This window comes from Ranitomeya imitator, chromosome 1 (assembly GCF_032444005.1).
Source record: "Ranitomeya imitator isolate aRanImi1 chromosome 1, aRanImi1.pri, whole genome shotgun sequence".
Taxonomy (NCBI): domain Eukaryota; kingdom Metazoa; phylum Chordata; class Amphibia; order Anura; family Dendrobatidae; genus Ranitomeya; species Ranitomeya imitator.
This window is the reverse complement of record NC_091282.1, coordinates 609,352,057-609,413,004: the sequence shown is the minus strand read 5'-3', so window position 1 is coordinate 609,413,004 and position 60,948 is coordinate 609,352,057. Positions and strand designations below refer to the sequence as shown.

The following is a 60,948-nucleotide window of genomic DNA, read 5'->3' as shown; positions in this document are numbered from 1 at the left end:
CGTGTCTTCCCCTCACACCCTGGTCCCATACTGTATACTCCGCCATGTGTTCCCCTCACACCCCGTTCCTGTCCTGTATATTCCGCCCTATCTTCCGCTCCTACCTCAGTCCTGTCCTGTATACTCCACAGGTCTTCCCCTCACACCCCGGTCCTGTCCTGTATATACTCCGCCGTGTCCTCCCCTCACACCCCGGTCCTAACCTGTGTACTCAGCCGTGTCCTCCCCTCGCACCCCAATCGTGTCCTGCATACTCCGCCGGGTCCTCCCCTCACACCCCGGTCCTATCCTGTGTACTCCGCCGTGTCCTTCCCTCACACCCCGATCTTCTCATGTATGCTCCGCCGCGTCCTCCCCTCACACCCCGGTCCTGTATACTCCGCCGTGTACTCCCCTCACACCCCGGTCCTCCCCTCACACCCCGGTCCTGTCCTGTATACTCTGCCGTGTCTTCCCCTCACACCACGGTCCTGTATATACCCCGCCGTGTCCTCCCCTCACACCCCGGTCCTAACATGTGTACTCCCATCACACCCCGATCCTGTCCTGTATACTCTGCCGTTTCTTCCCCTCACACCACGGTCTGATCCCGTATACTTTGCCCTTTCCTCTCCTCACACCCCGATCCTATCCTGTATACTCCGCTGTGTCCTCCCCTCACACCCCGGTCCTATCCTGTATACTCCGCCGTGTCCTCCCCTCACACCCCGGTCCTAACCTGTGTACTCCGCCGTGTCCTCCCCTCACACCCCGGTCCTATTCTGTATACTCCGCCGTGTCCTCCCCTCACACCCCGGTCCTATCCTGTATACTCCGCCGTGCCCTCCCCTCACACCCCGGTCCTAACCTGTGTACTCCGCCGTGTCCTCCCCTCACACCCCGGTCCTATTTTGTATACTCCACCGTGTCCTCCCCTCACACCCCGGTCCTATCCTGTATACTCCGCCGTGTCCTCCCCTCACACCTGGCCGGACCTGTATACTCCGCTGTGTCCTCCCCTCACACCCGGCCGGTCCTGTCCTGTATACTCCGCTGTGTCCTACCCTCACACCCAGCCGGTCCTGTCCTGTATACTCCGCTGTGTCCTCCCCTCACACCCGGTTGGTCCTGTCCTGTATACTCCGCTGTGTCCTCCCCTCACACCCGGCCGGTCCTGTCCTGTATACTCCGCCGTGTCCTCCCCTCACACCCGGCCGGTCCTGTCCTGTATACTCCGCCGTGTCCTCCCCTCACACCCGGCCGGTCCTGTCCTGAATACTCCGCCGTGTCCTCCCCTCACACCCGGCCTGTCCAGTATACTCCGCCGTGTCCTCCCCTCACACCCCGGTCCTATCCTGTATACTCCACAGTGTCCTCCCCTTACACCCGGCCGGTCTTGTCCTGTATACTCCGCTGTGTCCTCCCCTCACACCCGGCAGGTCCTGTCCTGTATACTCCGCTGTGTCCTCCCCTCACACCCGGTTGGTCCTGTCCTGTATACTCCGCCGTGTCTTCCCCTCACACCTGGCCGGTCCTGTTCTGTATACTCCGCCGTGTCCTCCCCTCACACCCCGGTCCTATCCTGTGTACTCCACCGTGTCCTCCCCTCACACCCAGCCGGTCCTGTCCTGTATACTCCGCCGTGTCCTCCCCTCACACCCCGGTCCTATCCTGTATACTCCGCTGCGTCCTCCCCTCACATCCCGGTCCTATCCTGTGTACTCCGCCGTGTCCTCCCCTCACACCCGGCCGGTCCTGTCCTGTATACTCCGCTGTGTCCTCACCTCACACCCGGCCGGTCCTGTCCTGTATACTCCGCCGTGTCCTCCCCTCACACCCCGGTCCTAACCTGTGTACTCCGCCGTGTACTCCCCTCACACCCCGGTCCTATTTTGTATACTCCGCCGTGTCCTCCCTTCACACCCCGGTCCTATCCTGTATACTCCGCCGTGTCCTCCCCTCACACCTGGCCGGTCCAGTCCTGTATACTCCGCTGTGTCCTCCCCTCACACCCGGCTGGTCCTATCCTGTATACTCCGCTGTGTCCTACCCTCACACCCAGCCGGTCCTGTCCTGTATACTCCGCTGTGTCCTCCCCTCACACCCGGTTGGTCCTGTCCTGTATACTCCGCTGTGTCCTCCCCTCACACCCGGCCGGTCCGGTCCTGTATACTCCGCCGTGTCCTCCCCTCACACCCGGCCGGTCCTGTCCTGTATACTCCGCCGTGTCCTCCCCTCACACCCGGCCGGTCCTGTCCTGAATACTCCGCCGTGTCCTCCCCTCACACCCGGCCTGTCCAGTATACTCCGCCGTGTCCTCCCCTCACACCCTAGTCCTATCCTGTATACTCCGCAGTGTCCTCCCCTTACACCCGGCCGGTCTGGTCCTGTATACTCCGCTGTGTCCTCCCCTCACACCCGGCCGGTCCTGTCCTGTATACTCCGCTGTGTCCTCCCCTCACACCCGGTTGGTCCTGTCCTGTATACTCCGCCGTGTCTTCCCCTCACACCCGGCCGGTCCTGTTCTGTATACTCCGCCGTGTCCTCCCCTCACACCCCGGTCCTATCCTGTGTACTCCGCCGTGTCCTCCCCTCACACCCAGCCGGTCCTGTCCTGTATACTCCGCCGTGTCCTCCCCTCACACCCCGGTCCTATCCTGTATACTCCGCTGCGTCCTCCCCTCACATCCTGTGTACTCCGCCGTGTCCTCCCCTCACACCCGGCCGGTCCTGTCCTGTATACTCCGCTGTGTCCTCACCTCACACCCGGCCGGTCCTGTCCTGTATACTCCGCCGTGTCCTCCCCTCACACCCCAGTCCTATCCTGTGTACTCCGCCGTGTCCTCCCCTCACACCCGGCTGGTCCTGTCCTGTATACTCCGCCGTGTCCTCCCCTCACACCCCGGTCCTGTCCTGTATACTCCGCCGTGTCCTCCCCTCACACCCCGGTCCTATCCTGTATACTCCGCCGTGTCCTCCCCTCACACCCGGTTGGTCCTGTCCTGTATACTCCGCCGTGTCCTCCCCTCACACCCGGTTGGTCCTGTCCTGTATACTTCGCTGTGTCCTCCTCCCCTCACACCCGGTTGGTCCTGTCCTGTATACTCTGCTGTGTCCTCCCCTCACACCCGGTTGGTCCTGTCCTGTATACTCCGCTGTGTCCTCCCCTCACACCCGGTTGGTCCTGTCCTGTATACTCCGCTGTGTCCTCCCCTCACACCCAGTTGGTCCTGTCCTGTATACTCCGCTGTGCCCTCCCCTCACACCCGGTTGGTCCTGTCCTGTATACTTCGCTGTGTCCTCCTCCCCTCACACTCGGTTGGTCCTGTCCTGTATACTCTGCTGTGTCCTCCCCTCACACCCGGTTGGTCCTGTCCTGTATACTCCGCTGTGTCCTCCCCTCACACCCGGTTGGTCCTGTCCTGTATACTCCGCCGTGTCCTCCCCTCACACCCGGTTGGTCCTGTCCTGTATACTCCGCTGTGTCCTCCCCTCACACCCGGTTGGTCCTGTCCTGTATACTCCGCTGTGTCCTCCCCTCACACACGGCCCGTCCTGTATACTCCGCTGTGTCCTCCCCACACACCCGGCCGGTCCTGTCCTGTATACTCCGCTGTGTCCTCCCCTCACACCCGGCCCGTCCTGTCCTGTATACTCCGCTGTGTCCTCCCCTCACACCCGGCCCGTCCTGTCCTGTATACTCCGCCGTGTCCTCCCCTCACACCCGGCCGGTCCTGTCCTGTGTACTCCGCCGTGTCCTCCCCTCACACCCGGCCGGTCCTGTCCTGTGTACTCCGCCGTGTCCTCCCCTCACACCCGGTTGGTCCTGTCCTGTATACTCCGCCGTGTCCTCCCCTCACACCCGGCCGGTCCTGTCCTGCATACTCCGCTGTGTCCTCCCCTCACACCCGGTTGGTCCTGTCCTGTATACTCCGCTGTGTCCTCCCCTCACACCCGGTTGGTCCTGTCCTGTATACTCCGCTGTGTCCTCCCCTCACACCCGGTTGGTCCTGTCCTGTATACTCCGCTGTGTCCTCCCCTCACACCCGGTTGGTCCTGTCCTGTATACTCCGCTGTGTCCTCCCCTCACACCCGGCCGGTCTGATCCAGTATACTCTGCCGGTCTTTCCCTCACACCCCTGTCTCGATTCTCTCGAAGTCTTCATGCAGTCTCGGCAATTGTCATTGTCAGCTGGTCGCTTTCGCGGCCGATTTTCAGTCAGCACTACAGACTCCGGCTCCGCCCCGTCCTCTTAGTCTCCTTCCCCCGCTGCTCTTGTCCCGGCCGGCGTCCCTGGCCTCACTCTTGCCGGGCCGCTGACAGCGGAGGCTGAGTTTCGGCATGTGGCTGCTGCTGCTGTGCGGGCTGGCGGCGGGACAACCTGACTGGGCTCGAGGGAGGCCGACAGGTCAGTGATGGAGACTGGGAACAAGGTGTGTGTGGGTGGGTGGAGAGGAGATCTGTCACTGTCTGTGTAGGGGGGGGGGGGGGGGGGGTGAGGAGATCTGTTACTCTGTGTGGTGGGTGAGGAGATCTGTCACTGTGTGTGTGTGTGTGTGTGTGTGTGTGTGGGGGGGGGTGAGAAAATCTGTCACTGTGTGGGGGGGTGAGGAAATCTGTCACTGTGTGGGGAGGGGGGTGAGGAAATCTGTCACTGTGTGTGTGTGTGTGTGTGTGGGGGGGTGGGGGTTGAGGAAATCTCTCACTGTGTTTGAGAAAATCTGTCACTGTGTGTGTGTGGGGGGGGGGGTGAGGAAATCTCTCACTGTGTGTGTGTGGGGGGGGGGGTGAGGAAATCTCTCACTGTGTGTGTGGGGGGGGGGGGGTGAGGAAATCTCTCACTGTGTGTGTGGGGGGTGAGAAAATCTGTCACTGTGTGTGGGGGGGTGAGGAAATCTGTCACTGTGTGTGTGTGGGGGGGGTGAGAATCTGTCACTGTGTGGGGGGGGGTGAGGAAATCTGTCACTGTGTGTGTGTGGGGGGGGGTGAGGAAATCTCTCACTGTGTGTGTGCGGGGGGGTGAGGAAATCGGTCACTGTGTGTGTGGGGGGGGGGTGAGGAAATCGGTCACTGTGTGTGTGGGGGGGGGGTGAGGAAATCGGTCACTGTGTGGGGGGGGGGTGAGGAAATCGGTCACTGTGTGGGGGGGGTGAGGAAATCGGTCACTGTGTGGGGGGGGTGAGGAAATCTGTCACTGTGTGTGTGTGGGGGGGGGGTGAGAATCTGTCACTGTGTGGGGGGGGGTGAGGAAATCTGTCACTGTGTGTGTGTGGGGGGGGGGGTGAGAATCGGTCACTGTGTGGGGGGGGGTGAGGAAATCGGTCACTGTGTGGGGGGGGGTGAGGAAATCGGTCACTGTGTGGGGGGGGTGAGGAAATCTCTCACTGTGTGTGTGGGGGGGGGGGGGGGTGAGGAAATCTGTCACTGTGTGTGTGTGGGGGGGGGTGAGGAAATCTCTCACTGTGTGGGGGGGGGGGTGAGAAAATCTGTCACTGTGTGTGTGGGGGGGTGAGGAAATCTGTCACTGTGTGTGTGTGGGGGGGGTGAGGAAATCGGTCACTGTGTGGGGGGGGGGTGAGGAAATCTCTCACTGTGTGTGTGTGTGGGGGTGAGGAAATCTGTCACTGTGTGTGTGTGGGGGGGGTGAGGAAATCTGTCACTGTGTGTGTGGGGGGGTGAGGAAATCTGTCACTGTGTGTGGGGGGTGAGGAAATCTGTCACTGTGTGTGTGTGGGGGGAGTGAGGAAATCTGTCACTGTGTGTGGGGGGGATGAGGAAATCTGTCACTGTGTGTGTGGGGGGGATGAGGAAATCTGTCACTGTGTGTGGGGGGGGGGGTGAAGAGATCTGTCACTGTGTGTGTGGGGGGGTGAGGAGATCTGTCACTGTGTGTGGGGGGGGTGAGGAGATCTGTCACTGTGTGGGGGGGGGGGTGAGGAGATCTGTCACTGTGTGGGGGGGGTGAGGAGATCTGTCACTGTGTGGGGGGGGGTGAGGAGATCTGTCACTGTGTGGGGGGGTGAGGAGATCTGTCACTGTGTGTGGGGGTGAGGAGATCTGTCACTGTGTGTGGGGGTGAGGAGATCTGTCACTGTGTGTCTGGGGTGAGGAGATCTGTCACTGTGTGTCTGGGGTGAGGAGGTCTGTCACTGTCTGGGGTGAGGAGATCTGTCACTGTGTGTGTGGGGGGGGAGGGGGGAGGAGATCTGTCATTGTGTGTATGGGGGGTGAGGAGATCTGTCACTGTGTAGGGGGGTGAGGAGATCTGTCATTGTGTGTATGGGGGGTGAGGAGATCTGTCACTGTGTGTGAGGGGTGAGGAGATCTGTCACTGTCTGTAGGGGGGTGGGGAGATCTGTCACTGTGGGGGGGGGAGAAATCTGTCACTGTGTGTGGGGGGGGGTGAGGAAATCTTTCACTGTATGGGAGGGTGAGGAAATCTGTCAGTGTGTGTGGGGGGGGGGGAGGGGTGAGGAGATCTGTCTCTGTGTGGGTGAGTGAGGAGATCTGTCAGTGTGTGTGGGGGGGTGAGATCATCTGTCTTCGTGTCGGCGCGGGTATTTCACGGTTTGTGTGTGTTGGTGCAGTCCTCTGTGTGCCTGTCGGTATGGACCCGTCGCGGTGTGTGTGTTGGTGCAGTCCTCTGTGAGTATGCCGGTGTGGACCTGTTGCAGTGTATTGCTGCAGTCTTCTGTGTGTCTGCCTGTGCGGACCTGTCGCGGTGTGTTGGTGCAGTCCTCTGTGTGTCTGCCGGTGCGGACCTGTCACAGTGTGTTGGTGCAGTCCTCTGTGTGTCTGCTTGTGCGGATCTGTCGTGGTGTGTTGGTGCAGTCCTCTGTGTGTCTGCCGGTGCGGACCTGTCGCTGTGTGTTGGTGCAGTCCTTTGTGTGTCTGCCGATGTGGACCTGTCGCTGTGTGTTGGTGCAGTCCTTTGTGTGTCTGCCGATGTGGACCCGTCGCGGTGTCTGGGTGCTGTCTTTTTTTTTTTTTTTGTTCACACAAACGTGCCTTCCTTATGGCCCAGATGTTACCGGTGTTGGGGGTCTGCAATGAGGGGATGTCATCTATCCTGCTCTCCTTGTGAGTCGGGGGGGAATAGATTTGTGCTGTCAGGTGCAGCCGGTTACGCGGGGGCGCTGGGTGGGACTCTTGGCCTGGGTTGCCAAGATTATATATATATATATATATATATATATATATATATATATATATATATATATATATATATATATATATATTAGTTCAGTCCCGACCATTGTGGGAATGCATCCCCCCGACTCCACCATAACCCTGGTCCTTTGTGTTGTAGATGAGGACCCCTCTGCGTCTCTGCAGACACCATACTGGGAGGTGTACCTGGAGCTGAGCCTCGCCGGCCGCCCGCTGGCCCTGGATGACGCTCTGCAGGTGGGCCCCTCACATATGTAGGTTACTGCACTGTATGTAGGCATTATAGGAGTGGTGCAGGTCAGGTGTGGCCCCTTGGGGACACTCTTCTGCCTGCTCTGGAAGGAATGAGGCGCTTCCTCTACCAGTGACGGTGGCTGTCAGACATGTCCGCTTGCCGGCTGACTTCATAGGGAGGGGTTCCTTCCTCTGCACCCTGGAACAATGATCATAGAAGAAAGGGGGAAGGGAGGCTCTCCAACCGTGGCACGTCCTATGAATACCCCCACTGCTGAGGCTGCCACTGGCCATCCTGTACATTGTGGTATATAGAGGCTGTCCCCGTACACAGATGTGCTTGGAGGGCCAGCCTCGCACGTCCGACGCCATGCCCGGAGGGCCAGCCTCGCGCGCGTATGGGATAGCCTGCCATACATGCCACTGCCTCCCATCACCTGGTCATTTAGATCTCCAATGTACATGGGCAGTGCGCTCTGTTGTCCTCTGGTGTCAGTCTGTGTAATCTTTTTTTCCTTCAGGCTCTTCCTGATCGGCTGCAGCTGAGAATGGAGATAAATGGAAGCTCCGTCGTCCTGGAACTGCAGCAGAACCGGTAACTGGGGGACGGAGGTGGGGGGGTGTAGATCGGGTGGATGTGTTTAGGGATGTAGGGGAATGCGTCTAGGAATATGGGGGGGCCGGAGAGGGGGTGTCTGGGGATATTTTAGGGACTGGTCTGGGGATATGGGGGATCAGTGGGTCAGAGGACATGCCTGTGGATATGGAGGGGTCAGAATGTGGGTGAACGCGTCTGGGTATGTTGGGGGATATGAGAGTGAAGCAGTGTGAGTGGACGTGTCTGGGGATATGGTAGACGGAGGTGGGGACGTGTCTGGGGATATGGGGGGACGCAGTGTGGGTAGACCTGTCTGGGGATATGGGGGATGGAGTGTGAGTGGACGTGTCTGGGGATACAGTTAGGTCCATATATATTTGGACAGAGACAACATTTTTTTAATTTTGGTTCTAGACATTACCACAATGAATTTTAAACAAAACAATTCAGATGTAGTTGAAGTTCAGACTTTCAGCTTTCATTTGAGGGTATCCACATTAAAATTGGATGAAGGGTTTAGGAGTTTCAGCTCCTTAACATGTGCCACCCTATTTTTAAAGGGACCAAAAGTAATTGGACAATTGACTCCAAGGCTATTTCATGGACAGGTGTGGGCAATCCCATCGTTAGGTCATTCTCAATTAAGCAGATAAAAGGCCTGGAGTTGATTTGAGGTGTGGTGCTTGCATTTGGAAGGTTTTGCTGTGAAGTAAACATGCGGTCAAAGGAGCTCTCCATGCAGGAGAAACGAGCCATCCTTAAGCTGCGAAAACAGAAAAAACCCATCCGAGAAATTGCTACAATATTAGGAGTGGCAAAATCTACAGTTTGGTACATCCTGAGAAAGAAAGAAAGCACTGGTGAACTCATCAATGCAAAAAGACCTGGGCGCCCACAGAAGACAACAGTGGTGGATGATCGCAGAATATTCTCCATGGTGAAGAGAAACCCCTTCACAACAGCCAACCAAGTGAGCAACACTCTCCAGGAGGTCGGCGTATCAATATCCAAATCTACCATAAAGAGAAGACTGCATGAAAGCAAATACAGAGGGTTCACTGCACGGTGCAGCCACTCATAAGCATTAAGAATAAAAAGGCTAGACTGGACTTTGCTAAAAAAAACATCTAAAAAAGCCAGCACAGTTCTGGAAGAACATTCTATGGACAGATGAAACCAAGATTAACCTCTACCAGAATGATGGAAAGTGAAAAGTATGGCGAAGGCGTGGTACAGCTCATGATCCAAAGCATACCACATCATCTGTAAAACATGGCGGAGGCAGTGTGATGGCTTGGGCATGCATGGCTGCCAGTGGCACTGGGTCACTAATGTTTATTGATGTGACACAGGACAGAAGTAGCCGAATGAATTCTGAGGTATTCAGAGACATACTGTGTGCTCCGATCCAGCCAAATGCAGCCAAACTGATTGGTCGTCGTTTCATACTACAGATGGACAATGACCCAAAACATAAAGCCAAAGCAACCCAGGAGTTTATTAAAGCAAAGAAGGGGAATATTCTTGAATGGCCAAGTCAGTCACCTGATCTCCACCCAATTGAGCATGCATTTCACTTGTTAAAGACTAAACTTCAGACAGAAAGGCCCACGAGCAAACAGCAACTGGAAACCACCGCAGTGAAGACCTGGCAGAGCATCAAAAAGGAGGAAACACAGCGTCTGGTGATGTCCATGAGTTTACCACTTCAGGCAGTCATTGCCAACAAAGGGTTTTCAACCAAGTACTAAAAATGAACATTTTATTTAAAATTATTGAATCTGTCCAATTACTTTTGCTCCCTTTAAAAACAGGGTGGCACATGTTAAGGAGCTGAATCTCCTAAACCCTTCATCCAATTTTAATGTGGATACCCTCAAATGAGAGCTGAAAGTCTGAACTTCAACTGCATCTGAATTGTTTTGTTTAAAATTCATTGTGGTAATGTCTATAACCAAAATTAGAAAAATGTTGTCTCTGTCCAAATATATATGGACCTAACTGTATGTAGTAGACGGAGTGTGGGGGGATGTGTCTGAGGATATGTGGTAGACGGAGTGTGGGGGGAAGTGTCTGGGGATATGTGGTAGATGGAGTGTGGGTGGGCGTATCTGGGGATATGGGGGGGATGGAGTGTGGGTGATATGTCTGGGCATATGGGGGGGAAGGAGTGTGGGGGGACGTGTCAGGGGATATGAGGGTAGCGGAGTGTGAGTGGACGTGTCTGGGGATATTGGGGGGGATGGAGTGTGAGTGGACGTGTCTGGGGATATTTGGGGGGATGGAGTGTGAGGGGACGTGTCTGGGAGTGAGAGAGATGGAGTGTGGGGGGCGTGTCTAGGGATATGGGGGTCGGTGAGTGGACTTGTCTGGGGATGTGGGCGGCACGGAGTGTAAAGGTACCGTCACACTAGACGATATCGCTAGCGATCCGTGACGTTGCAGCGTCCTGGCTAGCGATATCGTCCAGTGTGACAGGCAGCAGCGATCAGGCCCCTGCTGTGATATCGCTGGTCGGGGAAGAAAGTCCAGAACTTTGTTTCGTCGCTGGATCTCCCGCTGAATCGGCGTGTGTGACGCCGATTCAGCGATGTCTTCGCTGGTAACCAGGGTAAACATCGGGTTACTAAGCGCAGGGCCGCGCTTAGTAACCCGATGTTTACCCTGGTTACCATCGTTAAAGTAAAAAAAACAACCACTACATACTTACCTACCGCTGTCTGTCCCCGGCGCTGTGCTTCTCTGCTCTGGCTGTGAGCACAGCGGCCGGAAAGCAGAGCGGTGACGTCACCGCTCTGCTTTCCGGCTGCCCGGCGCTCACAGCCAGAGCAGAGAAGCAGAGCACCGGGGACAGACAGCGGTAGGTAAGTATGTAGTGGTTGTTTTTTTACTTTAACGATGGTAACCAGGGTAAACATCGGGTTACTAAGCGCGGCCCTGCGCTTAGTAACCCGATGTTTACCCTGGTTACCGGCATCGTTGGTCGCTGGAGAGCTGTCTGTGTGACAGCTCTCCAGCGACCAAACAGCGACGCTGCAGCGATCCGGATCGTTGTCGGTATCGCTGCAGCGTCGCTTAGTGTGACGGTACCTTAAGTTGACGTGTCTGGGGATATGGCGGAGACTGAGTGTGAGTTGACCTGTTTGGAGGATGGAGTGTGGGTGAATGTGTCTGGGGATATGGGTAGTTAGTGGGGCGATGGGGGTGTACTTGGCTTTACGCCATAGGTGTAAGTTGGGTTGGGGGTCCGGACACAATGATGGGCGTTTCTACTTACTATGTGTCCCGGGTGTTCTGTTTCCTCTGCTTGCCGTTTGAGGAGGTCGGAGGGAGGGGGACCGAGGAGGCTTCAAATAGGAAGCCGGCAGGATGCCACTGGAGGCCAGATACTGGTGCCCAGCCTGTAAGCTGACCTCATGCTTCTCACAGCAGAGGCTTTGTTACAGTGTGTCAGTCTTGGAGTTATAATGTGAAGACGAGGCTATGAGCTGTGGGCTGCGGAGGACACAGCCTGTGGTATCTCTATCTAATCTATCTATCTATCTACACACAGTGCCTTGCAAAAGTATTCGGCCCCCTGGAACTTTTCAACCTTTTCCCACATATCATGCTTCAAACATAAAGATACCAAATGTAAATTGTTGGTGAAGAATCAACAACAAGTGGAAAACAATTGGATTATTATTATTAGTTATTTTACATTTCTGTGGAAATTCAAAAACTGAAAAGTGGGGCATGCAATATTATTCGGCACCTTTACTTTCAGTGCACCAAACTCGCTCCAGAAGTTCATTGTGGATCTCTGAATGATCCAATGTTGTCCTAAATGCCTAATGATGATAAATATAATCCACCTGTGTGTAATGAAGTCTCCGTATAAATGCATCTGCTCTGTGATAGTCTCAGGGTTCTGTTTGAAGCACAGAGAGCATCATGAAGACCAAAGAACACAACAGGCAGATCCGTAATATTGTTGTGTAGAAGTTTAAAGCCGGATTTGGATACAAAATGATTTCCAAAACTTTAAACATCCCTAGGAGCACTGTGCAAGCGATCATATTGAAATGGAAGGAGTATCATACCACTGCAAATCTACCAACACCCGGCCATCCCTCTAAACTTTCATCTCAAACAAGGAGAAGACTGATAAGAGATGCAGCCAAGAGGCCCATGATCACTCTGGATGAACTGCAGAGATCTACAGCTGAGGTGCGACAGTCTGTCCATAGGACAACAATCAGTCGTACACTGCACAAATCTAGCCTATATGGAAGAGTGGCAAGAAGAAAGCCATTTCTTAAAGATATCCATAAAAAGTGTTGTTTAAAGTTTGCAACAAGCGACCTGGGAGACACACAAAACATGTGCGAGAAGGTGCTCTTGTCAGATGAATCCAAAATCAAACTTTTTGGCAACAATGCCAAACGATATGTTTGGTGTAAAGGTAACACTGCTCATCACCCTGAACACACCATCCCCACTGTCAAACGTGGTGGCAGCATCATGGTTTGGGCCTGCTTTTCTTCAGCAGGGACAGGGAAGATGGTTAAAATTGATGGGAAGATGGATGGAGCCAAATACAGGACCATTCTTGTTGGAGTCTGCAAAAGACCTGAGACTGGGATGGAGATTTGTCTTCCAACAAGACAATTATCCCAAACATAAAGCAAAATCTACAATGAAGTTGTTCACAAATAAACGTATCCAGGTGTTGGAATGTCCAAGTCAAAGTCCAGACCTCAATGCAATCGAGAATCTGTGGAAAGAGCTGAAAACTGCTGTTCACAAACGATCTCCATCAAACCTCACTGAGCTCGAGCTGTTTGCCAAGGAAAAATGGGCAAGAATTTCAGCCTCTCGACGTACAAAACTGATAGAGACATACCCCAAGCGACTTGCAGCTGTAATCGCAGCAAAAGGTGGCGCAACAAGGTATTAAGTTAAAGGGGCGAATAATATTGCATGCCCCACTTTTCAGTTTTTTGAATTTCCACAAAAATTTAAAATAACCATTAAATTTCGTTCAACTTCACAATTGTGTTCCACTTGTTGATTCTTCACCAAAAATTTACATTTATTATTATTTATTTTTATAGCGCCATTTATTCCATGGCGCTTTCCATGTAAGGAGGGGTACACAAAATGGTATCTTTGTTTGAAGCATCATATGTGGGAAAAGGTTGAAAACTTCCAGGGGGCCGAATACTTTTGCAAGGCACTGTGTGTATGTATGTATGTATGTATGTGTGTGTATATGTATATACATGGTGGCCCGATTCTAATGCATCGGGTATTCTAGAATATGCATGTCCACGTAGTATATTGCCCAGCCGCGTAGTATATTTCCCAGCCGCATAGTCTATTGCCCAGCCGCGTAGTCTATTGCCCAGCCGCGTAGTCTATTGCCCAGCCGCGTAGTATATTGCCCAGCCGCGTAGTATATTGCCCAGCCACGTAGCGTATTGCCCATTCACGTAGCGTATTGCCCATTCACGTAGCGTATTGCCCATTCACGTAGCGTATTGCCCAGCCACGTAGCGTATTGCCCAGCCACGTAGCGTATTGCCCAGCCACGTAGCGTATTGCCCAGCCACGTAGCGTATTGCCCAGCAACGTAGTATACAGTACAGAGCCACGTAGTATACAGCACAGCCACATAGTATATTGGCCAGTCACGTAGTATATTGCCCAGCCACGTAGTATATTGCCCAGCCACGTAGTATATTGCCCAGCCACGTAGTATATTGCCCAGTCACGTAGTATATTGCCCAGCCACGTAGCGTATTGCCCATTCACGTAGCGTATTGCCCATTCACGTAGCGTATTGCCCATTCACGTAGCGTATTGCCCATTCACGTAGCGTATTGCCCATTCACGTAGCGTATTGCCCATTCACGTAGCGTATTGCCCATTCACGTAGCGTATTGCCCAGCCACGTAGCGTATTGCCCAGCTACGTAGCGTATTGCCCAGCAACGTAGTATACAGTACAGAGCCACGTAGTATACAGCACAGCCACATAGTATATTGGCCAGTCACGTAGTATATTGCCCAGCCACGTAGTATATTGCCCAGCCACGTAGTATATTGCCCAGCCGCGTAGTATATTGCCCAGCCGCGTAGTATATTGCCCAGCCGCGTAGTATATTGCCCAGCCGCGTAGTCTATTGCCCAGCCGCGTAGTCTATTGCCCAGCCGCGTAGTCTATTGCCCAGCCGTGTAGTCTATTGCCCAGCCGCGTAGTCTATTGCCCAGCCGCGTAGCGTATTGCCCAGCCACGTAGCGTATTGCCCATTCACGTAGCGTATTGCCCATTCACGTAGCGTATTGCCCATTCACGTAGCGTATTGCCCATTCACGTAGCGTATTGCCCATTCACGTAGCGTATTGCCCAGCCACGTAGCGTATTGCCCAGCCACGTAGCGTATTGCCCAGCAACGTAGTATACAGTACAGAGCCACGTAGTATACAGCACAGCCACATAGTATATTGGCCAGTCACGTAGTATATTGCCCAGCCACGTAGTATATTGCCCAGCCACGTAGTATATTGCCCAGCCACGTAGTATATTGCCCAGCCACGTAGTATATTGCCCAGCCACGTAGCATATTGCCCAGCCACGTAGCGTATTGCCCATTCACGTAGCGTATTGCCCATTCACGTAGCGTATTGCCCATTCACGTAGCGTATTGCCCATTCACGTAGCGTATTGCCCATTCACGTAGCGTATTGCCCAGCCACGTAGCGTATTGCCCAGCCACGTAGCGTATTGCCCAGCAACGTAGTATACAGTACAGAGCCACGTAGTATACAGCACAGCCACATAGTATATTGGCCAGTCACGTAGTGTATTGCCCAGACACGTATGTAACAGGTTACAAAAGAGTTAAAATAAAAAATAAACATATACTCACCTTCCGAAGGCCCCTTGTAGTCCTGTCACCTGTGTGCGGTGCACGCGGCAGCTTCCAGTCCCAGGGTTGGATGAGCGCAGGACCTGTGATGACTTTGCGGTCACATGACCGTGACGTCATGGAAGGTCCTTCTCGCATACCATCCTTGGCCCCGGAACCTGCCGATTGCACTGCCGAGGAGAAGACACGACGGCGGAGGGTGAAAATAACCTTTATCTTTTTATTATTATTATTATTTGTAACATTACATCTTTTTACTATTGATGCCTCATACGCATCAGCAATAGTAATTAGTTGGTCACACAGGGTTAATAGCTGCGTTAATGGAGTGCGTTACACCACGGTCCATTAACGCTGGCATTAACCCTGTGTGACGGCTGACTGGAGGGGAGTACGGAGCGGGCACTGACTGCAGGGAGGAAGGAGCGGCCATTTTTCCGCCGGACTGTGCCGGTCGCTCATTGGTCGTGGCTGTTTGGTCGCGGCAAATCAGCGACTTGGATTTCCATGACAGACAGAGGCCGCGACCAATGAATATCCGTGACAGAAAGTCAGACGGAAGTGACCCTTAGACAATCATATAGTGTGTGTATATATATATATATATATATATATATAGATAGATAGATAGATAGATATATATATATATATATATATATATATATATATATATATATATATATATATATATATATATATATATATATATATATATATATATATCTATATATATCTATAGATATAGATATATATATATATATATAGATATAGATATATATATATATATATAGATATATATATATATATAGATATATATACGATATATATATACTGTATATATGTTTATATTAATAATAGTAATAATAATTTTATTTATATAGTGCCAACATATTCTGCAGCGCTTTACAAATTATAGAGGGGACTTGTACAGACAGACAATAGACATTACAGCATAACAGAAATCACAGTTCAAAATAGATACCAAGAGGAATGAGGGCCCAGCTCGCAAGCTTACAAACTATGAGGAAAGGGGAGACAGGAGAGGTGGACGGTAGCAACTGCTTTAGTTAGTCGGACCAGCCATAGTGTAAGGCTCAGGTGTTCATATAAAGCTGCATGAACCAGTTAACAGCCTGAGTATGTAGCAGTACAGACATAGAGGGCTATTAACTGCATAAAGTGTATGAGAACATGATGTGAGGAACCTGATTGTTTTTTTGTTGCTGTTTTTTTTATGGGCCACACAAGGATAGTTAGGTTAATGCGTTGAGGCGGTAGGCCAATCTGAACAAGTTAGTTTTTAGGGCACGCTTAAAACTGTGGGGATTAATCGTATTAACCTGGGTAGTGCATTCAAAAGAATCGGCGCAGCATGAGTAAAGTCTTGGAGACGGGAGTGGGAGGTTATGATTATTGAGGATGCTAACCTGAGGTCATTACCGGAGCGGAGGGCACAGGTAGGGTGGTGGACTGAGACCAGAGAAGAGATGTAGGGTGGTGCTGAGCCATGGAGAGCTTTGTGGATGAGGGTAGTAGTTTTGTACTGGATTCTTGAGTGGATGGGTAACCAGTGTAATGACTGGCACAAGGTAGAGGCATTGGTGTAATGGTGAGGAATATGATCCTGGCAGCAGCATTCAGGACAGATTGGAGCGGGGAGAGTTTAAGAGGGAGGCCGATTAGTAGATAGTTACAATAGTCCAGACGAGAATGAATAAGTGAAACAGAGTTTTTGCCGAGTCGAAAGTAAGAAAAGGGCGAACTCTAGAAATGTTTTTCAGATGCAGATAAGAAGAGCGAGCCAGTGATCTGGTGTGGGGGGTGGATGAAAGCTCGGAATCAAGTATGACCCCAAGGCAGCGGGCATGTTGCTTTGGAGTAATGGTGGAACCGCACACAGAGATGGCAATGTCAGGCAAAGGTAGGTTAATAGAGGGAGAAAACACGAGGAGTTCAGTTTTTGACAGGTTCAGTTTCATGTAGAGGGAGGACATGATGTTAGAGACAGCGGTAAGACAATCACTGGTGTTTTCTAAAGAGGTCGGCGTGATATCAGGAGAAGTGTATAATTGGGTGTCATCAGCATAGAGATGGTACTGTAAACCAAATCTACTGATTGTATACTGCCCCTATTGGACAAACAAAGAGAAGAGGAGGGGGCCTAGGACTGATCCTTGAGGAACCCCTACAGTAAGGGGAAGGTGAGAGGAGGAGGAACCAGCAAAAGATACAGTGAAGGATCGGTCAGAGAGATAGGAGAAGAACCAGGAGAGAACGGTGTCCTTGAGGCTGATGGAGCCGAGCATAGTGAGGAGGAGCTGATGATCCACAGTATCAAATGCTGCGGTGCGATCCAAGAGAATTAGCATGGAGTAGTGACCATTAGATTTAGCTGTTAGTAGGTCATTAGGGACTTTAGTAAGGGCAGTTTCAGTAGAGTGTACAGAGTGGAAACCAGATTGAAGAGGGTCAAGAAGAGAGTTATCTGAGAGATGGCGGGTAAGACTGGAGTGGACCAGGCATTCGAGGAGTTTAGAGATGAAGGGAAGATTAGAGACAGGTCTATAATTAGCAGCACAGTTTTGATCTAGGGATGGTTTTTTAAGTAATGGATGTGTGGTGCCATGCTTAAATGAGGAGGGAAAAATGCCAGAAGTGAGAGAAAGGTTGAATGTTTTTGTTAGGTGAGAGGTGACAGCCGGTGAAAGGGACTGGAGGAGATGTGACGGAATGGGGTCACTGGTGCAAGTGGTTGGGCGAGAAGATGCAAGCAGCCTGATTACTTCTTCTTCTGTAACTGGTTCAAAGTCAGAGAGTGTACTAGATGCAGTGGGGGAGGGAGGACAGTGCATGGTATGAAGGGATTGGGAGATAATTTCCTGTCGAATGTGGTCAATTTTTTTTTAAAGTAATTGGCCAGATCGTCAGCGCGGAGATCCGTGGTGGGGCCTGCACTCTTGGGTTGAGTAGGGACTGGAAAGTGTCAGAGACTTTTAGGGTTATTGGACAGCGAGGTGATAAGGGTGTTAAAATAGGTTTGTTTGGAGAGGTGAAGGGCAGAGTTGTATGTATTTAGCATGAACTTATAATGGATGAAATCTTCGGGTATATTAGATTTTCTCCACAGACGTTCGGCACACCTGGAGCACCGCTGTAGGAAACGTGTTTGCAGCATGTGCCACGGTTGTCGCCGTCTGTGCCGAGTTGTTCTATGTATAGGAGGTGCAGCTTAGATCCAGGGCACTTTGCAGGGTTTTATTGTAATGCATATATATCAAAAAGAGTTAAGAGCAGCACAAAAAAACAAAAAGCAAAATTAGGGTGCAGAGCCCCCCAGGCATATACCAAACCTTGTCATAGGAGTCCAAAAATTAGAGGCAGCACACCATTACAGGCTGAAGTTTTAAAGGTGCTTAAATTTAATTGCCCATTATGGCAACGATTCGGCCCATGGAGAGCCTTTCTCAAGCAGTAATATATATATTATAATCGTATATACTGTATACAGGGTCCACCACCACTCCATATTAACCCTTTCCTCTCTTTCAGACAGCTGGTCCCCGACGTCCACACTCTAAGCTATTACCTTCCTGATGGGACGGGTGTGAGGGAGCAGAGGCTGCCGCAGGTGAGGGGTCGTAGGCTACACCCAGGGCTGGGCCAGCGACATGTTACTCACCTGAGCAGCTTATCACCTTAGCAACCAGAGATTTGGTTGGTGAGGGGCCGCACGGCTGCGGAACCACTGAATTTTGGATGATTTCTCTCCTTTTCTAGAAGGTGACCTGCTATTATCACGGGAGGCCGGCGGGAGGCGAGGGTCCGTGGAGCAGCCTCAGCCTGTGCTCTGGCCTCAGGTATGTAACCAGCAGCACTGAAGTAATATTCCACTCCTCAGTGCACTGTATATGGGGACGGTGCAGCTCCTCAGTGCTCTTGGCCCTCTATATATGGGAACAATGCTGCTCCTCAGTGCGCTTGGCCCTCTATATACGGGGACGATGCTGCTCTTCTGTTCACTAGGCCCTCTATATATGGGGCGATGCTGCTCCTCAGTGCGCTCGGCCCTCTGCATACGGGGGTTGTGCTGCTCTTCAGTGCTCTCGGCCCTTTGCATATCTGACTCGGTACCGCTCCACGGTGCTCTCTGCCCTTTGCATACAGGGTTGATGCCGTTCCTCCGTGCTCTCGGCCCTTTGCATAGAGTGGTGTTGCCGCTCCTCAGTCCTGTATATACTGTGGCAGTGCCACTTTTCGATGCTCTCTGCCCTTTACATACCGTGGTGGTGCCACTCCTCGGTGTGCTCGGCCCTCTGCATACGTGGGTGGTGCCGCTCCTCGGTGCTCTTGGCCCTTTGCATATAGAGTTGGTGCCGCTCCTCAGTGCACTCGGCCTTTTGCATACAGAGGTGGTGATGCTCCTCAGTGCGCTTGGTCCTCTGCATACAGGGGTGGTGCTCCTCTTGGCCATCTGCTTAGGGGGGATGGTGAGGGTGCCGCTCTTCTGGGCTCTTAGGCCTCTTTAACACTTCCGTTTTTACAATCTGCTCAGGATCTGTCAAAATGTTGAAAAGATGGATCCTGTGCGGATTGTAAAGATTGGGTGCACTGGGCCCGTTTTCCTAACGGACCCGTCGAGGCTATATTCACCTGTTGTGTATGCGTCTTTGCAGCGGTTTTCCACTGCGAAAATGCATGCACAACAGAACCCAGGATTAAAATAATAATAAATAAAAAAAATCGCAATATTCTTACCTTCTGGCGTCTCGCGCAACTTTACCGATGCTCCCGGCAGCTGGCGTTCCCAGTAATGCCTTGCGTTACAATGACCTCTGATGACGTTGCGGTCTCGCGAGACCGCAACTTCATCGGGTAATTTTGCAATGCATCACTGGGAACGCCAGCTGCCGGGAGCATCGCGAGCATCGGTAACGCTGTGCGGGACTCCGGAAGGTGAGAATATTGCGATATTATTTTTTTATTTTTATTTTTTTAAACATATCTTGCTACTATTGATGCTGCATAGGCAGCATCAATAGTAAAAAGAGAGAGCGAGAGAGAATTTCCCTGACTGGAAATTCTTCCACGCATGCTCAGTTTCAAGAGACGGCATCCGTCTCTGGATTCCTGCTTTTCACAGCGACGGATCCTGCGCCCATAGGCTTCCATTATAGCCAACGACGGGCAGTGCAGGATCCGTCGCTGAGCGATTTTCCAACGTACAGAGAAAATGTTCCTCTGTGCGTTGTCCCCGCCCGACGGACAGCAATTTTACGACGGATCCAGTGCACGACGGATGAAACGGATGGCCATTCGTCACAATCCGTCGCTAATACAAGTCTATGAGAAAAAACAGGATCCAGCAGAAAAATTTGCTGGATCCTGTTTTTTCAAAAATCGACGGATTTTGACAGGAGCTCAAAGACGTTAGTGTGAAAGAGGCCTTATCCCTCAACTTACGGGGGTGGTGCTGCTCCTTGGTGCTATTTGCCCTCTGCATACTGGGTGGTGCCGCTCCTTGGGGCATTCAGCCCTCTGCATATGGGGTGGTGCCCCTTTTTTGATCTTTCAGCCTTCTGTTTGGTTTGTGAGGGTGCCGCTCTTCTGGGCTCTTATCCCTCAGCTTACGGGATTGGTTCTGCTCCTTGGTGCTTTCGGCCCCCTGAATATGGGGTGGTGCCCCTTTTTGGTGCTTTCGGCCCTCTGCTTGGGGGGATTATGGTGCCGTTCTTCAGTGCTCTCGACCCTCTAATTAGGGGGGATGCCCCTCCTTGGTGCTCTCGGCCTTCTGCGTGGGGGGTGAAGGTGCTGCTCTTCGGTGCTCTCGGCCCTCAGCTTACGTGGGTGGTACTGCTCCTTGGTGCTTTCGGCCCTTTGCATCTGTGGTGGTGCTCCTCCTTGGTGCTCTTGGCCCTCAGCTTACGGGAGAGGGGGCCACTGACTGGTGTGCTCTTCTGCCCCAAACCAATACATCATAGCTGAATATTTCAAAACTAAAAATTTTGGTGGTACCTGTGCCTGTATATACCTCATGTCACACCTCTCTCCAGGGGGACCATCGTTCTTGCAACAGAGCAGAGGTTCAGCATTGAGCCAGTTGTGGATGATCCCCAGTACAAGCACATAGTTAGGCACATTAGAGAGCGGCAGAAAACAATGTGCATAGTGGAAAATGAAGATCTGTCTGTGACCAGGAGGGCTGGACGAGTGCTGCTTAGCCTAGGAGACGAGAAAACGAGCCCACAGCAGCCAAAGGCATCTTACAGGGTGAGAGGGGTATGGAGTGCATGGGTTTACAGAGCAGATAAAGCACATGGTATGTTCTGGATGATCATGTCCTGTATCTGCAGGTGGAGAGCGAGGTCAAATATGTGGAGCTTGTGATGGTGGCTGATAACAGCGAGGTGAGTGTGACCCAGTGACCTCACTAGTGTCTGCTATTCCCCATGTCATTAATGTCCGTGCCCACCTCATGTAGTTAAGCTGTTTCTTCTTCTCTTCCAGTATAAGATTCTGCAGGAGGATCTGAGACGACTTCATGTCCGGATGCTGGAGATTGCTAACTGGATGGACGCTGTGAGTTCTGAAGCGCCCCTTGGGGCCTGTCTCCCTTGTATCCAGTTCTGTAACATCACATGTCCCCCTAGTTTTATCGGGCTCTGAATGTCCGGGTGGTTCTGGTCATGGTGGAGGTGTGGAGCCAGAAGGACCTGATTCCAGTCAGTGAGGACCCTGCCGAGATGCTGAACTCATTCCTGTCCTGGAGAGAGAAGGACCTGATCAGCAGGGTGCCTCATGACAACGCGCAGCTGCTGACGTGCGTTTTTCTCCATTTGTGACGTTGTCTGTGCCCTACTTTTATTACCACTCTTGTCTCCCCGTGTGTGACGTCATCTGTGTGCTCCTCTTATTTTTCCTTGTCTCCCCATGTGTGATGTCGTCTGTGAGCTCCTCTTATTATCCCTCGTGTCTAGGTGTGTATGACATCGGCTATGTACTCTTATTATCCCTCGTAGCTCCCTGTGAGTGACGTCGACTGTGTATTCCTCGTATCTCCGTATGTGTGACATCATCTGCACTGCTTTTATTATTCATGGTGTCTCCCCATGTGTGACGTCATCTGTATGTTCCCCTTTTTATCCCTCGTGTCTCTGCATGTGTGACGTCATCCGTGTGCTCCCCTTATTTTCCCTCGTGTCTCCGTGTGTGTGACGTCGGCTATGTGCTCCTCTTATTATCCCTCGTGTCTACTTGTGTGTAATATCCTCTGTGCACTCCACTTATTAACCCTCGCGTCTACACAGGGGTGTGACATTTAAAGACTCATCCGTTGGGATGTCCATAGTGAACTCCATCTGCTCTGTGGATCGATCTGGCGGTGTGACGGTGGTAAGTGATTGCTTGGGGGTTCTGGTGGTCCTCCATGGCTCTTCCTCACTTTCCTACCCCTGACAGGATCACTCGGTCAGCGTTCTATTGGTGGCATCCACCATGGCACATGAGCTGGGTCACAATCTGGGCCTGAATCATAACGTTGCAGACGGGACGTGTGGGCAGCCCAGGACAGGGAAGCAGTGGATAATGACGCAGTCCACGGGGTGAGTGTGCACCCCTGTAACGTATAAGGGGCCTAGCTGACTGCAGCTCTCTATGTGATGTGCCTGTGTTATTGGCAGGTTCATGCCAGGCCTGGAGTTCAGCAACTGCAGCTTGGAAAGTCTACTCCGTAGTCTGCGCCAAGGGGGAGGATCCTGTCTGTATAATGTGCCCAGTCCAGGCCGCATGTACGGGAAGCCACTGTGTGGTAACCTGCTGGTGGAGAAAGGCGAAGAGTGTGACTGTGGCCTGCTGCAGGTGAGGAGGGATCGCCACATGGCTCAGCTTGACTTCTGTGGCCTCAGCTTCTACCTTCTTTCCGGCTCCCTCTGCGGCCCTTTCTGTCTCTCCCCTCTGCGGCCCTTTCTGTCCCTCTTCTCTGCGGCCCTGTCTGTCCCTCTCCTCTGCGGCCCTGTCTGTCTCTCCCCTCTGCGGCCCTGTCTGTCCCTCCCCTCTGCGGCCCTGTCTGTCCCTCCCCTCTGCGGCCCTGTCTGTCCCTCCCCTCTGCGGCCCTGTCTGTCCCTCCCCTCTGCGGCCCTGTCTGTCCCTCCCCTCTGCGGCCCTGTCTGTCCCTCCCCTCTGCGGCCCTGTCTGTCCCTCCCCTCTGCGGCCCTGTCTGTCCCTCCCCTCTGCGGCCCTGTCTGTCCCTCCCCTCTGCGGCCCTGTCTGTCCCTCCCCTCTGCGGCCCTGTCTGTCCCACTTTCCCTCCCTCCTTCTGATCCTGGCCCTGTCAGTCCGTCCCTCCCTCCATCTGTTCCCGGCACCGTCAGTCCCTCCTTCTGTTCCCATCCCCTCTCCGTCCCTCCCTCCTTCTGTTCCCGGCAGGGCTGTGGAGTCAGTAAGCCAAACCTCCGACTCCACAACTCCGACTCCCTCAGGGTATGTGCACACGTCCGGATTTTTAGCGTTTTTTTTGCGGAATTTCGCTATAAAAACGCTATAATTCCGCATCAAAAATGCTAAAAATATGCATCCTATCATTTAGAATGCATTCCGGATTTTTTGTTCAGATGGATGCGTTTTTTTCCGCAAAAAAAACGCATTCCGCAAAAAAAATGGACATGCTCATTCTTTTTGCGGATTTTTTGCGGATTTCTAAGCCAAAATGACTTTCAGGGGAAAAAAAAAAAAACGCAAAAAATCCGCGCAAAAACCGCGAAAAATCCGCGCGGAAAAAAACGCGATTTTCTGCCAGAATTCTCCGGATTTTGTCAGGAAAAAAACCTGACGTGTGCACATAGCCTCATACATGGCTCATGTTTAAGTGATAAATTTACTGTAGTAAAATGGTAATATCAGGCTTTTAATCTTAATTATGATACAATTATCAAGCCATTTAGATACATAAAATATATTTATTTGAATACAACTTTAGAACAAAAAAAATGTGCATATTTACAATTTATTATACGCTCTGCAGTAAGTGGAAAAAAAACAGTTTTCAACAAAAAGGTACTGAATAGCATTTGTGCGGTCTATGAATTTGTTCTGAGAAATAGTATCGGCTACATCAGATCCTCCTTTTTATAGATGACCTCAAATCTGACCTAATTATTTTAAGGCTAGAGAACAACCTCTCTACACTAACTTGGGTTGGTGGCAAAGCAGTAACCACATGGGCAACATCTCTAACAATTTCAGGGTGTCACGAATCACAGGGAGGGTATTTTTATCATCCCACCGCTCACACTAATATGTCATGAACCGGGGTTGTTTGCTTGTCCCAGTTCTTTTCTCAAGGGGATTTATCTATATTCTACTTTCCAGTTCCGGTTTGGAACTTGCAGCTCTCTGGCGCCCCCCTTGCCCTCAGGTCAGACAGGATACTGCACCTAGGATAATTAGTCACCAGAAAGGCTGCCTTACTTTTGTACTGGCTAATGGGCACACTGCAGCATGGGCGATATAACTACTCCCACTCAGGCGGGAACGATAATTATCAATGCCGTCCGTCGCTGCCAGGTTTCCCAAACGCGCAGGACAAATCCGATGCCACCAGCTACCTGAATTAAGGGGTCAGGAGCAACCCAATTTAGTAGCGTAATTCACTTCAGAGGACGTGACAGTACGTTATAGAGCAAGGAGAAACGAAGCTAGTAATTTTATATATTCAACTCCAAAAAGGTAGGCAGTGTTGACAAAAGTATAAAAAGATATTATAAAAGTAGACAAGTATTGTATGTACCGACAATTACAAATAAAAAGGGATTAATGGTGAAAATCAACTCACAGTTCCTTATGTCATTTCATAGCAGAACGTGCGGGGGAGGGGCAATACATCAAGATGCATTACACAGCATCTCTCAGCTGGTTAAAGGCTAGTAAAAAATGACCTCTCATGGTCTTATAGCCCCTGGTCGTGACATGACTGAGTGGGCAGAGCTATGGTATGCACTCCTACTTTCTCAGAGGGACTTATGGAACATTCATATTTACCGTAGCTCCAGGATGCAACCTCGTATAGCGACGACGGAATTACCATTGATCTTGTTTTGCGACTAGTATTCTATTAAGACCACACATGACCTTGCTATATTACATGGGTAAGCAGTAATTCGTTTCTCGGATATTCAGGGTACAGGAAATTGGAAAAAGCACTGGGTAATAGCCCGGCCGATGCAGAGGCCAAAAATGTATTTGTCCTGCTTCCAGACCTAAGCTGCGCGATTATGCACCAGTTTAAGAGACCAAAAGGAATGCCCCCTTCCCGACCATGGTTCTTTGTACAAAGCTGAGTAGGCCTGCCCGCTTCACACTGGTTTCACATTACAGCTGTATGCAGTCGGAGGGAGGAGGGAGCAGAAAAGAAGAGCTTTCTATGCAGCTGAAGAGGGGGGTCAGAGAGCCCACAGCGTGTCTGCCACCATGGTACTTTCTTGTTCAAATAATTTTTATTAAACATTTTGAAATTTAACCTTAATTGGGGAAGTAGGGGTGGGATAAGAGAGGAGAGGGAAAGAGATAAAGGTATATGAATGAGTAGGTATAAATATATTATCGGTCACTTAGTATCTACACCTGAAAAAGAAGAAAGGACCCCCCATACAATGGGGGAAGGACAGGCATACGGGCATACATATATCTTGAAGAGAGCATATATCACAAAGATATGTTATTAAATAGTCGCTTCACAACCTAAAAATAAAACATACCATATCCTTAAACAGTATGAAAAGTATAGCCAGTAAATTATGATAAACCTGTCCGTTCTGAGATCACTACTGTGACCCGTTGGAGGGCAATGTCCGGTTCAAACTCAGTAATAAAAGCAAGTGGAATTGTATGATTGTCATGTGGAAACAATGAAGTGAATCAAGAGAAGTATTATGGTTTTAAAACCATGGTACCTTCTAAAAAATTACTCAGAACATGGCATTTTTGCATTATCGTGACACAGGGTATAAAGGAATTGCCTCTTGCACAGTCAGTTTTGATGAACGATTGAACTCTTCTACTTCTTTGAGAGCAAGTGAAAAATTTTGCTGAAATATGGTCAATCTGTTTTCTATGGGAGTGGAATATTTTTCCCTGCAGCAACGCTTTTCCTGCTCCATGTTGTCCAAAAACTTGTCGAAATTAAACTCCTCATCTGATGAGGATGAAGGAACAGCAGCAGCAGCACTGGCAGGACCCCAGTCCTATTGCTCTTGGCCGTCCTGTAGCCCACTCATCCTAACTGCTACCTCAATCATAGGTTCTTTTCCTTTAATATGCTGTTGATCATCCAGCAATATACGATGACTCGGGTCCACATAAACAGCTACCAGAAGATTATTTTCTAATCGCAGTGTCTCTCCCCATTTCATTGAAGCAGCAATGCCATCTGTGATTAAACCTCTTCTTTGGGACAGGCAAAACAACAAGTTCTTCCACTCCTTGATAAAGATGCCTGGAGTTAAATCCTCAGCTTGTAACTTTTTAGTCACTGTAAATGGGTGATGAAGCAATTTCTTCAATTCAGCCACCTATGTCCATTGACCTTTATGTAGTGTTACCTGAGGGTAGGCCATATCTACAAGGAAGGGTTTCAGCACAAGCATTCGCTCAATCATTAAATAGGTGCTGCCCCACTGAGTGGCTTGATCCACAATTGCACCTTTTCCAGCACGTCTCTTCAAGATGGAATCAATTTCAGGAGTTGTGGCAGCAATAGCCAATTTACTCACTTTGCTAATCAGAGTTCCAGCATGTCCCTCTTGCAGACTATCTCTTATTGCCAGCTGCAGCGTGTGCGCAACACAGCGCATGTGATGAATAGGAAAGAGGTATGGAGCAGCTTCAACAAGATCATCTACTTGTAAAGAATCATTTTGCTGTTCTTCTGTAGTAATATCTGTGCTGAATCGCATTCCAGAACACACACACACAAATATATATGTCCTCATCGATCCTGTTACTGTATTTTCGAATTTGAGATGTTAGAAAACATTTCTTCCACTTATATTCTATGTTTAATGTATGTAAGTCATCAGAGCAGCTAATTTCTCCAAATATGAGATGAGGAAAAACAAACTAAAACCTCAAGCATGCAGAGACCACAAACGTACTGGACTATTGATTTATGCAGTTTATTGAAAGTTTAGATATTTAGAAATTCTGAGATGAGATGAAAGTAGGCTTTTTGTTTTTTTCCCCCCTTATCTGTAGAGGAGGAGCTTCACTACTTATCTTGAACATAAACTGCAGCATAGATTAATCTCAGCTAAAAGTCTAGACCTTAGATCAGGAATAGGACAGACATTTATAGAACATTTCATAACTTTCCCAAATTTTTATGAAAAATATTTCCCACAAACTGCATTACACTATTGTACCCAATTTATTATATATTTTAGGAGTCGGACCATTTTATACCGACTGACTCTACTAAAATGGACTCCGACTCCACAGCCCTGGTTCCTAGCCTCATCCATCCGTCCCTCCCTCCTTCTGTTCCCGGCCCCGTCCGTCCCTCCCTCCTCTTCCCGGCCCCTTCCGTCCCTTCCTCAGTCCTTCTGTTCCCGGCCCCATCTGTCCCTCCCTCCTTCTGTTCCTGACCCCATCCTTCCCTCCCTCCTTCTGTTCCCGCCCCCGTCCGTCCCTCCCTCCTTCTGTTCCTGGCCTCGTCCGTCCCTCCCTCCCTCCCTCCTTGTGTTTCCGGCCCTGTCATCCCTCTCTCCCTCCTTGTGTTTCCATCCCCGTCCGTCCCTCTCTCCCTCCTTGTGTTTCCGGCCCCGTCCCTCCCTCCCTCCTTGTGTTTCCTGCCCCGTCCGTCCCTCCCTCCCTCATTGTGTTTCCTGCCCCGTCCGTCCCTCCCTCCTTGTGTTTCCTGCCCCGTCCGTACCTCTCTCCTTGTGTTTCCGGCCCTGTCCGTCCCTCCCTCCCTCCTTGTGTTTCTGGCCCTATCCGTCCCTCCCTCCCTCCTTGTATGTCCGTCCCTCCCTCCTTGTGTTTCTGGCTCTGTCCATCCCTCCCTCCTTGTGTTCCGTCCCTCCCTCCTTGTATGTCCATCCCTCCCTCCTTGTGTTTCTGGCCCCGTCCGTCTCTCCCTCCTTGTGTTTCTGGCCCCGTTCGTCCGTCACTCCCTCCTTGTGTTCCCGGCCCCGTCGGTCCCTCCTCTCCCTCCCGTCTGTTCCCGGCCCCGTCAGTCCCTTCTTCCCTCCTTCTGTTCCCGGCTCCGTCCGTCCCTCCCTCCTTGAGTTTCAGTCCCTCCCTCCCTCGTTTCCGTCCGTCCGTCCCTCCTTCTGTTCCCGTCCGTCAGTCCCTCCCTCTGTGGCCCTGTCCATCAGTCCCTCCCTCCCTTTTAGTCCTGTCCGTCCCTCCCTCCTTTTTCGGCCCTCCCTCTGTGGCCCTGTTTTTCCATCTTTCCCTTTGTGGCGGCCCCATTCCTCTCCCTCTGTTTCCTGCTGTGTCCTTCCGTCTTTCTCTGTGGCCCTGTCAGTCCCTCCCTCTGTGGCCCTTGCTTAGACCTCCTCCCTAGCTCCCTCTGTGGCAATCCCATCCTGTCTGCTGTCTATATCTTGTGTGATCGGTGCCCCTCTGCCCGCAGGAGTGCGTGGACCCATGCTGTAATGCTAGCAGCTGCCAGCTGATGCCCGGGGCTGAGTGTGCCTCTGACGGCCTGTGCTGTGAGCAGTGTATGGTAAGCCGCCATCCCTCTTCTCTGGGTACAACATGTCCAGGCTCCGTTGATTAGTGTCATGTCACTGTACTCCGCAGATGAAGCCCCCTGGAACTCTGTGTCGTCAGGCATGGGGAGAGTGCGATCTCCCAGAGTACTGCAATGGCGCATCTCCCCACTGCCCTGCCAATGTCTACCTGCAGGATGGTGAGCCCTGTGCCACTAGAGGGGCGCACTGCTACTTGGGGGAGTGCCGAAGTCTCCACAAACAGTGCCAGGATCTGTGGGGCCCAGGTAAGGATGAATAAACCGCCTATGAGGGCAAACAAAATATATGCTCCTCCATAATGCATATACAAAAAAACCAAAAAAAGATGGACACTTGAGCTAAAAATATAGAAATTTATTAGAAATATTCAAAAAAATATAGCAAGCAACAATAATAGATAAGCAATGATACAAGACACAATAAGACGTGAAAGGCAACACACTAGTGCCACATACAGGAGAAAGTCAATGGCAGGATATTAAAATATAGCCAAAAGAAAGGGTGTACAGAATATATTACTCTGCAAGATGATGGTAAAAGTTACAATTATCACATCAGATCTATAGAGCCAATAAATAGAAAACTGAGTATAACATTGCGTTATGTGAACCCGTTTAACGGACTACGTTATAACGCGGTGTAACGTAGTCCGTTAACGCCGCCATTGCCTGTAATGGCGAACGCATCGCTAGCGCACGCCCACATTGGGTGTGCACTAGTGATGTGCCGTCATTTGAGTGACGGACCTCGAACGCTGCTTGCTAGCGGGATCGGCAAACGCGATCCCTTTTGGGACATTGTGTTAGCGCAGTCCGTATGTGAACGCAATGTGAACCTAGATATCTATGGAGCTTGTAAGGTGACTAATTGAAATACATGAAATATCTGATAAACAGTTATTATATGTATGTAGAGTGTACAATCAAAGTAGTAAATGCTAAAATGTAAGATATACGGATTACCCTTACAAGGTATCAATCTCTTGTGGGATAGCTGCAAAAATCAAAAGGGCTCTTAGAGCTAGACTAGATAAAAGAGAGGTTCATGTGCATAATAAGATTGTGGTAAGGTGCAAAGTGCGGCCTCTAAATAAATATACAAGGGGAAATACCATACGGTAGAAAAGCTGCACATGCAATAACCAAAATCAAAGAACCAACCTGCTGCTGTACGTGGGAAGGAGAAGCCCCGACGCGCGTTTTGCAAAATTGCTTCCTCGGGGGGCGTGAATGCTATGAGCCCTTTTGCTCTTTGCAGCTATCCCACAAGAGATTGATACCTTGTAAGGGTAATCCGTATATCTTACATTTTAGTATTTACTACTTTGATTGTACACTCTGTATCTATCTATATATCTATATATATAATTGCCTAAGGGTTTTTCCGTCTGTCTGTCTGTCTTTCTGTCCTGGAAATCCCACGTCTCTGGTCGAGGCCTGGCGGCCTCGACCAATCAATCAGCGACGGGCACAGTAACGATGATGTCATAAAGGACGTAGACATCCCGCGTCTCTGATTGGTCGAGGTCACCAGGCCTCGACCAATCAGCAACAGGCACAGCAACGATGATGTCATAATGGTTGCCATGGCGACGACGATGTCATAAAGGTTGCCTCGACCAATCAGCGACGGGCACAGTCTGCCACGAATTCTGTAATCATCATAGTCCATATAGTACTGGGACATGCATATTCTAGAACACCCGATGCGTTAGAATCGGGCCACAATCTAGTGTGTATATATATATATATATATATATATATATATATATATATATATATATATATATATATATATATATATATATATATATATATATATATATATATATATATATATATATATATATATATATATATATATATATATATATATATAGCATCGTGATTCCTCGCTAATCCCGCCCCCTGCACAGTAGCTCCGCCTCCCACCACATCACCACACACAATCACGCCCCCCAACCCATCACCACACAATCCCGCCCCCCAACACATCACCACAGACAATCCCGCCCCCAACACATCACCACACATAATCTCGCCCCCAACCCATCACCACACAAAATCTCGCCCCCCAACACATCACCACACACAATCCCGCCCCCCCAACCCATCACCACACAATCTCGCCCCCCAACCCATTACCACACACAATCACGCCCCCCAACCCATCACCGCACACAATCACGCCCCCACCCCATCAGCACACACAATCCCGCCCCCCACCCCATCAGCACACACAATCCCACCCCCCAACCCATCACCACACACAATCTCGCCCCCCAACCCATCACCACACACAATCACGCCCCCCACCCCATCACCACACACAATCACGTCCCCCAACCCATCACCACACACAATCCAGCCCCCCAACCCATCACCACACACAATCCAGCCCCCCAACCCCATCACCACACACAATCCCGCCCCCCAACCCATCACCACACACAATCTCGCCCCCCAACCCATCACCACACAAAATCTCGCCCCCCAACCCATCACCACACACAATCTCGCCCCCAACCCATCACCACACACAATCTCGACCCCAACCCATCACCACACACAATCCCGCCCCCCTACCCATCACCACACACAATCTCGCCCCCAACACATCACCACACACAATCCCGCCCCCCAACACATCACCACGCACAATCCCGCCCCCCAACCCATCACTTTTACACAATCTCGCCCCCCCAACCCATCACCACACACAATCCTGCCCCCCACCCCATCACCACACACAATCTCGCCCCCAACCCATCACCACACACAATCCCGCCCCCCTACCCATCACCACACACAATCTCGCCCCCAACACATCACCACACACAATCTCGCCCCCAACACATCACCACACACAATCCCGCCCCCCAACACATCACCACGCACAATCCCGCCCCCCAACACATGACCACACACAATCCCGCCCCCCTACCCATCACCACACACAATCACGCCCCCCACCCCACCACCACACACAATCCCGCCCCCCTACCCATCACCATATACAATCTCGCCCCCAACACATCACCACGCACAATCCCGCCCCCCAACACATTACCACGCACAATCCCGCCCCCCAACCCATCACTTTTACAAATTTCGCCCCCCCAACCCATCACCACACACAATCTCGCCCCCCAACCCATCACCACACACAATCCGGCCCCCACCCCATCACCACACACAATCCCGCCCCCCAACACATCACCACACACAATCTTGCCCCCCAACCCATCACCACACACAATCTCGCCCCCCAACCCATCACCACCCACAACGATGCAGTAGCTGATCGACAACAACAATATCGACAAAATCGTAGGATTGGTTAACAACGAACACCTGAGCCGAATGATCAGGACAGAGAGCGATATCACAAGGTTTATATTAGATAGCAATGAGCGTGCCGAGCGTTAGCTGGCTGGACACAGCTAGTATACATATAATAACTGTTTATCAGATATTTCATGTATTTCAATTAGTCACCTTACAAGCTCCATGGATAGCTTATACTCCGTTTTCTATTTATTGGCTCTATAGACCTGATGTGATAATTGTAACTTTTACCATCATCTTGCAGAGTACCGTAATTTATTCTGTACACCGTTTCTTTTGGCTATATTTTAATAACCTGCCATTGATTTTTCTCCTGTATGTGGCACTAGTGTGTTGCCTTTCAAGTCTTATTGTGTCCTGTATCATTGGTATAGTCTCTAACTGGGTCACTGTGACCAGTGGGGTACCGCAGGGGTCGGTATTGGGACCTGTTCTCTTCAACATATTCATTAATGATCTGGTAGAAGGTTTACACAGTAAAATATCGATATTTGCAGATGATACAAAACTATGTAAAGCAGTTAATACAAGAGAAGATAGTATTCTGCTACAGATGGATCTGGATAAGTTGGAAACTTGGGCTGAAAGGTGGCAGATGAGGTTTAACAATGATAAATGTAAGGTTATACACATGGGAAGAAGGAATCAATATCACCATTACACACTGAACGGGAAACCACTGGGTAAATCTGACAGGGAGAAGGAGTTGGGGATCCTAGTTAATGATAAACTTACCTGGAGCAGCCAGTGCCAGGCAGCAGCTGCCAAGGCAAACAGGATCATGGGGTGCATTAAAAGAGGTCTGGATACACATGATGAGAGCAGTATACTGCCTCTGTACAAATCCCTAGTTAGACCGCACATGGAGTACTGTGTCCAGTTTTGGGCACCGGTGCTCAGGAAGGATATAATGGAACTAGAGAGAGTACAAAGGAGGGCAACAAAATTAATAAAGGGGATGGGAGAACTACAATACCCAGATAGATTAGCGAAATTAGGATTATTTAGTCTAGAAAAAAGACGACTGAGGGGCGATCTAATAACCATGTATAAGTATATAAGGGGACAATACAAATATCTCGCTGAGGATCTGTTTATACCAAGGAAGGTGACGGGCACAAGGGGGCATTCTTTGCGTCTGGAGGAGAGAAGGTTTTTCCACCAACATAGAAGAGGATTCTTTACTGTTAGGGCAGTGAGAATCTGGAATTGCTTGCCTGAGGAGGTGGTGATGGCGAACTCAGTCGAGGGGTTCAAGAGAGGCCTGGATGTCTTCCTGGAGCAGAACAATATTGTATCATACAATTATTAGGTTCTGTAGAAGGACGTAGATCTGGGGATTTATTATGATGGAATATAGGCTGAACTGGATGGACAAATGTCTTTTTTCGGCCTTACTAACTATGTTACTATGTTATTGCTTATCTATTATTGTTGTTTGATATATTTTTTAGAATATTTCTAATAAATTTCTATATTTTTAGATCGTGTCCATGATTTTTTGTTTTTTCCAGGTAAGGATGAGTAGTATTGGGGAGTCACGGCTGGAGGGCTGTGGAGAATGACGGGGGTGCTCTTCCTGTTCCTGCAGGGTCATCTCCAGCATCCGCTTCCTGCTTTGCTTTAGTGAATGTGAGAGGAGATAAATATGGAAATTGTGGCCGGACATCAAACGGATCCTACCTGCCCTGTGCCTCCAGGTACGCCGCCTGATGCAGGTCCCCACAGTGGCTGACAACTGGTGATCGCCCACAGCTAATCTGTGCATCTCTGCAGGAACGTCCTCTGTGGCAGCATTCAGTGTGTCTTCGGCAGCCAACGCCACCTACTGGGTGCCAATGCGGAGATCATTCCCATCAAGCTTTCGGTGAATGGGACGGAGAGCTCCTGTCAGGGCACCTACGTTAATCTGGGGGATGATGTGTGGGACTCTGTTCTGGTGAAGACTGGCACAGTCTGTGGCCCGGGAAGGGTAAGTACAGATGGGTGCACCACGCTGGGCAGTGCCAGCTACAAAGGACAGGGGAGACCAGAGGGTTGTCCGGGGGGGTGCTTATTGCACTTTCTCCTGTGATGCCCGTTCTGCCCGTCCTCATCACTGGCCTCCCCGCTGCTCCTCCTCTAGGTTTGTGTCAATCAGCAGTGCCGAGATTCTGCAGAACTCAAGGTCCAGGCATGCCGGAGCCAATGTGGTGGACACGGGGTGAGAGGTGGTGGTCCTTCATGTATTACCTTCTGTCCCTGGCCACTGTCATCTCCCACCTAGCCATCTATCACAGGCTGCCCTCATCTCTAAACCCTTTCCCCATGTCGCCGATCACCGTCCCCTTGTCACCTCGTGGCTTTACCCTCCCTTGTCCACCCTTGTCAACTTCCGTCATCACCTTTCTTCCCTGTGTTGCCTTCCGCCCTTGTCAGTCCTCCCCGTGTCACCTGCTACTCTCGTCCTTTCTCTTAATATCGCCTTCCACCCTTGTCCGTCCTCCCCGTGTCGCCTTCCGCCCTCATCCTCCTCATTTCACTGTCACGTTCCCTCCTTGTCACCCTCCTGTCTTAGGCCACCCTTGTCAATCCTCTCTCCCTCTCTGTTCCGTTATCGCCTTTTGCCCTCGTCCATCCTCCCCATGTCACTATCCGCTTTATTCCATTCTACCCGTGTCGCCTTCCACCATCGTCCATCCTCCCCATCTTAGACCACCCTCGTCCGTCCTCCTTCTGTCACCTTCCTTCCTCCCTGTATCACCTTCCGCCCACGTCCGTTCTCTCCCTGTCACTGTCCAATCCCCCCATTGTAACCTCCCACCATTGTCAATCCTCTCTCCTTCCCCTCCAGAATCGCATTAACCCTAGTTCGTCCTTCTCGTTTCCCCTTCCGTCCTCGCCATATCTCAATCTGCTCCCCTCCTTGTTACCTTCTGTCTTAGGCCACTCTTGTCAATGCTCCCTCTCCCCCTTTCGGTATCACCTTTCGCCCTCATCTGTAATCCCGTGTCCCCCATTGTATCCTCCTGCCTTAATCCACCATTGTCAATCCTCTCTCCTCCCCCACCCGTGTCGCCGAGCGTCTTTGTCAGTCCCCCCGTATCACCGAATGTCCTCCTTAGTTAGTTCCCCCCCATGTCGCCGAGTGCCCTTGCCAGTTTCCCCCGTGTCGCCGAGCACCCTAGTCCTCACTGTGTCGCCGAGCTCCCTTGTCAGTCCCCCCTCCCACCGTGTCGCCGAACGTCCTCATGTCACTTTCCCTCTTTTCTGCCCCACTCACCCGTTCTGGTCACCTTCCTTCACTTTCTCCGACCGCTCTCTTACCTTCCTCTCGTCGCCGTCTGCCCCTGTCCCCTTGTGTCGCCATCCGTCCCTCCCGTCAGGCACCGTCCTCCTCATTCCTCCTCTGATTGCAGGTATGTAACAGTAATGGGAACTGTCACTGCTCCCCAGGCTGGGCTCCTCCGCTGTGCGGCTCGTCTGGCTATGGTGGCAGTGTGGACAGTGGTCCGGTGACCCTGGAGGATGGTGAGGTTCTGTCTGTTCTTTGAGCAATTCGTCCTCCATTATTATCAGGATCTGTATTTATGCTTTCTGTCTCCAGCCCGCAGCTCATTTGCCAGCACAGTGGTCCTGGTTATCCTGGTCATTCTCCTCCTCACCCTCCTCCTCTTCTGTTACTGGAAGCGCGGACCAATACAGCGGAGGCTCGGAAATATCTTCACCCAGAGCGGGAAATGTCAGTACAGGTGAGGACACGGTATACACATATACTCTATATGTGTGCCGCCCCCCAATCTGTATCTCCTCTCCAGGGTGACCTTGACGAGCTCCCAGCCCCGACCCCAGCGCCCGCCGCCGCCTCACAGGACGCAGAATACGGAGCTGCAGCTGATGTCCGCGGGGCCCCAGGTGAGGAGGAGTAGACGCTGCTCTGTCCTGTAGGGATGGCAGGAGCAGAGGGGAACAACTTTCATCATCTACACCCTTCCAGGGAGTCTCGGTCATAGTAGTTACACTGCTAGCCATGCATGTACTTGTCATGTTCTATACGTGTTCACCCTAATGACTAACCTGGCACGATATTAATGTCTGACTCTTCTCTTCTCTACCTCCATACAATCTGTTTTTGTGTCCTCCCATCCTGTCCATCTGTCTCCATGTATTGCTTAGTCTGATACTGACAGTCAAGAGCGGCCTGACCCTCCATCCAAGCCTCTGCCGCCTGACCCTGTGCAGAAGCATTGCCAGGTAATTAGGGGAGTGTGGTGTGTCCTGGTGGCCCGGTTCTTTGTGGAGCTTCTGTACCTGCATGCTGCTTCTGTATAACCCGTGTCTACAGCACGTAAGTGCCTCTCATTGCCTGGCTCAGTCTCTCTGCATGGCTGTAAGTCATTCTCACCGCTTTCTTCATCCAGGCTGCTGCTGCTCAGGACAGGCCACCTGCCCCAACTCGGCCCCTTCCTGAGGACCCTCTCCCACGTCGGGTCCAGGTAACAGGCAGGGTGCTGTGTACACCTGGGCAGGGGAACCTGAGAAAGGGAGGCTTAATGTGTATCCAGTGTAAGAGGCAGATGATACACGGGGACGTATGGCCAGAGATGTGGGGGTGAACCTATACCATGTATATAGAGAAGATGTGGCAGATACAGTAATTGCGAGAGAACAAAGAGAACACGGCTACATGCTAACCGATTAGTGAGCGGGAAGAAGACAATATAAAGGAAGGCACATACCCCAAGATCTACAAACCATGGAGACCACCAAGACATAATCATCAGCCTCATGGATTCCCTACAGCAACTAATCTTCACACGTCTCATTTGATCGCGGATTTATATAATCCTCACATGTTTCTTCTTCATGTGATCGCGGCCCTGTATAAGTCTCAGTCATCTCTTCTTTATGTGTTCATGGCTCTATATAATCCTCACACGTCTCTTCTTCATGTGATCGCAGAGCTATATAATCCTCACGTCTCTTCTTCATGTAATCGTGGCTCTATATAATCCTCACATGTCTCTTCACGTGATCGTGGCTCTATATAATCCTCACACGTCTCTTCATGTGATCCCAGCTCTATATAATCCTCACGCGTCTCTTCTTCATGTGATCGCAGATCTATATAATCCTCACGTCTCTTCTTCATGTAATCGTGGCTCTTTATAATCCTCACACGTCTCTTCATGTGATCCCAGCTCTATATAATCCTCACACGTCTCTTCATGTGATCGCAGCTCTATTTAATCCTCACTCGTCTCTTCTTCATGTGATCGCGGCTCTATATAATCCTCACACATCTCTTCTTCATGTGATCGTGGCTCAATATGATGCTCACACGTCTCTTCATGTGATCGCTGCTCGATATAATCCTCATACGTCTCTTCATGTGATATCTCAGCTCTATATAATCCTCACACGTCTCTTCTTCATGTGATCGCGGCTCTATATAATCCTCACACGTCTCTTCATGTGATCGCGGCTCTATGTATTCCTCACGTTTCTTCTTCATGTGATCGCGGCTCTATATATTCACACGTCTCTTCATGTGATCTCAGCTCTATATAATCCTCACACGTCTCTTCTTCATGTGATCGCAGCTCTATTTAATCCTCACTCGTCTCTTCTTCATGTGATCGCGGCTCTATATAATCCTCACACGTCTCTTCTCCATGTGATCCCGGCTCTATATAATCCTCACACGTCTCTGCTTCATGTGATCTCAGCTCTATATAATCCTCACACGTCTCTGCTTCATGTGATCTCGGCTCTATATAATCCTCACACGTCTCTTCTTCATGTGATCACGGCTCTATATAATCCTCACACGTCTCTTCTTCATGTGATCGTGGCTCTATATAATCCTCACACATCTCTTCTTCATGTGATCGCAGCTCTATATAATCCTCACACGTCTCTTCATGTGATCGCGGCTCTATATAATCCTCACACGTCTCTTCTTCATGTGATCGCAGCTCTATTTAATCCTCACTCGTCTCTTCTTCATGTGATCGCGGCTCTATATAATCCTCACACGTCTCTTCTTCATGTGATCGCGGCTCTATATAATCCTCACACGTCTCTTCTTCATGTGATCGCGGCTCTATATAATTTTCACACGTCTCTTCTTCATGTGATCTCAGCTCTATATAATCTTCACACGTCTCTTCTTCATGTGATCGTGGCTCTATATAATCCTCACACGTCTCTTCTTCGTGTGATCTCAGCTCTATATAATCCTCACACGTCTCTTCTTCATGTGATCTCGGCTCTATATAATCCTCACACGTCTCTTCATGTGATCTCGGCTCTATATAATCCTCACACATCTCTTCTTCATGTGATCTCCGCTCTATATAATCCTCACACGTCTCTTCTTCATGTGATCTCAGCTCTATATAATCCTCACACGTCTCTTCTTCATGTGATCTCAGCTCTATATAATCCTCACACGTCTCTTCTTCATGTGATCTCAGCTCTATATAATCCTTTAATGTCTTTTCTTCATGTGATCTCGGCTCTATATAATCCTCACACGTCTCTTCATGTGATCTCGGCTCTATTTAATCCTCACATGTTTCTTCTTCATGTGATCACGGCTCTATATAATCCTCACACGTCTCTTCATGTGATCTCAGCTCTATATAATCCTCACACGTCTCTTCTTCATGTGATCTCAGCTCTATATAATCCTCACACGTCTCTTCATGTGATCTCGGCTCTATATAATCCTCACACATCTCTTCTTCATGTGATCTCAGCTCTATATAAGCCTCACACGTCTCTTCTTCATGTGATCGTGGCTCTATATAATCCTCACACGTCTCTTCTTCATGTGATCGCGGCTCTATATAATCCTCACACGTTTCTTCTTCATGTGATCTCGGCTCTATATAATCCTCACACTTCTCTTCATGTGATCTCAGCTCTATATAATCCTCACACGTCTCTTCATGTGATCTCAGCTCTATATAATCCTCACACGTCTCTTCATGTGATCTCAGCTCTATATAATCCTCACACGTCTTTTCTTCATGTGATCACTGCTCTATATATTCCTCACACGTCTCTTCATGTGATCGCGGCTCTATATAATCCTCACACGTCTCTTCTTCATGTGATCGCGGCTCTATATATTCCTCACACGTCTCTAAAAGTGAACCTGGAAATTATAGGCCATTAAGTCTAACCTCTATTGTTGGTAAAATATTTGAAGGGTTTCTGAGGGATGTTATTCTGGATTATCTCAATGAGAATAACTGTTTAACTCCATATCAGCATGGGTTTATGAGAAATCGCTCCTGTCAAACCAATCTAATCAGTTTTTATGAAGAGGTAAGCTATAGGCTGGACCACGGTGAGTCATTGGACGTGGTATATCTCGATTTTTCCAAAGCGTTTGATACCGTGCCGCACAAGAGGTTGGTACACAAAATGAGAATGCTTGGTCTGGGGGAAAATGTGTGTAAATGGGTTAGTGACTGGCTTAGTGATAGAAAGCAGAGGGTGGTTATAAATGGTATAGTCTCTAACTGGGTCGCTGTGACCAGTGGGGTACCGCAGGGGTCGGTATTGGGACCTGTTCTCTTCAACATATTCATTAATGATCTGGTAGAAGGTTTACACAGTAAAATATCGATATTTGCAGATGATAAAAAACTATGTAAAGCGGTTAATACAAGAGAAGATAGTATTCTGCTACAGATGGATCTGGATAAGTTGGAAACTTGGGCTGAAAGGTGGCAGATGAGGTTTAACAATGATAAATGTAAGGTTATACACATGGGAAGAAGGAATCAATATCACCATTACACACTGAATGGGAAACCACTGGGTAAATCTGACAGGGAGAAGGACTTGGGGATCCTAGTTAATGATAAACTTACCTGGAGCAGCCAGTGCCAGGCAGCAGCTGCCAAGGCAAACAGGATCATGGGGTGCATTAAAAGAGGTCTGGATACACATGAGAGCATTATACTGCCTCTGTACAAATCCCTAGTTAGACCGCACATGGAGTACTGTGTCCAGTTTTGGGCACCGGTGCTCAGGAAGGATATAATGGAACTAGAGAGAGTACAAAGGAGGGCAACAAAATTAATAAAGGGGATGGGAGAACTACAATACCCAGATAGATTAGCGAAATTAGGATTATTTAGTCTAGAAAAAAGACGACTGAGGGGCGATCTAATAACCATGTATAAGTATATAAGGGGACAATACAAATATCTCGCTGAGGATCTGTTTATACCAAGGAAGGTGACGGGCACAAGGGGGCATTCTTTGCGTCTAGAGGAGAGAAGGTTTTTCCACCAACATAGAAGAGGATTCTTTACTGTTAGGGCAGTGAGAATCTGGAATTGCTTGCCTGAGGAGGTGGTGATGGCGAACTCAGTCGAGGGGTTCAAGAGAGGCCTGGATGTCTTCCTGGAGCAGAACAATATTGTATCATACAATTAGGTTCTGTAGAAGGACGTAGATCTGGGGATTTATTATGATGGAATATAGGCTGAACTGGATGGACAAATGTCTTTTTTCGGCCTTACTAACTATGTTACTATGTTACTTAATGTGATCTCAGCTCTATATAATCCTCATATGTCTCTTCTTCATGTGATCGTGGCTCTATATAATCCTCACACGTCTCTTCTTCATGTGATCATGGCTCTATATAATCCTCATATGTCTCTTCTTCATGTGATCACGGCTCTATATAATCCTCACACGTCTCTTCATGTGATCGTGGCTCTATATAATCCTCACACGTCTCTTCTTCATGTGATCACGGCTCTATATAATCCTCACACGTCTCTTCTTCATGTGATCGCGGCTCTATATAATCCTCACACGTCTCTTCTTCATGTGATCTCGGCTCTATATAATCCTCACACCTCTCTTCTTCATGTGATCGCGGCTCTATATAATCCTCACACGTCTCTTCTTCATGTGATCTCAGCTCTATAAAATCCTCACACGTCTCTTCTTCATGTGATCTCAGCTCTATATAATCCTCTCACGTCTCTTCTTCATGTGATCGTGGCTCTATATAATCCTCACACGTCTCTTCTTCATGTGATCGTGGCTCTATATAATCCTCACACGTCTCTTCTTCATGTGATCGCGGCTCTATATAATCCTCACACGTCTCTTCTTCATGTGATCTCGGCTCTATATAATTTTCACACGTCTCTTCTTCATGTGATCTCAGCTCTATATAATCTTCACACGTCTCTTCTTCATGTGATCTCAGTTCTATATAATCCTTTAATGTCTTTTCTTCATGTGATCTCGGCTCTATATAATCCTCACACGTCTCTTCATGTGATCTCGGCTCTATTTAATCCTCACATGTTTCTTCTTCATGTGATCACGGCTCTATATAATCCTCACACGTCTCTTCATGTGATCTCCGCTCTATATAATCCTCACACATCTCTTCTTCATGTGATCGTGGCTCTATATAATCCTCACACGTTTCTTCTTCATGTGATCTCAGCTCTATATAATCCTCACACGTCTCTTCATGTGATCTCGGCTCTATAAAATCCTCACACATCTCTTCTTCATGTGATCGTGGCTCTATATAATCCTCACACGTCTCTTCTTCATGTGATCACGGCTCTATATAATCCTCACACGTCTCTTCATGTGATCGTGGCTCTATATAATCCTCACACGTCTCTTCTTCATGTGATCGCAGCTCTATATTATTATTATTATTATTATTATTATTATTTATTATTATAGCGCCATTTATTCCATGGCGCTTTACATGTGAGGAGGGGTATACATAATAAAACAAGTACAATAATCTTGAAAAATACAAGTCACAACTGGTACAGGAGGAGAGAGGACCCTGCCCGCGAGGGCTCACAATCTACAAGGGATGGGTGAGGATACAGTAGGTGAGGGTAGAGCTGGCCGTGCAGCGGTTTGGTCAATCGGTGGTTACTGCAGGTTGTAGGCTTATATATAATCCTCACACGTCTCTTCATGTGATCTCAGCTCTATATAATCCTCACACGTCTCTTCTTCATGTGATCGCAGCTCTATATAATCCTCACACGTTTCTTCTTCATGTGATCTCGGCTCTATATAATCCTCACACTTCTCTTCATGTGATCTCAGCTCTATATAATCCTCACACGTCTCTTCTTCATGTGATCGCGGCTCTATATATTCCTCACACGTCTCTTCATGTGATCTCAGCTCTATATAATCCTCACACGTCTTTTCTCCATGTGATCACGGCTCTATATATTCCTCACACGTCTCTTCATGTGATCGCGGCTCTATATAATCCTCACACGTCTCTTCTTCATGTGATCGCGGCTCTATATATTCCTCACACGTCTCTAAAAGTGAACCTGGAAATTATAGGCCATTAAGTCTAACCTCTATTGTTGGTAAAATATTTGAAGGGTTTCTGAGGGATGTTATTCTGGATTATCTCAATGAGAATAACTGTTTAACTCCATATCAGCATGGGTTTATGAGAAATCGCTCCTGTCAAACCAATCTAATCAGTTTTTATGAAGAGGTAAGCTATAGGCTGGACCACGGTGAGTCATTGGACGTGGTATATCTCGATTTTTCCAAAGCGTTTGATACCGTGCCGCACAAGAGGTTGGTACACAAAATAAGAATGCTTGGTCTGGGGGAAAATGTGTGTAAATGGGTTAGTAACTGGCTTAGTGATAGAAAGCAGAGGGTGGTTATAAATGGTATAGTCTCTAACTGGGTCGCTGTGACCAGTGGGGTACCGCAGGGGTCAGTATTGGGACCTGTTCTCTTCAACATATTCATTAATGATCTGGTAGAAGGTTTGCACAGTAAAATATCGATATTTGCAGATGATACAAAACTATGTAAAGCAGTTAATATAAGAGAAGATAGTATTCTGCTACAGATGGATCTGGATAAGTTGGAAACTTGGGCTGAAAGGTGGCAGATGAGGTTTAACAATGATAAATGTAAGGTTATACACATGGGAAGAAGGAATCAATATCACCATTACACACTGAACGGGAAACCACTGGGTAAATCTGACAGGGAGAAGGACTTGGGGATCCTAGTTAATGATAAACTTACCTGGAGCAGCCAGTGCCAGGCAGCAGCTGCCAAGGCAAACAGGATCATGGGGTGCATTAAAAGAGGTCTGGATACACATGAGAGCATTATACTGCCTCTGTACAAATCCCTAGTTAGACCGCACATGGAGTACTGTGTCCAGTTTTGGGCACCGGTGCTCAGGAAGGATATAATGGAACTAGAGAGAGTACAAAGGAGGGCAACAAAATTAATAAAGGGGATGGGAGAACTACAATACCCAGATAGATTAGCGAAATTAGGATTATTTAGTCTAGAAAAAAGACGACTGAGGGGCGATCTAATAACCATGTATAAGTATATAAGGGGACAATACAAATATCTCGCTGAGGATCTGTTTATACCAAGGAAGGTGACGGGCACAAGGGGGCATTCTTTGCGTCTAGAGGAGAGAAGGTTTTTCCACCAACATAGAAGAGGATTCTTTACTGTTAGGGCAGTGAGAATCTGGAATTGCTTGCCTGAGGAGGTGGTGATGGCGAACTCAGTCGAGGGGTTCAAGAGAGGCCTGGATGTCTTCCTGGAGCAGAACAATATTGTATCATACAATTAGGTTCTGTAGAAGGACGTAGATCTGGGGATTTATTATGATGGAATATAGGCTGAACTGGATGGACAAATGTCTTTTTTCGGCCTTACTAACTATGTTACTATGTTACTTAATGTGATCTCAGCTCTATATAATCCTCATATGTCTCTTCTTCATGTGATCGTGGCTCTATATAATCCTCACACGTCTCTTCTTCATGTGATCATGGCTCTATATAATCCTCATATGTCTCTTCTTCATGTGATCACGGCTCTATATAATCCTCACACGTCTCTTCATGTGATCGTGGCTCTATATAATCCTCACACGTCTCTTCTTCATGTGATCACGGCTCTATATAATCCTCACACGTCTCTTCTTCATGTGATCACGGCGCTCTATATAATCCTCACACATCTCTTCTTCATGTGATCTCGGCTCTATATAATCCTCACACGTCTCTTCTTCATGTGATCGCGGCTCTATATAATCCTCACACGTCTCTTCTTCATGTGATCTCGGCTCTATATAATCCTCACACCTCTCTTCTTCATGTGATCGCGGCTCTATATAATCCTCACACGTCTCTTCTTCTTCATGTGATCACGGCTCTATATAATCCGCACACGTCTCTTCTTCATGTGATCGCGGCTCTATATAATCCTCACACGTCTCTTCTTTATGTCATCGTGGCTCTATACAATCCTCACATGTCTCTTCTTCATGTGATCACGGCTCTATATAATCCTCACACGTTTCTTCATGTGATCATGGCTCTATATAATCTTCACCCGTCTCTTCTTCACTTGATCGCGGCTCTATATACAGGTGCATCTCACAAAATTAGAATATCAAATAGTTAATTTATTTCAGTTCTTCAATACAAAAAGTGAAGCTCTAAAATGTCCTGGTAGACGGCTGCACTGACTTTGGTCTTGATAAAACACAGTGGACCTACACCAGCAGATGACATGGTTCCCCAAACCATAACTGATTGTGGAAACTCCACACTAGACCTCAAGCAGCTTGGATTGTCTCTCTCCACTTATCCTCCAGACTCTGGGACCTTGATTTCCAAACTGCAGCCAGCATCCAGTAATTAAATAAGCAAAAAAACTGATCAGCAGCTGCTAATGTGAACACGTGCAAGCTGCGAAAACTACATAATCTATACAAAAAAGAACACATCTGTACATTCTTAAAAATTTTGTGAAGTTTAATCTGAATTGAAAGTTTTTAATGTTTTTCTGTGTTTTCACATGGCCTAGATTCATGCACATGTGCTGCTGTGTTTCTTTTTTTGTCTGTATTATCCTTTTATCGCAGCTTGCACGTGTTCACATTAGGAAGTGCTGATCTTTTTTTTTGCATATCTGTCTATCTCTCTTTATGTTTCATAGAGAGATAGATAGAAGATTAGCCGGTAGTTCATTTGTTGGGTTCTGTAAAATCAATGGAGGAGCCGACAGGATAGAAGACGTGGATTACATACACTAAATAGATGCAGAATAGGTAGATATATAGATGTCAGTGACCAATACAATTAGTAGTGTGTGTGTACAAATTAGGGGACATGTATTTAATTAATAAAAGATTTTTTTGTGGGGAAAAATGGCGTTGGCTCCCGGCCAATTTTTAAAACCAGAAAACTGAAAGCAAGCGACTGGGGCCAGATATTAATAGCTTAGGAAGGGACCATGGTTATTGCCCCCCCCTCCCCGGCTAAAAACATCTGCCCCCAGATGCCCCAGCCTCTCTCTTCCCACTTGCCCTGTAGCAGTGGCAAGTGGGGTAATGGTTGTGGGGTTGATGTCACCTTTGTATTGTAAGGTGACATCAAGCCTACTGCTTAGTAATGGAAAGGTGTCAATTGGACACCTAACCATTACTAATCCAATAGTTGTTAAGGGGTTAAATAAAGACACAGCCAGAATAAAGTACTTTAATGAAATCAAACACAACACATTTTCTATTCGCCACGACAGCACCCACTAGAGAGAGGGGATCCGCCCCTAGGAACAGGAAACCTACAGAGAGATAAAAGGGGCGGCCCCCCCTCGCTCCTCAGTTGGTTTCCTGTTCCCAAGGAGGGAACCCTCAGAGAGAATCTCTGCAGCTAAGAAGAGGAAAAGCTCGCCTGGAACACAGCCTGTACGTCTCTGTTGAGCGACAGGGGCCCCAGAGCGAGCATCAGAGACGGGGGTTCCTGTTGGTTCCCCCCTCATCTGGATGCATCAGCATGCCGGGATTACAACAGTCTCCCTGTTGGGAGACCGTTGGTTTTTGCTCCACCGCCTAAAGAATCCCCGTCAGCACACCAAGTAAGTGACGCTATAGAAAGCGCTTACCCTCCGGCCACAGTGGGGCATGAACGGCCGCGGTAGCAGGAGCTTCTCTTCCTCTGCAGCATAGAAGGAAGACGCGCGAGCGCACATGCAGGCGCTGTATGGTCGGCGTACCCGGATGTAAAGGCAACTTCCGGGTATGCGGGGTCAGCTGAGCATGCTGGCGTGGACGCTTGGCGCTCAGCAGCGGTGGAGAGGACCAATAAAGTTGGTCAGGTAAAAAAAAAAAAAAAAGGGGGGAGGAAACATGGGGGCGTGTATCCCTTGTAAGAACGGCTCTATATAAGGCTGGAGACACATGGCACTGTGCGCACCATGTCGTCTCAGGAAGATATTGAGCGCCCACTGGAGGTTGTAATCCTGCCTAGTGGTGATGCTAATAAGAAAATCAGCGGACACTCAAAAATGAGTGATTCCACGGATAAATCAGGGAAAAAATCGTCCCGTTCCAAACCCCAGGCCGACCAGACAACTCTGCAGCCGGTATATGTTTTGTTTTCCGGATAAGTGTATATATAGCTTCATATCTCTTACAGTAGTCTCCTCTGCTTGTGTCTTTTTTATAGGCTAAGCGGACGTCAAAATCTAAACATAAGCAGTGTAAGATATGTAATGAGCCCCTACCTGACTCATATATTAAGGAGCTATGTCAACATTGCATTGATAACACTTTACAGCAGGAGAGTTCGGTCAGGATGAATGACATACGTCTCATGATCCGGGAAGAGCTTCAGTCCTTGAGGGGTAGTCCGGCGGTTAATATGGAAAGGAGAAGTAGAAGGACTCTTTCACCTATAGCCGACACATCAGCAGAAAGTGGAGAGGTGGACTCAGACATCTCTCAGAGATTGGATTCCTCGGAGGAGGAAGATTATGTCTGTTTTCCTACAGACAATGTAAATAATTTGGTTAAAGCTGTAAGAGGAACAATGGGGGTGTCAGAGTCTAAAGATCCCCAGACACCACAGGACATCATGTTCGCAGGTTTATCGCAGCGAAAGGGCCAAGTATTCCCTGTGAATCAGGCCATTAAAGACCTTGTTAAAAAAGAATGGGCTAAAGGACAGAAGGGCTTTGTACCGGTATCATGTAAGAGGCGGTACCCCTTTGATGATGAGGACTTGGCAGTTTGGTCTAAAATTCCTAAAGTGGATGCGGCTGTAGCATCAACTTCTCGCCGATCCTCCTTACCCGTAGAGGATGCGGGCTCCTTGCCTGACCCCATGGATAGAAAATCAGACGCTCTGCTTAAGAGGTCATGGGAAGCTTGTGTCACGGCATTTAAACCGGCGATCTCAGCCACGTCCACTAGTAGATCTATGCTGGTCTGGCTGGAGCAGTTGGACCAAAATATTAAGAGTGGTGTATCTAGGGACAAACTACGTGCCTCTATTCCTTTGATTAAGGGGGCGGCAGCCTTCATTTCTGATGCCTCTATAGACTCTCTCCGCCTAGCAGCCAGAACAGCCAGCCTCACTAATACGGCACGGCGCGCTTTATGGTTAAAGAATTGGAAAGGGGATGCCCAGTCCAGGGCTAAATTGTGTACTATACCCTGCCAGGGTGAGTACCTCTTTGGAACGGTCTTAGACGAAATTCTCACTAAGGCAGGTGAAAGGAAGAAGGGGTTCCCTAATCCCTTTATTCCTTCTTACAGAAGGGCGTTCAAGAAGCCACCATTCGGAAGGAAGGGAGGCTTCAGGGACCGATGGAATAACAAGGATTTCAAACAAAGAGGAAATTTGTTCAATAAACGCCCCTTCAAGCCAGCAGATAAATTCCGCTGATTATATTTCACCGGTGGGAGGAAGACTAAAACAATTTAGTAAGCAGTGGAAAAACATAACGGTTAATCCATGGGCCATTGATTTAATATCTTCAGGCCTCACATTAGACTTTATTAGAAGGCCTCCGGACTCCTTCCTCCTTACCACCTTAAGATCCAGGCCTCAACAAGAGGCACTTGAAACCGAAGTTAAATCCCTCTTACTCAAACAAGTGCTGGTAGAGGTTCCATCTTCCCAGATAGGGAGGGGATTTTACTCTCCCTTATTTCTGATTAGTAAGCCGGATGGCTCTTTCAGAACTATAATTAACTTGAGAAAACTGAACTCCTTTATAAGACCCAAAACATTTAAAATGGAATCCATACGTTCGGCCATAAAAAATCTATTTCCGAACTGTTACATGGTAGTATTGGATCTAAAAGATGCTTATTACCATATTCCTATACACCATTTACATCAGCAATTTCTTCGAGTAGCAGTTTGTATAGAAGGGCAAATTCGTCATCTACAATACCGGGCAATGCCCTTCGGTTTATCTATGGCCCCAAGGGTTTTTACAAAATTGCTACTGGAAGTAATGTCCTTTTTACGGATAAAAGATACCTTGGTCATTCCGTATTTGGATGACCTATTGATTGTAGGTAAGAACTCCCTACAGTGTGAGCAGAGGTTACAGGAGGTAGTGTCATCGTTACAAAACCTGGGCTGGCTGGTTAATTGGGAAAAATCTAGACTCCAGCCAGTAACGTGTCAGAAATTCCTTGGGCTCCTTCTAGATTCAGTTGACCAGATTTGCAAGCTTCCTGAGGATAAGAAAACTTCCATATTCGATAAAGTGTCCTTAGCGATCAGAAAGCGTAGTATGTCATTAAGAAATGTCATGTCACTATTAGGTTCTCTAACATCGTGCATTCCTGCGGTCCAGTGGGCGCAGTTCCATACTAGGCATCTACAAAAATTTGTATTGGATGAGGACATTAAAAATAGAGGATGTCTGGATAAAACAGTTTTCCTAACGTCAGAAGTAGTACACTCCCTTATGTGGTGGTTGAATCGGAAAAATCTTTCGAGAGGGGTTCTATGGGTAATCACCCCTTCTAGTATAGTGACCACAGACGCTAGTCCTGAAGGCTGGGGGGCACATTTTCAGGATCAATGGGTCCAGGGTATTTGGTCCAGTTCAGAACTTAATAATTCCTCAAATGTCAAAGAGTTGAGGGCTATATACTACTCCCTACTTCACTTTCTTCCTCAGCTCAGCGGCTCACACACAAGAGTATTCTCCGACAACACCACTGCGGTGGCGTATCTGAACCATCAAGGAGGTACAAGGTCGGACAAACTCAGAAAAGTGGCTTCAGACATCATGGACTTGGCCGAAGGCCATCTGCTATCCTTGTCAGCAGTGCACATCAGAGGCATAGACAATTTTCATGCCGATTTCCTCAGCCGTCACACTCTTCATCAGGGAGAATGGATGCTGAACAGGAAGATTTTCAGATTAATAACAGCTCGATGGGGTGTTCCTCAAATAGACTTATTCGCCACAAGAGCCAACCGTCAGGTCAGGAGGTTTGCCTCTCTATGCAGGGAGGACAAGCCGGACATACTCGATGCCCTCCAAGTACCATGGACATTCGACCTGGCCTATGCTTTCCCCCCATGGAATCTATTACCTATAGTAATAAGAAAAATAAGGGAGGAAGGCGCAAGAGTTCTGTTAATAGCCCCATTCTGGCCCAAAAGGCCATGGTTCTCATGGCTGAGGGCGATGTCAGTGTCAGACCCGTGGATTCTACCTCAGTCCAAGGACTTGCTCTCTCAGGGACCATTCCTCCATCCTCAGGCAAAGGGCATGAACCTGACTGCCTGGAGTTTGAGAGGCAGTTACTAAGTATAAGGGGGTTTTCTAGTGGGTTAATTAACACTCTTATGAAGAGTAGAAAACCTTCAACTACTAGAATTTATGTTAGAATTTGGAGAAAATTTCTTCAATTCCATACTGCACAACTTTCATCTGAAGTTCCTATATTTCCAGTGTTGGAATTTCTACAAAGGGGTTTGGAATTAGGACTCTCCGTAAGCACTCTGAAGGTCCAGGTTTCAGCTTTAGGAGCTCTTTTTAATTATGATGTTGCGGGTAATAGGTGGATATCCCGATTCATATCGGCCTGTGAGCGTTCAAGACCAATTAGCATACCGCAGGTACCTCAGTGGGATTTATCCATAGTCCTGGAAGCATTGACACAGCCACCGTTTGAGCCTCTCCATACAGCCTCACTAAAAAATATTTCTTTGAAAACGGTATTGTTAGTGGCATTAGTTTCTGCTAGAAGAGTGAGTGATCTCCAGGCATTATCTATAGATCCTCCCTTTTTATCTGTAACATCAGATAGGATAATTTTGAAAACAGACCCTTGTTATCTTCCTAAAGTAGCCACTACTTTTCATAGAACCCAGGAGATCTTGTTACCTACCTTTTATGAGAACCACTCAACTCCAGAAGAAGAAAGACTTCATACCCTAGATGTTAAAAGGACTGTCCTGACCTATTTAGAGAGAACTAGGGACTGGAGGAAGAGTAGGGCTCTCTTTGTGTCTTTCCAGGGTAAAACCAAAGGTACCAGAGTGACAAAGAACACATTATCTCGCTGGATCAGAGAGGCCATAATCCTGGCGTATAAAGCTGGAGGGAAAGATCCTCCAATGCATGTGGGAGCGCACTCTACAAGAGCCTTGTCGACTTCCTGGGCAGAAAGGGCGAATGTGCCAATAGACCTTATATGTAAGGCTGCAACTTGGTCTTCACCTAATACCTTCTATAAACATTATAGATTAGATCTATCCTCTGCTTCTGATCTGACTTTTGGGGTATCGGTCCTTGACTCAGTAAACCCACCCAGTCTATAGTCTCTGAAATTCTCTCTAGTGGGTGCTGTCGTGGCGAATAGAAAATACCGGATTACGTACCGGTAATGCTCTTTTATAGAGCCCACGACAGCACCCGTTCACATCCCTCCCTTTTCTGTATATAGTCGCACGTGGTGCTTCTTTGGTGAGGTGTAAATATTAGAAGAAAGTAGCATAAGGTTGTAAATATGTATATATATATGGATATACCTGAACCTGTTAACTAAAACTTGGCGGCGGTTCCTCCTATTCTCTGTAAAACAACTGAGGAGCGAGGGGGGGCCGCCCCTTTTATCTCTCTGTAGGTTTCCTGTTCCTAGGGGCGGATCCCCTCTCTCTAGTGGGTGCTGTCGTGGGCTCTATAAAAGAGCATTACCGGTACGTAATCCGGTATTTTCCCATCTTTATTGTACTCCTAATTCCTGTGACGCCTTAGTTCTCCTTTTATTATACATAAAATAATAAAGCAACAATATACCATACCTGTCCATTGTTGTGTCCCACGCCGTAATCCATATCTGGGTAATATACAGTTTGCAATCAGGACAGTGCTAAAATGCAACCGCCCCGGCTGCAAACTACTGGTGAATGAATGAGATGCTGCCGACACTGCCTCAGAGACTTGCGGTGACATCACTGATGTTGTACTCCTTCACAGTCTGACCCATGCTGAACTCTAGAGCCTAGGAAAATGAACTGGCGTTTTCCCATGCTCTAGAGTTCAGCGCAGATCAGGCTGTGAGGGAGCGCAGCATCAGTGACGGCACTGCAAATCAATGAAGCCGGCGCTCGCAGCCTTGCTGAACTGGGATGACCTCTGGAGCATGGGAAAATTAACTGGCATTTTCCCATGCTCCAGAGTTCAGCGCAGTTCAGGCTTTGAGGCAGCGCAGCTTCAGTGATGGCACCGCTAGTCACTGAAGCTGCGCTGGCAGCAACTCATTCACAAGTCGTTTTCAGCTGGGATGGTCGCATCTTGGCACCATCCTGGTAGGAAACTGTATATACCCCAGATATGGATTACGACGTGGGACACAGCGACGGACAGGTATCGTATATTGTTGGTTTATTATTGTACTTATATTACAGGAGATCGAGGGCTACGAATGGATTAGGAGTAACAATAAAATGGAAAACGGTGTTGTCTTTTATTTCTTTAAAAGACTATTCTAGCTGTGTCTTTATTTAACATGTAACAACTATAGGATTAGTAATGGATAGTTGTCTTATTGATACCTCTCCATTACTGAGCCGTGGGCTTGATGTCACCTTACAATACAAAGGTGACAGCCCCAGAACTATTACCCCACTTGCCACCGCTACAGGGCAAGTGGGAAGAGCGAGGCTAAGTGTCGGAATTGGCGGATCTTAGAGATGCGACTTTTCTGGGGTGGCTGAGTGATGATGTTTTTAGCTGGGGGGGGGGAAATATCCATGGCTCCTTCCTAGGTTATTAATATCAGCCCGCAGCTGTCTGCATAGCCTTTGCTGGTTATTAATTACAGGGGGACCCCACTTCATTTTTTTGGGAGGAGGGGTACCCCATTTTAATAGCCAGTAAAGGCTAAGTATACAGTTGTGAGCTGATATTAATAGCCTGGGAAGCTGCATGGGTATTACCCCCTTCCCAGGCTATAAACCTCTCCCCCAGTCATTTCCCTCAGCTGATTCTGAAAATTGCGCGGGAGCCATTTTTTTTCCCCAAAAAAGAATCTTTTATGAATTATATACATGTCTCCTAATTTGCGCACACTTCTAATTGGATTGGCCACTGACCTCTAGATATCTACCTATTCTGCATCTATATATTGTATGTAAGCCATGTCTTATATCCTGTTGGCTCCTGCAGTGAGTTTACAGAAGCCGACAAATGAATTACTGGCTTTTCTTCTATCTATCTTTCTGTTAGATACAGTATACAGTATATGTATATATAACGTGTGTCACTGACATGTTCTGTGTATATATCTATTCTGTCCTAATCTAACCTGTCAGTGTAATTATACTGTACACCGCAGATCATTTGCCAGCTTGTAATCTATCTAGCAAATATATATGTATATATAATGTGTGTGTGTGTGTTTTTGTGTTTTGAAGAGTATTTCATTTGAAAACTATGTGTAAATGACAGAGAATTGTTTATGTAAAAACTCATGTTAAAATCGCATTGCAATCAGATAGCAATCGCACTGTGTTCTGATGTAAATCGAATGCTAGGTGTGAAAAATCGGATTGTACTCGCATAAAATATGTAATACACTCGCATGACACTGGCATTACTCTTGTCCGACTTTCCTGCATCAAAATCTGACCGATTTTAAAAACGCTAGTGTGACTCAAGCCTCAATGTGATAGCGTTTCTATGTAATACTCACACGTCTTTTTATGTGATCCTGGATTTCTATAATCCTCACATGTCTCTTCTTCATATGATTTTGGCTCTATATAATCCTAGCACGTCTTTTATGTGATCGTGTCTCTATATGATCCTCACATGTCTCTTCTTCATGTAATCGCGGCGCTATATAATCCTCACACGTCTCTTCTTGTGATCGCGGCCCTGTATAATCCTCACACTTCTGTTCTTCATATGATCATGGAGCGCCCCCAGACGCAGGGCCGCGGGGTACTCGGTACCGGTCCTCTCTGTCTCGGTCCTGGGGTTGTCAAGGTGGCTAGACCCGGTCCGTGACCGTGCTAAGGAGCGTCCAATGAAAGGTAGTGAAAGTTTGTCAGGAGTTCGTGACGCCACCTGTGGTATTCGGTCAGGGTGACCGACGCTGCTTAGGGGTCCACTGGGGTGATGTAATGGCAGCTAGATGGTATGCCTTCCCACAGGTGAAGTGCTTCCCAGTAGTGTAGGTGGTGATGATGTGAGGCGCGGTTAATAACGAAGACACAGGGTTGCAGTCTCTCTACCTTTTACTGAAGACTTCGGGATCCGCAATCCAGAGCACTGCTAACAGGGCTGGCTGAGACCGGCCGGTCCGAAGGCACATCCAGAGTTCCCTTTGCAGGTGGAAATCAGTGCCTACATACTAGCGCCTGTGTGTTGTAGTCCTTCCCTGCTGAGCATTCGGGATAGTCCTCCCAACTGTCGTATTCGTTCTTTCTTTCTCCGTCCCCCAGTTTATCTGGCTAGGACGCACCTTTATGACAGGTAGGCCTGGAGTTATTCTGGGACCCTAGAGACGCCCCTCTCCCACAATTGCCTCCTATGTCTGCTTAGGTGATTTAAGGTAGACAGCCAACCTATAATCAACTGTCCTGCCGCTGTTTGAAGTAATGCTTGAAGTATGTTACTTCCTCGGCGTTCCGGCCACCGGCTACGCGCCTCAGTAGGATGTTGCCGATCTCGGGGCACGACTCCTACTGGTTCTATCGCCTTTTTGCTGTGATCTCGTTTCTCACTTCTCCACAATATACTTTGCTTCGTGTCCTTCCTTAGGATGCTGCCGCAAGGTAGTGCAGGCGCAGCTCCGTAACAATCTGTCCTTTCTGCTAGGCACCTGCCAGGAACCCACCCCTGACAAGTCCTCCCTGGAGCTCTCCCAGGCTGCTTTTCGAATAACTTCCTATCCAACCCCCAGTTTTACCCGACTGTGAGGAGTGGCCTAATACATAGAGCCTTTTGCTCCCCTTGGTGGCCGGAGTGTGAAGTGTAATGTGTGACTGTGATACCTGGTCAGGTGAACTCCTTTAGTGCAATCAGACATAACATCACTCCCCTTAGTGGCAGAGCGACATTACTGCAAAGACCAGGACTCTGGGGTGCTGCAATCACAGCTATATGTAATACTCACAATCTCTTCATGTTATTGCAGCTCTATATAATCCTCACACATCTCTTCTACATGTGATCTCGGCTACATATAATCCTCTCATGCCTCTTCATGAAATCGCGGCTCTATATAATCCTCACTGGTCTGTTCATGTGATCTTGGCTCTTTATAGCTCTCACACGTGTCTTCTTCATGTGATCGCAGCTCTATATAATCCTCACACGTCTCTTCTTCATGTGATCGCGGCTCTATATAATCCTCCCACGTCTCTTCTTCATGTGATCGCGGCTCTATATAATCCTCACACGTCTCTTCTTCATGTGATCTTGGCTCTTTATAGCTCTCACACGTGTCTTCTTCATGTGATCGCAGCTCTATATAATCCTCACACGTCTCTTCTTCATGTGATCGCGGCCCTATATATTCCTCACACGTCTCTTCTCCACGTGATCTCGGCTCTATATAATCCTCACACGTCTCTTCTTCATGTGATCGCGGCCCTATATAATCCTCACACGTCTCTTCTCCATGTGATCTCGGCTCTATATAATCCTCACACGTCTCTTCTTCATGTGATCGTGGCTCTATATAATCCTCACACGTCTCTTCTTCATGTGATCGTGGCTCTATATAATCCTCACACGTCTCTTCTTCATGTGATCTCGACTTTTCATAACCTGATGCGTCTCTCCTCACACGTGTTGTTTCCTCGGCAGGTTTCGTCCTTCTGTAAGCCTCCTCCCCCTAAGAAGCCGCTCCCTTTTGTCCCCGAACTGCAGTGCCAGGAACCACTGCTTGCTGTACCACAGTACCCGGAGCACCTCTCTGCTGTACCCGCATGGTATGACCATTTCAAGCTTCGGTGCTCTACCTGACTCCTCATCTTGGGATCCTGTAATGATTGTTGTTTTTGTGTTGTAATTTTTTTAGGTCTTGCGGAAGAGGGGGGTGGGGCTGTGATATTTTCCTTTCCACAGGTGACTACCTGTCTACAGGAGCTGCCATTGTTACTTTCCTTTACATGTCTCCTGTGCTTATTTTAACCTCATGTGATTTTTCTGTTATTTCTAGGCTTGCTCCTCTACCACCTCGACCCTCATACACACGACAGACCCCTAAAGTGTAACCTCCGGAGGCACCCCGGATTTGAAGTCTCATGACAACTGTGCACATGATACGGGACAAGTTTGCCTTGTACATGTCTCGTACACGCATCTCACCACTGGACGTGTGGGGGCCTTGCTGTCCCCGGGGACATTCAACTTTATTGTGTGGGAGAGTTTACATGAACATATGCAATAAATGGGGGTGTCTGGGGCGAGAGACACAGGACGTTGCCTTTTTTTTTTTTTTTTTTTTTTTTTTAGACTATGTGAAGGCTCTTGTTTATTGGAACTGGTATTGTGTGATGGTGATGTGGCTGAGATTGGGCGGATGATCAAAGGAGCCTTCATTCCTTTATTGTTGAGGAACAGGGGCAGCACTCCTGGTTGACTCTGTAGTCGATCCGTTGGTGTGCCAGGGACTAGTTTGGTGGACAGGGTAGTGGGCCACTCGCGAGTTTTCCCAGGATCGGCCGGCAGGAGAAGGCATGTCCAGGATCTACATGGGATCAGTCTGCAGCTTGTGGAGTCTTCCCTTGATCTGTCAGCACTTGAAGGCTTTTCCCGGAATCAGCCAACAGGGGGCAGCATTTTGCGATGGCAGATTGTGCAGGTTTTGTATATGTGGATTGTATATAATATAAATGATAATGAGTCCATGTGTTATGTCGTCATTGTATCCCAACTGCCCACTGTACCGTGTATCACACAGAATTTGATCTAGCTGGTGGTATCACATAAGGCTAGATACACTGGCTCATCTGCACACTGTGATGATGGATGGCCAGAGTACGGCCACCTCTCCCTGGTGCGGAGCCGTACAAGACTATACCGAGGTTGTAGCTGGCCTTGGGCTGAGGCTTCAGATCAGAATCGTCTCGGTCTCTGTTATGAAATGTGGCTGCAGACAGACTACCTGAGGCCATTGTAGCTGTTTTGTCAGTGGCCATGTGACCTATGACCTCAGATTGGTCCCTGATTGGCCATGTGGACTCACTCGAAGTGCAGGGCTGGGCACATAGAGAATGTGCTAGCAAGATCTTCAAGCCCCAGTGTCTTCAGCCTCCTGAGCGCTGCCACCCACCGGATCCTGCAAGAAGAGAACGGGCAAGTGCAATAAAAAGAGGCATTGGGCTAAAAAAAAATTGGAGTTGACTGGATCTTTTGCAATGAACAGAGTAGGTGAGAACGGAAGATTCACAATAACAAGATGTGCTGACCAGTTCTTGCTCACTAAGACCGGACTTTGCACAGAAAAACGAGGGGGTGAGAGTGGATCCTGCACATCAACAAAAGGTACTGACCCGATCCTAGTCACATCGACAGGATCCTACATATTTAAGAGATGATGAGTAGATCCTGTGCATTAAGAGGGCAGGGCGAGCGTATCCTTCCATTGGAGGGCTGTGATAAGAGGAGGCGATCGGATCCTGTGCGCAAAGACCAGATTCTGCACAGTGAAAAAAAGGCAAGAGCAGATACTCTGTACCGTGAAGAGAAGCTGACAAGATCCTGCACACAAAGACCAGATCCTGTGCACTGTGTAGAGGGGCTTGTCATATGGTGCTCATAAAGACTAGAGAAAAGAGTGGATCTACACACTGAAAACTCTGAACCAATTGACGAGGTGAGCAGATTCTGTACAGTAAAAAGATGGTCCGAGAACGAAACTTACATACTGAGAAGAGGAGCTGACAGGGTCCTGTGCACTAAGACTGGATCATATGCTCTAGAAATAGGGAACAAACAGAAACCGAGCAAATCCCATACAGTGAATAGAGGTGCAACTGGATGTTTTTCAGTGAAAGAGTACTATTGGAGAACACAGCACTCGATAGATGTGGGGATTGGAGGTGCTCAAGTAGGGTGTCCACCCCGTAGAATATAGATGAATAAAACTTAGCACTCAACCAAGTGCCAAGTTTTATTCATCTATATTTCAGTGAAAGAGGTCAGAGGAACCTGCACAGTGAAAAATGATGGCGAGAGTGAATCCTTTGCACTGAGGATAGGGGATGACTGGATCCTGTGCACTAAGGCTACGTTCACATTTGCGTTGCGTCGGGGCAACCGCGGCGACGCATGCGTCATGCGCCCCTATATTTAACATGGGGGCGCATGGACATGCGTTGTGCTGCGTTTTGCGACGCAAGCGTTTTTTTTTGCCGCAAGCGTGGGGCGCAGAGGAGGCAGCAAGTTGCATTTTTTTGCGTCCAAAAATCGGCAAAAAAGGACGCTTGCGTCGCAAAACGCTGCGTTTTAGCGTGCGTTTTGGTGCGTTTTGTTTTGCGTTGTGCGTTGCGTCTCGGACGCAACATTTCACAACGCAAATGTGAACGTAGCCTAAGAAGAGTGGGTGAGGGGATCCTGTGCACTTGAAGCGATGGCCAGGGGACCACCACGGTGCAGGAAGACTACCATACACCAGATAAGGTGCAAACAACAAAGGGTAGATTTATTGGAAGGTAAGGAATGAAGTGGATGAGGAAGATGCAAACGGGTATGCAATGGCAAAAGATAATTTACAAGAGTTATATTCTTTAGCTTGTCAGTAAAATAGCACGGTGCTCCAACTGTTACAGACTCAATATATGTCACACAAGTAAATGCAAACAATAAACAAATAATGATGCTACTCTACGTATAACCTCCCTGGCCTTTACTAAGCAGGCCACACGGCTCCCGTGTACTGACTATTGAAGCCTACACTAGGCCCTAACGTGCACAAAACAGGAACAAACTCACGGTGATGTTGGGGACTTAGATTCAGTCCTGGGGACCCCCAGCAGTCTAGTACGATGGTGCGCACGGCTTTCTGCCAGCTCTGTGAAACGTGGTCTTCTCCTTGCTTCGGGGTCCTGGAGGTGCTCCTGGAAACTGTAAATCCCTTTCTCGGTATCTTCGTGGCTTCTCAAAACTCACACAGGACAGCCACTCTTGCTGCACCCGGAAAAGTCTTGTCAAATTTCACATGTCCACTCCGTTACAGGCTGTGGGTCCTCTCTTGCAGCAAACAGCACAAAGTTCTCTCTGCAGCAGCTTCAGTTCTCACACTGTCCAGGCTCCACCCCCACCCTCTGCCCAGTTCATTCACACAGTCTATTGCAGGGGAGAAGCAGAACATTCCATCAAGCCAGACAAGGGGGTGCAGTCTCTTAAAGTGACAGCATGTTCCTTACTATCCATAACAGCACCACCCTCTTACACACTAATGAGAGAGGCAAGGGGGGCTCTGTGCACTTAGGAGAGGAAGGAATGCGGACACTGCACTAAGGACGGGGTTGGGGAAAACGGATCTGGGGAAGGGGGGACAGGGATCTAGGAGAGGAGGAGCAAGGGGAGTCTGGGGAAGGAAGGGCAAAGTAATATGTAGGAAGGGGGGTGGCAAAGGGATCTGGGGGAGGAAGGACATAGGGGTCTGGGAAGTGGAGACTGAGGCATCTGATTGGAGGAGGGACATAGGATTTGGAGGATGAAGGACAGGGATCTTGCGGAGGGGGAAGTTGGGTCTGTGGGAGTGGGGACAGAAGGATCTGGGGAACAAGGGAACTGAAGGATCGTGAGGGAGAGGGGGACCTGTGGGGGTTAACAGAGGGACCTGTGAGTGGAGGCATAAAGGGATCTGTGGAAGTAAGGAGAGAGGATTTGGAGAAGGATGGACCGAGGAAACTTGCGGAGGGGGGATGTCATGATAATGTGAATATGCCATGTTTGAGTATCTACCTAAAAGTACACTGGCTTTTCAGACACACACCTTGGGGCTTTCCGACCCCCCTCTACCCACTTTGCCTGTGTGTGTAACCCAAAATCTTTCATTTCTCCCCCTCCCTCAAGAATTTATATGGCTTCAAAGTGAAAGTACAAGTAGAAGCACATGGGGAAAAAAACAAACAAACAAGTTTCTTTCTCTTTGCTAATGTAAATATCATAGCACCGATTAATGATAGAAGTGGGACAAATACTTTTTTGACATGGGCTTCGGTAGAACTATCAGCCAGTGAGTTTTCTAGGTTCCAGAACCAGCACAATTGAGAAACAGATTACTACGGAACTGGGTCACCCAGCCACCATGTCTATACTTAAACAAATCCCTATGGCACGCATAACGACACGGGTGTCGTCTTTCTACGAGGTTCCTACGCCAAGATAAGTGGGATGATGATTTTTCATACTGCTAAGACAGGGGAGTATCCAGCCTCTAATTGAGGTCACCACAGGGGGAGGGCTTTGGTTTTAGGCTAGGAAATAACTGAGTGAAGCAGCAGTCTTCACATGTCTTTGTCTGGGGTCTAACTGCTATACAGGGGTGATGCATCTGGATATATGCTCATCCTTCCCCCACAACAGACGGTCAGCCATCAGATAAGATGACTTAACGAAATGTAAGTGATTTTTCAACGTTAATCCCATTTTATTTGTAATTGTATTGTACACATGATATTTGTCTTCTTTATAATATCTTTTTATACCTCTGTAAACACTGCCTACCTTTTTTTGGAGTAAAATATAAAATTACTAGCTTTGTCTCTCCTTGCTCTATAACGGACGGTCGCGTCCTCTGAAGTGAATTACGCTACTAATCTGTGTTGGCTCCGGACCCATTAATAATTAGGAAATCGGAGCTGGTGGCAGCAGAATTTGTCCTGTGCAATTGGGAGGCTTTGTAGCGACCGACTGCATTGATAATTATTGTTCCCACCTGAGTGGGAGTAGTTATATCGCCCTCGCTGCAGCGTGCCCAATCCAATAGCCAGAACATAGCAGGCAGCATTTCTGGTGACTAATTACCCTAGGTGCAGTACCCTGACTGACCTGAGGGTAAGGGGGCGCCAGAGCTGCAAGTTCCAAACTGGAACTGGGAAGTGGAATATAGATAAATCCCCTTCTGAAAGAATCAGGGGCAACCAAACAACCCCGGTTCATGACAAATTGGTGTGAGTGGGGGGGATGATAAAGGTATCCTCCCCGTGAACTGTGACATATTGTTGGCAGTGCGGTGGGATTCCAGATGGGAAAAAGGGATTTGAAGGAGCGGAGGATCTTTGACAGGAGGGATCTGAGGAACCAGGGGAACTGAAGGATCTTTGGGAGGAGGGACAGAAGGATCTGGGGTAGGAAGGAAAGAGGCGTCTGTGGAAAGAGGGGAAGATATTTGGGAGAGGAAGGACAGAGGAGTCTGGGAAGTGGGGCTGGAGGTTTCTGTGGAAGCAGGGACAGAGGAACTTGTGAGGAGGGTCAGAGGGAGCTATGAGAGGAGGGACAAAGGGATCTGTGGGAGGAGGGAGAAAGTATTTGGGAAAGGAAGGACAGAGGAATGTTGCGGAGGGGGAACAGAGGGATTTGGGGGAACGTGGAGAGCAGGGACAGAACGACCTGGGGTAGGAAGGATACAGGAGTCTGGAAAGAGGGGCAGGTAT

The 60,948-nt window shown here is 48.6% G+C and overlaps 1 protein-coding gene across 8 annotated transcripts; it reads left to right on the top strand.

Moving 5' to 3' along the window:
• The first annotated feature begins 4,036 nt into the window (after positions 1 to 4,036).
• ADAM15 (ADAM metallopeptidase domain 15) lies at positions 4,037 to 56,190 on the top strand. Of its 8 annotated transcripts, none has more exons than XM_069769120.1 (24): positions 4,039 to 4,388; positions 7,290 to 7,387; positions 7,906 to 7,979; positions 18,445 to 18,523; positions 18,676 to 18,752; positions 20,946 to 21,162; positions 21,246 to 21,299; positions 21,400 to 21,471; positions 21,543 to 21,712; positions 22,200 to 22,284; positions 22,351 to 22,493; positions 22,572 to 22,749; positions 28,520 to 28,612; positions 28,690 to 28,885; positions 33,579 to 33,687; positions 33,764 to 33,959; positions 34,113 to 34,197; positions 35,423 to 35,497; positions 35,574 to 35,718; positions 35,785 to 35,881; positions 36,143 to 36,220; positions 36,388 to 36,462; positions 55,145 to 55,269; positions 55,500 to 56,190. In XM_069769120.1, the coding sequence occupies exons 1-24, from the start codon at positions 4,322 to 4,324 to the stop codon at positions 55,552 to 55,554; spliced, it is 2,643 nt and encodes an 880-aa protein (XP_069625221.1). In that variant the 5' UTR covers positions 4,039 to 4,321; the 3' UTR covers positions 55,555 to 56,190. The 8 variants fall into 8 exon arrangements, with proteins under 8 accessions (XP_069625254.1, XP_069625221.1, XP_069625213.1 ...); XM_069769112.1 differs by having other exon boundaries at positions 4,040 to 4,388; positions 34,113 to 34,190; positions 35,386 to 35,497; XM_069769162.1 differs by having other exon boundaries at positions 4,042 to 4,413; positions 34,113 to 34,190; positions 35,386 to 35,497.
• Positions 56,191 to 60,948: the final 4,758 nt, after the last annotated feature.

What these genes read in the sequence shown, in the direction of transcription:
- ADAM15 (XM_069769112.1), top strand. Translation starts at nt 4,322, where the DNA reads ATGTGGCTGCTGCTGCTGTGCGGGCTGGCGGCGGGACAACCTGACTGG. An exon ending in AGCCTGTGCTCTGGCCTCAG is followed by an intron (nt 18,753 to 20,945) that starts GTATGTAACCAG and finishes ACCTCTCTCCAG; the next exon opens with GGGGACCATCGTTCTTGCAA. An exon ending in AGCGGGAAATGTCAGTACAG is followed by an intron (nt 35,719 to 35,784) that starts GTGAGGACACGG and finishes TCTCCTCTCCAG; the next exon opens with GGTGACCTTGACGAGCTCCC.